Raw genomic sequence first — 72089 nt, 5'->3', positions numbered from 1 at the left:
CAGGATCATTTACAGGGAACATGTGGAAGTAGTGTGTTGGCTTTAGAGCTTTCTTCTATATGTACTTCTCTGGAGCGGCCCTGTAAAGGAGCAGTAATTGTAGGATATGTGATATAGGAAAGGGATTTACTATGATAAGAAAAACATAACTGCTTTCTTCCAGAATTTGTGCCATTCGTGTTGGTGTTGCACTCCGTTCCTTTTAAGCGAATGGACCAAGTTGTAATACAACACACAACCCTTTAACTAATTAGTCCAACTGTACTAATGAGTTATTAAATGAAGGATACTGTACACTTAGGTATACCTGAGTAATAATGTCTGATGAGGCACTGACTTCCTTCCAAGTGCAATATCAACTCAACCTTGAAATGGTTAAGAATGTTGAGGAACAACTAGGAAGTATAGTGTTTGTTTTTCATATGACTGATTTACAGCATTCCAGATATGAACTAAGGTTTAGAATGGACCACACAAAGAATGTAAATAAAGTACAATGAACTAAACATACAGTGAGGACATATCTGGCCTCCAGCGATATTACCTCAAGTTACCTGCCATGTACACTCACCTTGTTTAACCTCAGAACAAGGAAACCTTGGAAGCTCATTTTTATTCAGAACAACTTCCAGTCCCTGAACAAAAGCCTGGGAAAATTCTTGACATTTATCTTTGCATTTATGGCAGCATTTTTAGGAGAAGAATATGTCATTGTTTTTTTGTCACCTGAAAACACATTAAGACACAGCAAGGATGATGGTACCTGGGCATATTTTATTCTTCTTCAGCATAATACTCTCAGTGCATTTCTCATGGTGTTACACTTCTACGGAAGTTTTGAGTTTTATGAATAAGTTTTTCCACTAAATTTAATTGACCACTCCTTATTGGGGGAAGCACATGTATATAAGCATGTTATCTAGCAATTTGTGCCACTTAGCTCACGGAACCTCAGAGTATCCATATGTTGTTTTGTTCCCCACTCTGTAAAACCCTTCACATCTATTAATGTTTTTAATTCCAAATTGTGGCACATTGCACCCAAAACTTTCCCATACATCACATTGAGCACCTTTACCTCACAACTTAAACTCTAAGATAGAGAAAAGAAGAAGGCTTTTGTTACTCGGTGTGGAGACTCCAGGAAGACCATATCAACCGTTTCTAAGAAAAATTCCTAGAGACAAATTTTCCACAGGAGGATAAACCTAGGCGCTAGTGTCATCAACAACCAACATGTGACCCCAACTCTGTCTACAAGCACAGCCACAGCCATATCAACAGAGACAACCATGGTGGCTGACGAGACGCCTTGAGGTAATGAGGAAGATGGAGGAAGTGGCTGTCCAGCTCAGCAAGAGTTGGATAAAAAAAAAAAAGAGAGATTTTCAGACTAAGAAAAACAACTTATTATTGAGGAGGTTTGTTTGTAATTTCTTGCTAGGAGGGCGGGCAGCACTAAGACTGAGCTGACATTGCTGGTCCCCATAGACAGCAATGTATTCTGCGCAGTTTTCCAAAAGAATGAACAGGAGTAACTGGCAACACTGAGACGCACAGACAACTTGGAGAGGAGTCTCCTTCTCACTGAGCAAGTACTCTCTGCGGTAGAGGTGGAGGAGGATAGTGGGACGGAGGTGCTGGACAGTCTGGCAGCTAGCAACGTTACAGTTAGAAAACGGGGTAGAGGGAAAAGTGTCAGTGAGGCTAGTCCTGATATGGCACACCCCAACATGTTTGTCCGGTTGGAAGATGAGGGGGATGCCATTTCAGAACTAGCAGTACTGCAGCAGGACTCTGCCTCTGGTCACCAGGGGGGATCTGCTCCAGTAAGGAGGGAGGAGTGCAGGGCAGGCCAGACAGGTACTGGTAGTGGGGACACCTAGGAAATAGTGATCATAAAATAATACATTATAACTTGTTTTTCAATAAGGGAATCTCTCGAGGGGCCACAAAAACAATGAACTTTAGGAAGGCAAAGTTGGATCAACTCAGAGAAGCCCAAAACAAGAATACTGACACTTAATGGGAGACTTTTAGAAATATCTAAAATTTTCCCTGTAAGATATGTATATACCTTATGGGAATAAAAGGGTCAGAAATAAAAGAAAACCAATATGGATTAATAAAAATGTTAAGGGAGCAATAAATGACAAAAATAAAGCATTTAAACTACTAAAACAGGATGGCAGTGAAGAAACATTAAAAAGATATAGAGAAAAATTTTAAATATGTAAAAAACAGATAAAAGCCACAAAAATAGAGACAGAGAGACTCATTGCCAAAGAGAGTAAAACTAACCCAAAAATGTTCTTTAACTATATATATATATATATATATATATATATATATATATATATATATATAGCAAAAAGGTTAAAAATTAAAGTGTAGGTCCTTTAAAAATGATGAGGAGGAAATTATAGACAGGGATCAGGAAAAAGCAAAGATATTAAACAAATTCTTCTCCACTGTATTCACCGAGGAAAATTAAATGCCAGGCGAAATACAGCGAGATAAGGTAAACTCTGCAGTACAGGTCACCTGTCTAACCCTGGAAGAAGTACAGTGCCGCCTACAAAAAAATCAAAATAGACAAATCACCAGGTCCAGATGGCATTCACCCCCGTGTTCTAAAGGAATTAAATAATGTAATAGATAGACCCCTATTTTTAATTTTCAGGGACTCTATGGTAACAGGGACTGTTCCCCAGGACTGGCGCGTGGCAAACGTGGTGCCAATATTTAAAATGGGGTCAAAAGGTGACCCAGGGAATTATAGGCCTGTTAGTTTAACCTCTGTTGTATGTAAATTGTTTAAGGGTTTTCTAAGAGATGCTATTTTGGAGTATCTTGATAAAAATAAATGTATGACCCCATATCAGCATGGCTTTATGAGGGATCAGTCCTGTCAAACTAACCTGATCAGCTTTTATGAGGAGGTGAGCTCCAGACTGGACCAGGGGGAATCGCTGGATGTCATCTATCTGGATTTTTCCAAAGCATTTGATACGGTGCCACATAAAAGGTTGGTGCATAAAATGAGAGGGATTGGGCTGGGGGAGAATGTGTGTAAGTGGGTAAGTAACTGGCTCAGTGATAGGAAACAGAGGGTGGTTATTAATGGTACTTATTCTGATTGGGTGACTGTTACTAGTGGGGTACCACAGGGGTCAGTCTTGGGTCCTATTCTATTTAAAAAGGATACTTCAGTGGAAAACATTTTTTTTTTTCAACTGGTGCCAGACAGTTAAACAGATTTGTAAATTACTTCTATTAAAAAAAAATCTTAATCCTTCCCGTACTTATTAGCTGCTGAATACTACAGAGGAAATTCTTTTCTTTTTGGAACACAGAACTGTCTGCTGACATCACAAGCACAGTGCTCTCTGCTAACATCTCCGTCCATTTTAAGAACTGTCCAGAGTATGAGAAAATCCCCATAGCAAACATATGCTGCTTTGGAAAGTTTCTAAAATGGACAGAGATGTCAGCAGAGAGCACTGTGCTTGTGATGTCAGCAGAAATCACTGTGTTCCAAAAAGAAAATAATTTCCTCTGTAGTAAGGATTAATATTTTTTAATGGAAGTGATTTACAAATCTGTTTAACATTCTGGCACCAGTTGTTTAAAAAATAAAAAAAATAAAAAAATTAAAAATAAAGGTTTCAGCCAGACTACCCCTTGCATATATTCATTAATGACCTTGTAGAGAGGTTGAATAGTGAAGTAGCAATCTTTGCAGATGATACTAAACTCTGTAAAGTGGTAAACACTATAGAGGTCAGTGCACTATTACAAATGGATCTGGATAGGTTGGAGGTTTGGGCTGGCAAGTGGCAGATGAGGTTCAGCACTGATAAATGTAAGGTAATGCACATGGAGAGGAAAAATCCGGGCTGGGATTATGTATTAAATGGGAGAACACTTGGGATGACTGACATGGAAAAGGACTTGGGAGTCTTAGTTAATAGTAAATTTAGCTGTAGTGACCAGTGTCAGGCAGCTGCTGCCAAGGCAAATAAAATCATGGGGTGCATCAATAGGGGCATAGATGCCTACAACAAGGAAATAATTCTACCGCTGTACAAATCACTAGTCAGACCACACATAGAATACTGTGTACATTACTGGGCACCAGTGTACAAGAAAGATATAGTGGAGCTGAAGAGGGTTCAAAGACGGGCAACCAGGGTAACACGGGGAATGGAAGGACTACAGTACCCAGAAACATTATCAGAATTAGGGTTATTTAGTTTAGAAAAAGGAAGGCTTAGGGGAGACCTAATAACTATGTATAAATATATCAGGGGACAGTACAGAGATCTCTCCCATGATCTATTTATACCCAGGACTGTATCTATAACAAGGGGACATCCTCTACGTCTAGAGCAGTGGTTGGCAAGCCGCGGCTCCCGAGCCACATGCGCCTCTTTACACACTTTAATGCGGCTCTTCTGTGTGCCGGGTGCCCGCTCCCCTCCCTCCTCTCGGGCGGCTGCCCCAAAAGTCAAGACTCTGCAGCTAGCCTCTGTCAGTGTGCGCCCTGTGTGCAGCCCCGGCGGCCGGATTCACACAGCTCCAGTTGGGTCATGTGGTATAGGGGGGGGCGTGACTTTCTGCGTAGCGCCACGGCGGTGAGGCAGCATCCTCTCTCTGTCTGCCGCCCTCAGAAGAAGACTGTGCCTCCCAAATCAGCAGCGTGTCATCCGGTAGGTGTAGCAATGGCCTGGCCTGCTTGCCTCTGGGGACTCAATTTTTGTGACAGAAAAAGGAAGGGTTGGGGGGGAATGGAGGGGGAGAGGGGATAAATAGGAACTATATGCCTCTGGAACTTGGAAATGAGAGATGTGGGCAGGGCCAGGGAGAGACAAATGAAAGGGGTGACTGATCATGGAGGGGGGGGATGATTATGAATTATGTACTTATATGAGAGATATGAACTGTGAACAGGGCAAAAAGAAAGGGGTGACTGATGGCCATCATGGGAGGGGGGGTGGTGATTATGAATTAAGTGTGCCTAACTATGGAAATGAGAGATGTGAACAGGGCAGGGTAAAAAGAAAGGCCTGATGGCCATCATGGAGGGCGGGGAGGGGGGAGAAATGTGACATGAGGGGGAGAAATGTGACATGAGGGGGTGAAATATGACACGAGGGGCAGAAATGTGACACGAGGGGCAGAAATGTGACACGAGGGGCAGAATTGTGACACGAGGGGGTGAAATGTGACATGAGGGGGTGAAATGTGACACGAGGGGCAGAAATGTGACATGGAGGGGCAGATATGTGACATGAGGGGAGAAATGTGACATTGTGGGATGGACATAAAAAGGGTTGATGGGAAAGGGGGGTGTGGACATAAAATTGCGGAATATCGTAATCTAGGAGCCAGCAAAATAAGTTGGTGGCCAGGTTCTGAGGTCAATATATAACAGTACCAGTGAGGACTATTTGAGTGTGTTTTCACATACTTTTATATGTACTTTTTTAGTTTTATCGTGATTTTTATTTCATTTTATGTTGTCATTTTTTACTGCTATTCAACTTGACTGCAGAGCCAGTGCAATGTGTGCATACCGGTTTTATTACTTTTACTTCCTACCTACTGTTTGGGTGTATCCATCAAGGTGGAGAACCCTGCTTAAAATGTCCATGATGAGCCCCACTAATTTTATAACACTATTTACACAAACATAAGATGCCATATATGCGTCATCCACAGATAAATACCAGTGCGACATCCACAGATCCCAATTCGTCAGGATGTAATTTTCTCTACATTGTAAGGCAAATTTTACAGAATGTAATGTTATCGATAAATAATATTGTTCTAAAGTTTTTGTTTTATTAGTTGTGTTATTTGTATCCTCTCGACCTATGTGGATACTTGCATGCAGAATATTCTCTATAAAAACTTATTGAAACTAAAAACAGTGTACCATCCTGTGTATGTTCGGTTTTAAAAATGTGGCTCTCAAAATAAATTTCAATCATGGTTTTGGCGAGATTTGGCTCAGTTAAAAAAAAAGGTTGCCCACCACTGGTCTAGAGGAAAGAAGGTTTCTACACTAGCACAGACAAGGATTATTTACGGTAAGAGCAGTGAGACTGTGGAATTTTCTGCCTGAGGAGGTGGTCATGGTTAACTCAGTAAAGGAATTTAAAAGGGGTCTGGATGCATATAAGAAGAATAATAACATTACAGGTTATGGATTCTAGATTTATAGAGACAGAAGGTTGATCCAGGAATCTATTCTGATGCCATATTTGGAGTCGGGATGGAATTTTTCCTTGAGTATGAGTTTTTTTTTTTTTTTTGCCTTCCTCTGGATCAACTCAGTAAGGACTCATTAGGGTTATAGGTTGAACTTGATGGACTCTGGTCTTTTTTCAACCTAATGAACTAACTATGTTACTACTATTATGGGGGTGGCCAACAGTAGGACTGTGTGAACATTTCTGGTCCCCATAGATGGCAGTGTAATCTATAATTTTTTCAGTGGTGTCAGAAATTCTATATTTCCACGGTGGAGCATCTACAATGGAAATTCTGCAGTGTGAATGGTACAGCAAAATCCCATTGACAACAATGTTGAAGCTGTTGCACTGGTATTTTCATGTGTAAAATTATATACATCAAGACCTAGAACAACCTTTTACCAGTGATGTTATAAATCAATATAAGTAGGATACGGCCATTACAACTAAAGATTACAGGTGCAATTGGTGTCAAAAGCAAAAAGAAACACAAGACCCGACTTGTGCCATGAATTAGCCCTCTTCCTCCTAGAGTGTTTTAGTCTCTAAAAGTCCTAATCCAAAGGCTTCGTAGATTTTCTATCTGTAACACACTCAAACCTGCAGTTCTTTCCTATTACGGAAAATGGTCTTGCCGTCAACAGTTTCACTGAACAACAAGGGTAATATAACATATTTATAATGCTGTCTATGTGTTTTCCTTAGTTTTCCAAAGATATCAGATTATCCCTCGACACCAGAGGAATGCTGTTGGTTTTGAAATCATTTATTCTTCCACTGAAGCCAATTGCTAACAAGGGAAACTACAATACTACAGGTTCTAAAATTCACAGCAGCTGCCACATTTAAGAAACCTAGTATTAAATATGATGTCTTCTCTGAGCCCTGTTCACTGCCGTAAATACACATAATGCACTTAAGGTTAAGAGTTTAACAGCTCTCAGGTGTGCACATTGTTCTGCGGATAGAACAATGACAAATACGCCTAGAAGAAAATGTGTGTTAAACAACACAACTTTAGGAGGGAATACATTTCAATTATAAGTAAATGAATGACTTTTCAAAAATCACTTTTTTGTTATTTAATGTGGTTCACATTGTGAACAAGTGAGACAGTATAAAACGTACAAATCAAATCAGCTTTTAATTCTGTGACAAATGTAAAAATGGCCAGTCAGTAATTCAGGATAAGAAACGCCAGTCCAACATAATCTGCTTAAGCTTCTTAATTGTTTATTTTTTGGATCCATGTCAACATTATAGATAACAGTTGCTGCACATATGCTATGCATTTTATCATTACCGCTGATCGAAAAAAATCACACCTTCCAGAGTCACGCTCCTCTTTTCTCCTGCTCTGTGATCAGCGCAGTATGAATAGATTACTGAATGTGCATTTTTAAATACATGTAATGGGGGAGTCGCACAGTCACTGACTTTAAAATGTTAGGCACAATATTTAAAGTTGTTGCGCCACATTTTAAACTTTTTATTTTTATCTCCTTGGGCATGGCTTAGCAAGAAGGGGCATGACTTATTTTGAAGGGGTGTGATCTGTGGTTTTGGGGCAAAAAGTCTGACATAATGGGGGAGATTTATCAAAGGATTTAGACTGTTTTTTCTTGTCTAAATTTGTCGCACAGAAAGTCGCAGTCTAAATCTGTGCGACTTTTCTGCGACTTTTGCTCTAGAGGATTTTTAGAACATGATGCATGCAAGTCTATTTTAGACTGAAATGCATTGAAAAATGCATTGGTGCTGAATTTATCAAAAGCGACTTTTCAGCGACAAGTCGCATAGGCTGAAAGTACGCCGAAATGTCAGACCATGTTGGAGCAGGTTTAAATATAGACTAAAGCATAGATCATGCAGTCTATGCACAGAATTTATCAAGAGCCGTGCGCCATTTGATAAATTAGGTGCACAATAGACCAGACTAACCCTCTGTAGTTTGGTCTATATTGATGCGGGACATAGACAACTTTGATAAATATCCCCCAATGTAAGTCAACCAATAGGTGTTGTAAGTTAGGAAACAGTGTCTAAAGATGTGCAAAAATTATGAAACAGCCTGAGTCAATAAGAATAATCTGGCATATTCTTAGACCGGCTAGTAAGTATTAGACACTGTTAGTAAAACTGCCCTGTTGTACATTTCATGTAAAGCAGTGTCAGAAAATTTATGGGAAATAAGCATAGGGTTCACCATAGGTCTGGACCCAGTTTTGCAAAGTCTAAATTGGACCAGATCCATAACTATAAGATGACTGCAGTAAACCTCACTTTCCATCACAATTGGTCAAAAGAAGATGAGATATTGGAGGTTGGATGGCCATATCTTTACACCATATAGCTGATAATTTCTAAACATTCTCTTTCCATGACTAATTTACTTTATTTACCCTATAAAGATGATATTTTTTGGATATAGAAAATGACCACAGCTTTCCACTGTGGAAAACCTGATAAACAACCTTCTATAGGCAGAAATATGGATTGTCTGGATCTGCCAATTTAAATGTCTTGTCTACAGGCAGCTAAAGGGTTATCCTAAGATTAAAAGCTATCCACTGGATTGGTGGTAACTAGCTGATTGGTAGGGGTCCAACCGCTAGGACCCCAACTCAACTTGAGAAAATAGGTCCTTTGGGGGAGATTTATCAAAGCTGTCTATGTCCCGCATTAATATAGACCAAACTACAGAGCGTTAAGCTGGTCTATTGTGCACCTAATTTATCAAAAGTAGCATGGGTAAATTCTATGCACGGACTTCGGGATCTATGCTTTAGACTGTATTTAAACTTGCTCCACCATGGTCACACATTTCAGTGTACTTTCAGCCGATGCTACTTGTCGCCGAAAAGTCGCTTTTGATAAATTCAGCACCAATGCATTTTTCCGTCTAAAATAGACTAGAAGGCATCATGTTCTAAAAATCCTCTAAAGCAAAAGTCGCGAAAAAGTCGCACATATTTAGACTGCGACTTTCAATTTTAGACATTTTGATAAATCTCCCCCTTTGTCTTCTGAGTAAATGCAGAAGCACTGCACATGCATGTCTGCACAAGCTGACATGTAGATTACACACATGGCTATTAGAATCATTGCACAATGACATTGCACAGAGTGGCACAATGACAGAGCCTGGAGGTGGCATCAGTATGAGGAGACCATATAGTGGTTGAATGACACAGCTTGGATGTGGCTGAAGCATGAGGAGACCGAAGAGTGGCTGAATGACACAGCGTGGAGGTGTTGTCAGCATGAGGAGACCATATAGTGGCTGAATGGCACAGCGTGGAGGTGTTGGCATCATGAGGAAACCATATAGTGGCTGAATGACACAGCGTGGAGGTGTTGGCAGCATCAGTAAACCATATATTGGCTGAATGACACAGCCTGGAGGTGGATGAAGCATGAGGAGACTATATAGTGGCAGAATGGCACAGCCTGGAGGTGGCTGAAGCATGAGGAGACCATATAGTGGCTGAATGGCACAGCCTGGAGGTGGCTGAAGCATGAGGAGACCATATAGTGGCTGAATGGCACAGCCTGGAGGTGGCTGAAGCATGAAGAGACCATATCATGGCTGAATTGCTCAGCCTGGAGGTGGCTAAAGCATGAGGAGATCATATAGTGGCTGAATGACACAGCCTGGAGGTAGCTGAAACATGAGGAGACCATATAGTGTCTGAATGGCATAGCCTGGAGTTGTCAGAAGCATGAGGAGACTATTGAAATTTAAGATTTTGAAATTGAAATTTTAACTCCCAATTTTAGTGTCCCAGGCACCGGATTGTGGGTAAAAGGTTCAAATCTAACAAGGAGTCACATGGCAGCACAATGAACGAGCCTGGAGGTGGCATCAGTATGAGGAGACCATATAATGGCTGAATGACTGCCTGGAGTTTGTGGCAGCATGAGGAGACCATATAGTGTTTGAATGGCACAGCCTGGAGTTGGCTGAAGCATGAGGAGACCATATAGTGTCTGAATGGGACAGCCTGGAGTTGGCTGAAGCATGAGGAGACCATATAGTGTCTGAATGGGACAGCCTGGAATTGGCTGAAGCATGAGGAGACCATATAGTGGCTGAATGGCACAGCTGGGAGTTGGCTGAAGCAAGAGGAGACCATACAGTGTCTGAATGGCATAGCCTGGAGTTGTCAGAAGCATGTAGAGACTATTGAAATTTAAGATTTTTAAATTTAAGATTTTTAAATTGAAATTGAGGATTTAGAAATTTAAATTTTAACTCCCAATTTTATTGTCCCAGGCACCGGATTGTGTGTAGAAGGTTCAAATCTAACAAGGAGTCACATGGCAGCACAATGACAGAGTCTGGAGGTGGCAACAGTATGAGGAGACCATATAATGGCTGAATGACTGCCTGGAGTTTGTGGCAGCATGGGGAGACCATATAGTGTTTGAATGGCACAGCCTGGAGTTGGCTGAAGCATGAGGAGACCATATAGTGTCTGAATGGGACAGCCTGGAGTTGGCAGAAGCATGAGGAGGCCATATAGTGTCTGAATGGGACAGCCTGTAGTTGGTTGAAGCATGAGGAGACCATATAGTGTCTGAATGGCACAGCCTGGAGGTGGCTGAGGCATGAGCAGACCATATAGTGGCTGAATGAGACAGCTTGGAGGTGGCAGCAGCAGCATCAGGAGTCCTGAAAGTGACCCAGTGACAGTGGTGCAGTGGGTGGCAATACCAGTACCCAGTGATGAAGGTGGGTGAAAAAAGGTCTGATGTGGAGGAATGTTTGTAACTGGGGAGCAGTTAAATCTATTTGTCACTATCCATATTTGTGAAGTGTTGGTGTGGCACCATAGTCAATCTACTCTGATGCATCAGGCATTGGTGGGTTGAAATCCTGGCTGATCCATGCCTGATTCATCTTCACAAAGGTCAGTCTCTCCACATTTTTCGTGGACAGATGACTTCTCCTTGGGGTTACTATGGCCCCCGACGCACTAAACACCCGCTCTGATGGCACACTACTGGCCGGGCAGGACAGCTTTTCCAGGGCAAACTCTGCTAGTTGCAGCCACAAATCAAGTTTGGCTGCCCAGAAGTCCAGCAGATCGTCAAGGTGGGTTGGCATGGGCATGTCAAGGTATGCCACCACCTGCTGGTTCAGGTCCTGCTCCAGGTTTACCTACTGCTGATGAGTTGCTTCACTATACGGGTGAAGAAAGGTACTCATCAGCGACTGTAGACTCAGGCTGCTGCTGATGGAGCTGGTACTGCTCCTGCCAACCCACCTCTCCCCAGCAGCCATGGCAGTGGAAGGTGAACGCATCTCCAATGCATACTGCCACCGTGTGTCTGGGTCCCCTGTCTCGCCTTCCTCATAACCCTCTAGCTCCTCTGGCTGCTCCTGCTCCTCCTCTCCTGTCAGATTACTAGAAAAACCGCCCATTTGGCAAAACCTAAACTGTGCTCCACTGTGCCCCTCCCCTTCCTCCTCCTCCAGTTCAGCCCCCACAGGGCTCATGTGGCCGTGAGATGTAGGCGCCACGTCTCCAGTGCCCTGACCAGCCATAGTTTCTAACACGTGCTGTAAGAAATGAAGCAGCGGGAATGACGTCGTTCATTCCATAATCCTGGCGACTTACTAATAATGTGGCTTCCTCAAAGGGCCTCAGCAAATGGCAGGTGTCACCTATGAGCTGCCACTGGTTGACATTGAAGTTACACAGGGGAGCCCCCTATCCGCTTGGATCATAAAGAAATCGGTGATGGCTTTTCTATGTTCGTATAGTCGGTCCAACATATGGAGGGTGGAATTCCAACGTGTAGCAACGTCACAAATAAGACTATGTTGGGGGATACCGTCCTGATGCTGCAGCTCAAGAGGGTGTGCTTTGCGGTGTATGAGTGGCTGAAGTGCATGCAAAGTTTCCTTCCCATTGTTAGGATGTCTTGCTAATGGGGGGGAATACTTCATGAACCGCTTCACAACCAGATTGAAAACGTGTACCATGCAGGGCACATGGCTCAGCCTTCCCAGTCGCAAGGCATGCAAGATGTTCTTCCTGTTGTCTGTCACCATGGTTCCCATTTCCAGTTTTCGTGGAGTAAGCCATGATTCGATTTCTTTACGAATGACTTTTAGCAGTTCCTCCCCTGTGTGACTCCATTCACCAAGGCAAACCATGTGAAGAACAGCATGACACCGCCGTGCCCTGCACACATGGTATGCTGAAGGGCCACTGAGACTTGTCTGGGCAGTGGAGTCTGAGGACACTATGGAGGATGAGGAGGTGGAGTCGCACACTGTCACAGGACCAACGGCCTGAGAGCGTGGAGGAGGAAGCGGCGTGACCTATCCAAGTTGGTGTTGTAGCTGTGCAGTAACCACATTCACCCAGTGAGCCGTAAAGAACATGCATTGTCCATGACCGTAGTTACCGCTCCAGACGTCGGCGCTGCTGTGCACTTTGGTACATACCGACAGGCTCAATGACTGGCCCTCCTTCACTTCCACAAAATTGTGCAGGGCTGGTACTGCCTTCTTCGCAAAGAAATGACGGCTTGGCTTTCTCGACCTCAGCTCGGCACAAGCCATCAGTTGTAGCGTCTAAAATGCAAGTAAAAATGTCCCGGCAGCTCTGTGAAAGTAAGTGAAAACACCTAACCTGCCAAATTCAGGACCCGGGAAAGTGTCTACTTTCCTCCCTCACAAGCATCTAGAAAAAGTGTATGTGGTAGAGCTTTTCCCACCAAAGCATAGCTGTGCAAAATTGATCATCCTGCTGCACCTTCTTGATAAATAACATGCATGCTAGTCAAACCCATCACCCAAATAAATGTGGGAAAATAGCTCTACCGTAGACATTCTTTGATAAATCTGGGCCACTGTGTATAAAGCTAGCCTTAAATAAGGTCTACTTATAGATTTTGCTATTGCTGAATAGGGGATGTAATTGCATAATGAACACTACCCTAAATATCTTGCCATGCCGTGTCATTGTCCAGGAAAACTAATTTTTATTAAATATGCAAATTAGCTATTTGATGCAGTGGGGGCCATGACTGTATCTTTAGGAGCAAGCTATGCCTGCCTGAACCCCTCCCATATACTTCTAGAGGTACAGTCATACAGTGCCCCAAAGAGGTCCTTTTGCAAATTTAAAACAACATTTTTTCTGGGACAACACTGCAGCCCAACATATTAAAGGTAGTGTTTAGTACACAATAATATCTTCTATTCAGCAATGCCAGATGTTAAATTTTGCAAAAATAGGTGGTTTGCTCCCTGTAATCTTACATAGCCTCTTTAGGTTACATCCTTTGTAAATTCTGACTTAAAATATATCATGACTTCAATATGTGCCATGATATACTAATGGGAAATAGATTAAGACAATTGAAGTATTAAAAGCTATCTGTCCCAAAGAGAAAAGTAGTAAGGACAGCTCTGAGTGGTAACATCTGGCTTTCTGGCATGAATTAAGAAACATGCAAGTGACAGCAGAAGGGGGAAAATTCTGAGCTATTATCATTTTTACAATTCTGTTAAATGAATGTAACTATTTTTATAGAAGACCTACTGTACATACATGTCCATGCTAAGACACAGAACAAGCATATCAAAAAGCATTTCAACATCACAGTATCAGAGCGCACTTGTGCTCAAGAATATAATTTGTTCATAAGGAGAGCAATCCCTATATCTCCCCATTTGTTCCCACCCCCATTACCAATGACTGATATACAGTGAGGCAAAAAAAATATTTATTCAGCCACCAATTGTGCAAATTATCCCACTTAAAAAGATGAGAGATGCCTGAAATATTCATCATAGGTATACCTCAACTATGAGAGACATGATGAGAAAAAAAAATCCATAAAATCACATTGTCTGATTTTTAAATAATTTATTTGCAAATGAGGGTGGAAAATAAGGATTTGGTCACCTACAAACAAGCAAGATTTCTGGCTCTCACAGACCTGCAACTTCTTCTTTAAGAGTCTGCTCTGTCCTCCACTCGTTACCTGTATTAAAGACACCTGTCCACAACCTCAGTCGCACTCCAAACTCCACTATGGTCAAGACCAAAGAGCTGTCAAAGGACACCAGAAACAAAATTGAAGACCTGCACCAGGCTGGGAAGACTGGTTCTGCAATAGGCAAGCAGCTTGGTGTGAAGAAATTAACTGTGGGAGCAATAATTAGAAAATGGAAGACATATAAGACCACTGATAATTTCCCTCGATCTGGGGCTCCACGCAAGATCTCACCCTGTGGTGTCAAAATGATCACAAGGACGGTGAGCAAAAATCCCAGAACCACACTGGGGGACCTAGTGAATGACCTGCAGAGAGCTGGGACCAAAGTAACAAAGGCTACCATAAGTAACACACTACGCTGCCTGGGACTGAAATCATGCAGTGCCAGACGTGTCTCCTTGCTTAAGCCAGTACATGTCCGGGCCCATCTGAAGTTTGTTAGAGAGCATTTGTATGATCCAGAAGAGGATTGGGAGAATGTCATATGGTCAGATGAAACCAAGTAGAACTTTTTGGTAAAAACTCAACTTGTCGTGTTTAGGAGGAAAAAGAATGCTGCGTTGCATCCAAAGAACACCATACTTACTGTAAAGCATGGGGGTGGAAACATCATGCTTTTTGCCTGTTTTTCTGCTAAGGGACCAGGACGACTAATCCGTGTAAAGGAAAGAATTAATAGGGCCATGTATCATGAGATTTTGAGTGAAAACCTCCTTCCATCAGCAAGGGCATTGAAGATGAAATGTGGCTGGGTCTTTTTAGCATGACAATGATCCCAAACACACCGCCCGAGCAACGAAGTGGCTTTGTAAGAAGCATTTCAAGGTCCGGGAGTGGCCTAGCCAGTCTCCAGATCTCAACCCCTTAGAAAAAATTTGGAGGGAGTTGAAAGTTCATGTTGCCCAGCGACAGCCCCAAAACATCACTGCTCTAGCGGAGATCTGTATGGAGGAATGGGCCAAAATACCAGCAACAGTGTGTGAAAACCTTGTGAAGACTTACAGAAAATGCTTGACCTCTGTAATTGCCAAAAAAGGGTATATGACATAGTATTGAGATGAACTTTTGATATTGACCAAATACATATTTTCCACAATCATTTTCAAATAAATTCTCTAAAAATCAGACAATGTGATTTTATGGATTTTTTTTCTCACTATGCCTCTCATTGTTGAGGTATACCTATGATGATAAATTACAGGCCTCTCATCATTTTAAGTGGGAGAACTTGCACAATTGGTGGCTGATTAAATACTTTTTGCCCCACTGTATGCATACAGGAGTATGTAGTGGACCCTACTTCTTTCACTTATATACAGTATTAGCTGCATTTTTCTAGCTAGTTTTTACATAAACGCAAAAGCAATTTTAAATGCTCTCTGAACTTATTATATACAACCAGTAACTAGCATAGAATCTTGTTGATTTAAAAAAAAATGTTGTGTTTGTTTTTGTAGTTTACATTCAAACAAATTGTCAACTTTGTAAACATCATACATTAAGGTATACTAAATGAATGATTGCAAAACATACAATAGAGAAGTTCAATTGGCATTCGATTAATAAGGGTTTATTTGGATTTTATCAAGAAATTTTATAGAACAAAAGAAAAAAAGATCTTTATGCACATTACACAATATACAAGTTAGTGAGTTGCTGTCACAATTGGTATGAGATCAAATTGTGATAATAGGAGCTGTAGCTGGATGAGCCTGCATAAAAGTTACCTGTAGCTTTACACATGTTGAAATAAAACACACTTTTTTTTAAGAAACACTGGTGTGTTGCAGTAATTAATTGTCTAGTTAGCTAAGTAGGTAAATAGGTACAAGGTAGGTAGGTAAATAGGTAGCCAGGTAGGTAGATAGCTATGTAAGTAGGTAGCCAGGTAGCTAAGTAGGTAGTTAGACAGGTAGTCAGGTAGCTAGCAAGCTAGGTAGGTAGCTAAGTACATAGGTAAAAAAGAGAAACTCTCCACAGCACTCCATTATAGGTAGGTAGCTAGGTAGGTATCTGGGTGGCTAGGTAGGTAAGTAGGTAGGCAGTAAGGTAGATAGGTAACTATGTAGCCTGGTAAAAAAAACAGATATTGGGCAGCTCTTCCTAATACACAACTATTGTGTGGAATAAGTATACAGGTGCACACTGCGGCTGAACTACAAATACAAAGAAAAAGATAACAACAGCATACTGCTAGCACTAAGCTACATTTAAAATATTACATGTTTTATTTTGCAATACTGCTATGGTGAAAAATAGAGGTTCTTAACTTACCATTTGGCCAAATAGTGTGTACCATCCCACCATGATAAGGTGACCTCATTCATGACAAACTCTACACTAAGAATATGCCTTTCCTAGGCTAGCACTGAGCCTCCAATTTCTGGCCATGTAAGGGTTATCTTCTTGTTTGTATATGTTGATAGGTAGATAAGTAGCTAAGAAGGTAGGTAGTTAGCCACGTCGCCCATCCACCCATGTTGAGATGAAAAAAAAGCATACTTACCTCTTTCCAGTGCAGTGATCTTCCAAACAGCCAGGCCACGTCTTCCTTCCTCCACAGTGCAGGTGCCAATGAGTGACATCATCGTTCATGTACTGCGTGGGGGAGAGTTCAGACTCTCCAATCAGAGTGGGCCGCAAGTCCTGCAGCTTCCACTGATAGGTAACTTTCAACTCTATACATGTGTGCTGGCAGGTCCCCTCTTTTGTGCCCAACGTGTAGGTGCACCCAACACCCCCCTGGGTGTGCTTCCCCCAGCAGGGACCGGGTTCTCCAAAGCGTAGACATGCCACTAGATTATATATATATATATATATATATATATATATATATATATATATAGATAGAAGATCACTTGTAGAGGAGCACCGTGAAGGGGATTCAAGATCCAGCTGGGTGCTCAGGACCAGACCAAGTCCTCATGTAATATCCAGAAAAATATGGAAGCAGCACTCCAATGAACAGTGAACTCAAAAACGTTGCTTGAGAAAGGCTCTAGTGAGGAGCTGAAACGTCGCCTTTTACAGATGTGTGAATAAACGTTTTTGAATTCACCGTTTATTGGTGCGCTGCTTCCATATTTTTCTGTATATATATATATATATATATATATATATATATATATATATTTATTTATTTATTTATATATTTATATGCATACATATTAAGTTGGGCTTATCTACCTGATGTTATACCAAGTGTCTGTGTTTTTGACAAAAAGCTCAAATAGAGGTATTGAAATTTGTCATTGAGCTAAGTAAAATCCCATGTTTGTACCTTGTATAATGTTTCCCTTATAAAACAAGTTTTCATGGTGAAATTAAATATTAGATATACACTGCAGCTCCTTTCTAAAGCAGCTATTCTTTTTTAATGCCAAACTCAAATGACCAAAATTATCAGGAAGACACTGAGTTTTTGTATAGGTATAATGTGCCAATGGGTGGTAATGACGCTTAGCATCTGATTCCGAGAACATTTCTACAATTCAGAGTGCATAACTAGAGCGAGATTCTCTGAGATAATAGAATTGAGAGCCATTTATTGCTAAAAGATGCTCAGAAAATAACCCAGTCTGACACCTTTAATCTTATTTGCCTTTCAAAAACAACAGGAAAGAAAAAAATGTATTATTTTACAAATGGAAAGAATCAACACTTGGCTGCGTATTAGTCACATAAAACAAAGAAAATACATCAGCACGCTACAATTGAACTTTTAATAACGTACTCAAATTGGCAATAGAAGGATATTTGTTTGTTGAGTAAATACCCAGTCTATGCTTCCTTCAAACAAAACAGAGAACAGAATATCCAATATAAGCATAAGACCTGGGTCCATTATTGGCTTTCTTAGAAGCCATCTTCTGTCAGCCTCATGGTGCAAATGTAGTGCAGTAAAATATTGTTGGAATTCTTTATTACCATCTTTTTATTGTTGCCTATCAAATAACAGTTTCGTTTTGTTTATTTGACTCATTATATGCCACACATTTGCTGAAAAAAGTGAAACAGTGTAATACCTATATTGTAGCATATCTAGACATGAAAAAATTGGACGTAGTCTATGTTTGGTCTGTTTAACTGCAGTATAACTCCCATTTATGGGACAGAATAGCATAGCCTACCACTATAGTTGCAAATAAAATATTTATATTGTGGCAACATTTTTGTGCAGCACTGTATAGAGATGATCACATAAGACCTGTCTCCACTTGGACTTACATTCTAACCTCCATAAAGTTTTTGGAGTGTGGGAGGAAACCAGAGTACCAGATAAAAGTCCAGACAAGCATAGGAAGAACCTACACACTTCATGCAGATGCTCCCCTGTGTCGTAAAGAATTAATATAGTAACCACTGAACCGCCAACCTGCCTAACTCTATGGGCATGCCACAGGTAAGCCAGTGTATACGTGGAGACCATCCCCCTTTTTGATGTAAACATACCTTTAGAAAGGGTTTTTCTAGTATCGGGGCAGATACCAGACATTTGCATGGTATCGGGGACATGTTCAATTTCCCCAATACCAAATCCGATACCTGCTGCCGCTCCGCTGCCCCGTCCTCCCGTCTGCATTATGGCATTCCATGGAGGAGCATGTGACACACACGTCACTCCACCTCCTTCACTGAACCCAGCGTAACGCTACAGAGGAAGAGGAGTGACGTATATGTCACATGCTCGTCCATAGGACACACTGATGCGGATGGGACAATGGGGCAGTGGAGCAGCAGCACCCGAAAGAGGACAGCCACAGGTGAGCTGTCTACAAGGGTGGGGTTGCGGTCTACGGGGGGCCTGCTGTCTAAAGGGGGGGGGGCTGTGATCTACAGGGGGGGCTGCTAATAATGTCTGCAGGGGGGCTGCTGCTAATGTCTGCAAGGGGATACTACTTACTATTAAAGGCAATCTTACAGCAGAGTCACCTGCACTAACTTGAATTTATAGGTAGATAGTACAGATGACCCAGTTTCTACCGCTGCTCACCATGTGAACATTGGTTTCACCACCAATGCAAATTCCCTGTTCTGCCCAATGGAGAAGAGAGAAATCTTGGCTCATACTACAGTAGCCACCTCCATTGCACACAAGGAACTCAAGTATGAGCACGGTAAGCAGCGCAAGAAACCGGGTAACGCTGTTGTCAAATTCCCTTTTAAAAAAAAGTACTTGTAATTGGTATTGGCGAGTACTAGAATTAAAGTATCGGTACTCGTACTCGGTCTTAAAAAAATGGTTTTGGGACATCCCTAGATTTCAGATTGTAAACAAGAATGTTCCAATCTAATGACTGCCTGTGGGGGAATATACTGTATATGGTAAATTTGCATAGAGTTTCATTATACAAATATTAAATATGTTTTCAGGGTAATTACAATTAAAGCTTAGTCACTGTACAATAAAAAGTGATACAAGTTTCCAATAAAAATACTTGTAATATAATATAATTTGTATCCTCCAACAATAAAATAAACACAGATTGTTCTGCTCCTGGGAATCTGTGGGCGAACATGGAAGAAAGCAAACAATGTCCTTACAGCACTCCCAGAGGGGAAATTAGGCATTACACAATTCCCACTATAATAGGGCATCTGTGTTATACAATGTTTCCAAACCGGTGGGCCTCCAGCGGTTGCAAAACTACAACTCCTAGCATTCTGCTGGGAGCTTGGTTGGGCAGCAGTGGGGCTGCCTGGCCACTTAGTTATTTCCCCTGTGGGTGTTCACTGCCCAGCACTATGCCATTGTTAGGTTAGGGACCCACTCTGACTAGGTGGCCTTGACGTGGCGATCAAAATGTATACTAACAACCTGTTAATTTTTGTAATTATGCTGAGAAGTAAGTAGATAAAAATACAAAATGTGGATGTGCGGCTATTTTTCTCTATTTTTGTTTTATATTTAATCTTTGAGTGGACATCTCTGGGCTGGCAGATTTCCACTGTAGAAATTTTGTAGTTTAAACAGAGCAGCAGAATCCCGTAAAAAACACTGGGACTCTGCTGCAAGAAAAATTCTGCCGGTTAAATGTCCGCAGTGTGGATGAACTCTTATGAAGGCAACTGCTCTCAAATGTAACAGCTTTTAGTAGCTGAGGATCCATTGCAAACCATATAAGATCAGTATCAGCTTGTAAAATAAATAGAAGATACTTATTAATGCAGAATTTAGGGATCATACAATAGTGTACATTTACCAGGTCTTTGCAAACATGTAGGGGAATTTACCAGTCATTTGCTTCCATTTCTCATAGCTAGACTGTCATTTTTCCTTATGTTCAATACAATATTAATACTCATACTGTATTCAGCCTTTCAGTATTATTCCATAACTTCACATCGCATCTAGTTGCAGCATAATTCAAATGCATTGTACCACACACTCCTGTGTACCTACAACCAGAAAATGTTATGTAACAACTTCATCACTTTGACCATTCAGTTGTTTATTTTTATTTTTTCGCACAAAGATATAAGGCTTTTTGCAGCGTGAGTAAGGAAACCAACGTAGGTGCACAACTGCACTTGGGGTTGGGCACCTTGTATTAACCTTGGATCACATCAATTTCTGTGATTGTTTAAACTTGACACTGACAAGAAATATGGGAAACATCTGTTCTTAACTGGGTTAGCAGGAAGAAATGGAACTAAAATCATTTGCTGATAGTTCCAAGAAATGTTGGATGTATTACTGCAAAAGTACAGATTTCATTGCTTGGATCTTCTGGCTGTAATATTTGAACATGGAAACAAAATCCCTAAACTGAAAAAAACAACAATTAATTCTTATGTTTAACTGGGGATTCAAGTGAAAGAATGTAGGTTCAATTTCTTCGTAGAACTACAGTTTACTATTGTCTTGTAGAAATGGCTTAGGTGGTTAAGTGAAACGAGGGGAGGGCTGGGATTCACTGCGCCATGATGCAGGGTGTCCCTCTGTGTACCACCCTGCGTGGTGTCTTTGGCTGTCTGTGGGCACCATAATGTACAGCAATGTTACTTAGATGGTGTAGACTCTGAGTCTATGCTATTACCAGTTAGGGTGGGTTCACACTACGCTTGTAGTGTATGAGTGCCGGATCCGGTTGGGGGGGGGGGGGGGGAGAGAAAACCAGCCGCTCCCATATCCCATTCATTTCAATGAGCCAATCAGAGTCAAATGCTGACTCTGGTTGGCTCATTTGTAACCAGTATGGGTTTCTCCAACCAGACCTAAAACCGTGGTATACCACGGTTTTAGGTCTAGTGGGAAAACCGGATATGGGGCAAAAATGACCCGACCGGAGTCAGCTTTTGACTCCGGTCGGCTCATTGAAATGAATGGGGTTCGGGCCAGATCAGGCTGGAATACAGGAGTGGCTGGTTTCCACTCCCCCCCAACCAGATCCGGCACACGTACACTACAAACGTAGCATGAACCCACCCTTAGTGTAAGATGTAACATACTGCTGGCACCTTGCTGGAATAGCCAGTATCCCAGCCATGTACAATGACAACCAAGACATCTAAGAACTCCTTTTGTTACTCTATAAATATGATAGATTGCTTGTGTAAAGGAACCCAATGGTTCTCCATAGAACATCACATTCATGCTCAATATTCATCTCTTGTCCATTCTAGAGGAGGGAGTGGCATGTCTCAGACTACCAAAGCATACTATGCAGAGGGTAGTCATTCACATTGCGGAATTTCTAAGTGGAATCCAGCTGAAAAATTTTGCTCTGAAATTTCAGTGCTTTATTTGTTTTTAATGGGATTCTGCTGCACCGTGCACACCAGAATGTCCACAGTGGAAATTCAAATCCCAGACTTGGCTCAAAGAATGAACAAGGTAAAATAATGACCATGAATCTGCTTGGACATGCATTGCCGACAAAGGAGACGGTGCATGTCCGAGCAGTACTCGAGTAATAATGTAAGTTCCGGGCAGATATTTCGCCACCTGAAGGGGCCTTTAGAGAAAGACAGCCACCTTATCTGAACAAGGAAGAGAAGAGGCAAATTAAGGGAAAGAAAGAAGGCACCAGGTATTTTAACTTATACATTCAGCATTTATTGTGAACGGACAACTGGATGGTTACTGTGAAGTATAACAAAAAACAATAAAATCCTTTTTTTTTTCTCATAAAAAAAATCCCCACCTAGTGCAAAAATGGTAAAATAAGAAAGATGCATATATGGAATTGCCTGCCTACTACCTTCCTATCTATTTGAATACCTACAGAGAGATTACCTGCCTACCTACCTATCTATCTATCTATCTATCTATCTATCTGCATACTTACAGGATGATCACCTGCCTAACTACATACCTACAGGGGGATTACCTACCTAACTATCTATCTACATACCCACAGGGGGATTACCTGCCTACCTATGTACTAATCTACATACCTAAAGGGGAATTACCTACCTATCTATCTACATACCTACGGGGGATTCCCTCCCTAACTATCTATCTACATACCTACAGGGGTATTCCCTACCTATCTACGTACCATGAGGGGGTTTACCTACTAATCTACATACCTATTGGGGACAGCTATCTAATTATGGGAGAGTTACATACTTACCTACTAGGGACATCTGCCTAATTGGGGAGGGAGAGCTACCAACCTACTGGTGGATCTACCTAATTGGGGGGGGGGTTACCTACCTAGGGGGGGGCGTCTACCAAATAGGGGGGTTCCCTACCTATTTACATATCAGCCAGAGGCATCTACCGTAAACCGTATACTGTATAATATTTTGTGCCCCTATGGGGGCACCAAATGAAGTCTTGGCTAGGGTGCGAAATAGCCTAGCACCGGCACTGGCTGCAAGGCCCCCTCGAGTGTTAGGCCTTAGGTGGCTACCTTGCTCGCCTTATGGTAGAGCCACCCCTGGGTGTCATGGGACCTAAGTCTAAAGATACATAGTAAGTGGAAGAAGTGAAATGTGAATTGGGGCAAGTGTCTTCTCTCTGGTGCTGACTTGTAGCTTTGCATATTGGACTGTGTTGGACTGCATGCAGTAATTTTTCCACCACGATGTCCCGTCACTGTATAACGTCCGTAATGAATTACGGGCATATACGGGTGCAAACGGCAGTTACAAAATCCCATAGGCTGCAATGAGATTTAGTCTCGGCCATCAGGGGTTTTGTAACGGCCGGTTTTCGCCGAAAATTGTGACGGAACATGCGACGGAACTTCAATAACGGAGAAATCACTAGTGTGAAAGGAGCCTAAGAAGTTAGCTCCCCTAGTGGCAGCTGGAGGCAGCTAGAAGTTTAAAGTGGTTGTTTTTCGTCACCTATTTTATTTTTATTGGGATAACCCTTTTAATAAATGGTATGCAAAACATAGGATTTGGAGCTCAGTTTATAAAAAAAAAACTAAGAAAATTTCTAGAAAAAATATGAACCTAATAATAACCTTACACTACTAGGAATAGTAGATGTTAACACATGATTACATTTTAACCCATAAATGGTGTAAATCCCTATGGATGAAAGATATTACCTTTAACCTTATCCTGGACCACCAAAGATACTGGGTTACAAACTTAACCCCTTTAGGAGCACCAGTAATATTACAGCAATACTATACCTAACCTCTTAACCCTCCTTCGCAAAAGGTGTGGGCTGTAGTTCAAATGGAAAGTTGACAAAGTAAGTACAATTTATCTCGACTACTGGATTTAATAAAGTACTTGGACACTATCCTTTGAAATACTTCCCTAAGAAAGTAAAAGGTTCCAAAAAAGACCTCTGCTTTCAGCTTATTGTAGGATAATGTTTAATTTGAACCTTAAGCTGCAAGCTACATCAATACTGAAGAAGATCCACTGCATCTTCTATATGACCAGGGGCAGCCATATCTACTACAGAGAGAATCCCTTTACCAGAAGTTGTACATTCCTTTTATTAGTGCTCTTTATCATGTCGTAATGACTTTATGAGTCCATGTCTGACAGTGCTGATGTTTATTTAATTTGTAAATGTGATTTTTATAGTGAATGATATCAGCAGGAAGAGAGTGTCATCAATATAATATGGTGCCCATTAAAACAAATCATGTTACTTAAGACAAATATGCTTATGCACACACATATATAGCTATATCTCTAAATATATACATAATTGTTTTCTTGTAGACAAAATACATTTGCATTTATCCAATTAAACTCTTCTTCATACTATCATATGCAGGCAGATAATTAGTTAAATCCATTGTAAATGGGCCAATCTATGCTAGACTGATATTGCCAGCAATCATCTGATCATATCCTTTGTCAAAAAAATTATCGTTTGTTGGACGCTCATCCCTCTGTGTAATAAGGGATGTGCAACTGAAGAATAATGGCAGGAAAGTGCGGCAAAAACGACCCAGCCATTGGTCATGTGACCTTTTTGGTCGAGCCTTGTAGTAGCCTCGCTAAACAAGCGTTGATATATGATGTTGACCCTCCTTTAGAGGGTGCATCGGGCCATGTAATGGAACCCTAAATCTGATGTCTTACAGTCAGCCTGTGCACGCCCATGCTGAATCTTTATAATGCAGTGAAACCTTTTGGAGATATTCTCAAGTTGCATTAAAAATTGAATTCTAGGAGGATCATACTCATATGCATAGCATATGATAGAACTGAAATCTGTGACAGCAAGTCTGAGCTAGAGAAAGGGGTTTCCTCCAAAAGCCTTAAGTTTTCCCTTTGCCTTTCCGCAGTGTCTCTGAAGAGGTAATGTTAAATGGGCACTCTAATATACTTTGTTTAAAAAAAATCAATATGTTTTATTTGTGTTTAAAAAAGCTGCCACTAGGTGTCTCCCTTCTTATCCAGAGCACATTTCCCCCTATCTCTTGCACAGACTTTGGACTCCTGCTGGCCTGGCCGAGGTCCAAAATCAGGAAATGCAGTCTGGAGTGCTGAGGGGGGGGGGGGGGGGGTGTGCAACATTAGCCAATCATAGCTCATCCCACACTGAACTGCTCTGGACTGTGTGTAGCGGAGTTAGGGAGGAAGTTTTCCCCTGTATGGCTTCAGATGATGTCACGCCTGCTGAGCAACACCCCTTCCCAGTCTGTGAATCTGACTGAGATTGAGCAGAAAATACAGAGCAATATCAAGGTAGAAAACTAAAAGATAATAAAAATAAAGGCAGGGGTGGCTTATCATGATTGGGGCAGTGAACTGGGAGGATTATAAAATTCAACAAGATCATGACAGGTACTCTTTAAGGTTTTTTTTTTTGAGACAGTACATACTGTAGAAGACAGTAATAATCTGTACTTGCTGAGCGCGGCTACATTTGGATGTTTAGATCAGTATCTGCAGGAAAGCTATGCTTACTACTTATGCAGTCTTCAGTTTTACATGTAAATAAGGATAAAAATAAATAAATGTAACACACTTCTATTAGGAAACAGGGAGGGTAGGAGGGATGTAAGGTAATACCATATGTTCAGTCTGCTGTGCCGAGCTTCAATAACATAGCTCATTACAGAGAGTAGTTATCGGCACGTCTTTGTATGAGATTAAAAAGACCTTTTATTGACTTTACATCAATATATAATGTGATGTCAAACTTAAAAGGTGAAAAATGTGGTACGATACACCCACTCTCCTTTCCCTTAATTCTGATTCATTTGATAAGCATGTTCATATCAAAAGATGCCGGATATGATAGACAGGAAGAGAACAATGGAAGGAATAACTGTACAGTCGTGTAACAGATGTATTTCTAGCACATACATCCTTTCTAGGAAAGTGTGTGAGTAAGAAAATGTTACAGCAAAAAAAATTAAAAATTTAAGACTTTACATTACAATATTTAACTGGCCAAAAAGCTGCAATTTGTTTTTGGTTTTGAGTTGTTATAGTGATTTTTTTTTTTTTTATTATTTTTCTTTGTGAGAGATTTATTTTAACTTTTACATAATCTTTCTACAAATAGTATTTCCTACTTGTGATTTGGCGAGACAAAAGGAAAGCAGTGTTTTTTCGTGACACATACTGTATTGCACATCTACATAATGTTAGATTTATTTATCTTCTACTGTTTTTTTTTACCTATACTATGTTGTACTTACTGTTCAGATAGATTGAATACCAAATTCAGCCAGAATGTAAGATATTGTGGGAGCTCAAATAACAGCTTAGCTCTTACTGTATAAGTGTTGGTGTGAACCTGCATTTGTACACATGATATGGTATAGGGATAGATGTTGAGTTTGTGATGTATAGGTTTATATGATTTGTAGCAAGATTTGTGCGTAAAAGGCAAAGATTATACTGACAGGACTCCTAGGAGAGACAGTGAGAGTCTGGATTAAGCTGCCCACACTGGATGAATGACAGCTTTTCTCGTAGACACCACTTCTCCATACATCTTCTATTAGAGGCCAAACAGGACACTTGGAACTGTATTAATGTAACTTTTAGGATACTTGGTCATGGCTGAAAAAAAGGTTATAATTCAGGTTCACAGTCTGTATTTGACCTATACTAAGACATTACATCAAACTATCTGACCAGGAGGGATATTTAGATCACAGACAATGCCAAGGCTGGATGCAACTGTGTCCACTTCTCAGGTAAAAGAAGGACTTTAGCATCTGTATTATATTTTATCTGTATTCTTATTAACCTTTTTTTTCCAGAAGCAAACCCCCAATTTGAAGGATTATCTCATAGCATCGTTTCATATGTCCTAATAGAAGTACTCCAGCAAAGCAAAAAAAAAAAAGAAAAAAAGAATATTCCAATGTTCCAACAGAGCCTGATCCTCATTGCTCTCTGCTTTCTCACATGTCAACAGAATGGGAAATGCCCAGTCAACCAGTCACTGGCCATTGTTGTGACCTGTCTCAGCAAGTTACTGGCTGAGCGCGCATTCCCTCTGTATCAACACATTAGAGGAAGTCGGGAGCAGTGGTGAGCAGTCGGGTCCAAGGGACCAAGGGATTGGGGCAGGTAAGCATGGAATACCCCTTTCACATATTAGAGCTACAGTAATTCCTTTATTCGCCAGAAAAAGAATCAGCCCTTCTGTGTAGGACATGGATGGTTGGGGGCTTTGGATGCCAGACATTATTAAGTCAAGGTTTTAGCTAGTGACCAGAATAGATTGGAGAACCAAGGAAATTATTTTAAATGTAGATGCTGACTCACAAAGTCCATGTCTTGAATTCTTCCTGATTTTTATTATTTTATACCCTGCAAAGAAATGGTAAAAAAAAAAAAGTTAATAATTGGTAATATTATTGGTCTGTTTGTTTAAAGGGGTACTCAACTGGTGCCATAAAGTTTAACAGATTTTTAAATTACTTCTATTTAAAATTCTTAACCCTTCCAGTACTTAGCTCCTGTATGCTCCACAGGAAGTTGTGCAGTTCTCTCCAGTCTGACCACAGTGCTCTCTGCTGCCACCTGTGTCCCTGTCAGGAACTGTCCAGAGCAGGGAAGGCTTGCTATGGGGATTTGCTTGTACTCTGGACAGTTCCTGACACAGAAAGAGGTGGCAGCAGAAAGCACTGTGGTCAGACTGGAAAGAACTACAAAGCTATCTCTGGAGCATACAACAGCTGATAAGTAATGGAAGGATTAAAGGGGTTCTCCAGTGAAAACCTTTTTTCTTTTAAATCAACGGGTGCCAGAAAGTTAAACAGATTTGTAAATTACTTCTATTAAAAAATCTTAATCCTTCCTGTACTTATTAGCTGCTGAATAGTACAGAGGAAATTATTTTCTTTTTGGAGTTCTCTCTGATGACATCATGAGCACAGTGCTCTTTGCTGACATCATTATAATAATAATAATAACTCTTTATTTATTGTTGTCCTTAGTGGGATTTGAACCCAAGGCCCCAGCACTGCAAGGCAGCAGTGCTAACCACTGAGCCACGATGCTGCCCTTAGCATACATCTGCTATGCACGGTTGCTAAAATGGACAGGGATGTCAGCAGAGAGCACTGTGCTCGTGATGTCATCAGTGTTCCGAAAAGAAAGGAATTTCCTCTGTAGCATTCAGCAGCTAATAAGTACTGGAAGAATTAAGATTTTTTAATAGAAGTAATTTACAAATATGTTTAACTTTCTGGCACCAGTTGATTTAAAAGAAAAAAGGTTTTCATCGGAGTACCCCTTTAAGATTTTTAAAAAGAAGCAATTTACAAATCTGTATACCTTTCTGACATCAGTTTATTTGAAAAAAAATAAAATGTTTTCCACCGGAGAACCCCTTTAACCCATAAAGGACCTAGGGCATACTGGTACGCCCTGGCTCCCTGGTACTTAAGGACCCAGGGCGTACCTGTACGCCCATGGGAATTCCCTTCCCCGCTGCTCACCGGGCGGGGACCCCAGGATGCCTGCAAACTCCTGGGCAGACCTGTGGTGATCTGCAGAGATTCCGGGTCATATAGGTCTCCTGTGACCCGGTGACCTGAAAAATAAGAGGGATCGGGGGTGTCCAAGACACCTCCGGTCCCCCTGAAGGCATATGCGACCGACCAATAGCAGATCGGGGGAGGAGGGGTTAAAGTTTGGTTCCCCCGCTCTGCCCACCCACGGTAATCCCTGCAGAACGCGGGAACTGTCCTGTAACCGGCAGTGGTGGTGGAGGTCCCTTACCGGTGGCGATGACATGCGGATCCCTGGTACAAACTAAGGAAGCCGGTGAGTAGTTTCCTAGCAACATCTGGAGGGCTACAGTTTGGAGACCACTATACAGTGGTCTCTAAACTGTAGCCCTCCAGCTGTTGCAAAACTACAACTCCCAGCATGCCCAGACAGCTGTTTGCTGTTTGGGCATGCTGGGATTTATAGTTTTGCAACAGCTGGAGGGCTACAGTTTGGAGATCACTGTACATACTTTTTATTTTCACAAGAGGTAGACAGAAAAAAGGACCCCCAAAATCTGTAATGGAAATACCCCATATGTAAACGTAAAATACTCTGCGGACGCACAACAGGGCTCAGGAGTGAGAGCGTACTATGTACATATGCGGCCTAAATTGGTGATTTGCACAAGGGTGGCTGATTTTACAGCGGTTCTGACATAAATGCAAAACAATAAATACACACATGTGACCCCATTTTGGAAACTACACCCCTCATGAAACGTAACAAGGGGTATAGTGAGCCCTAACACCCCACAGGTGTTTGACGAATTTTCGTTAGAGTTGGATGGGAACATTTTTTGTTTACTAAAATGCTAGTGTTACCCAAAATTTTTCTTTTTCACAAGGGAAAATAGGGAAAAAAAAGACCCCCAAAATTTGTAACCCCATTTCTTCTGAATAATAACATACCCCATATGTGGATGTAAAGTGCTCTGCGTGCGAACTACAATTGTCAGAAGAGAAGGAGCGCCATTGGGCTTTTGGGGAGAAAATTTGTCCGGAATTGAAGGCCAAGTCTGTTTATAAATCCCCCATACTGCCAGAACAATGGACCCCCCCCCCCCTCCACCCATGTGACCCCATTTTGGAAACTACACCCCTCACGGAATGTAATAAGGGGTACATGAGCATTTACGCCCCACAGGTGTCTGACAGATTTTTGGAACAGTGGTCCGTGAAAATGAAAAATTAAATTTTTCCTTTGCTCAGCCCACTGTTCCAAAGATCTGTCAAATGCCAGTGGGGTGTAAATGCTCACTGCACCCCTTATTAAATTCTGTGAGAGGTGTAGTTTCCAAAATGGGGTCACATGTGGGGGGTCCACTGTTCTGGCACTCTCCAAAATCCCATTGTCGCTCCTTCCCTTCTGAGCCCTCTAGTGCACCCACAGAGCACTTGACATACACATATGAGATATTTCCTTACTCGAGAGAAATTGGGTTACACATTGTAGGGTGATTTCTCTCCTTTTACTCCAAAATTCAAAAACTGGGTCTACAAGAACATGTGAGTGCAAAAAATGAAGATTTTGAATTTTCTCCTTCACTTTGCTGCTATTCATGTGAAACACCTAAAGGGTTCACACACTTACTGAATGTCATTTTGAATACTTTGAGGGGTGCAGTTTTTATATTTGGGTCAGTTATGGGGTATTTCTAATATGAATGCCCCTCAAATCCACTTCAAAACTGAACTGGTCCATGACAAATTCTGATTTAGAAAATTTTGTGAAAAATTGCTGCTGAACTTTGAAGCCCTCTGATATCTTCCAAAAGTAAAAACATGTCAACTTTATGACGCAAACATAAAGTAGACATATTGTATATGTGAATCAATATATAATTTATTTGGGATCTCCATTTTCCTTATATGCAGAGAGTTTAAAAGTTAAAAAAATTCCAAATTTTTCATCAAATTTTGAAATTTTTCACCCAGAAATGATGCAAGCATCGGCAAAAATTACCACTAACATAAAGTAGAATATGTCACGAAAAAACAATCTCGGAATCAGAATGAAAAGTAAAAGCATCTCAGAGTTAATAATGCTTGACAGTGACAGTGGTCAGATGTGCAAAAAATGCCCAGGTCCTTGAATAGGCACTGTCAGATACAAAAACTTTTGATATGTTGTAAATCATGCAAAACCAATAGGTTTTGCATTTGCATTCATTAGAAAATTTTCAGTATTTCATACTGAAAAAGCAAGTCAAACAACTGCCCCCCTTGCCTGCTTGGACACATACTAGTCCTGCTGTGTCCATGCATCATCACCTATGTCATGGACACACTTCCTTGATTGACAGATGTGGGTGCAGGGCTCACAGCTGGAGGAAAAATCCTCCCACTGTCAGCTTGTGTCCTGCTAATGTCAGTGAGGACAAGCTGGGAGTTGTAGTTTTGCTAATGCTAGGGGAGATGTGAGCAGACACCATACTGAGGCAGGGGCGGAGACCTGCACAGTGAGGCCACGCCCCCTCCCTTTGAGATGAATTCAGACTAAAACTAAATTAAAAGTGTAATAAAAAAAAATAAAATAAAGGTGCTAGACACATAAATATTAGATGTACATGGTCAGGATTAGGTACTGAGTGATATATTTTTTTTAAAATGTGTTGGATCTGACAGGCACGCTTTAAGGTGAAAATGGTCTGAGTCCTTAATAATAATAATAATAATAATTTTATTTATATAGCGCCTACAGATTTCGCAGCGCTTAAGGGGTTAAGTACTATATGTTACTTGGCTTTGTAAGTTACAGAACTAAAAAAGAAACTGAACATTTTTCTCTACAGATATGTGTCATAGGCAACTATCATAACAATAGATGCTGTGGAATAAGTTCACTCTTTCCTACAAACTAGTATGTGGATTACTCCCTTTCTTTAGAAGTTCATCATTAATTCCTGAGAATATTATCTTGGCCAGTGCTTCCAAGTTCCTGCTTTCTATTGGACAGAGCAGCAGTTAGCGAATGCTTTTGTCTTGAAGTCATTAGGTTGTTATATCATCCTTAGCTTGTTGATTCATTTTCTGCTCATGACATTATATGTTCTTAATTATTTTGTACTTTTCCATTACTAAGTCTACATAGAGCTCATGTAACGGGTTTGCTACTTGCAAAGTGAGTTGGCATAATGGGTTCTTTTTTGTTTGTTATGTATTAATTTAGCATATAACAGGGTCCCCAAGTGGAAAGAAAAATCTGGTTGGTAAAAGAACAGAGGAGCCCTGGTTATTTGTCATACAAGTCATAAAGAGACACTCTGGGAGAAATTGTTTAATACTCCCCAGCATGATAAAATGATACTGACAAAACACATCTCATAGACACACATAGAGAAAATAACTTCCGATTCATGCAGTAGTGATGTGGCCAAGCAGTAGGACCACAACAGCATAGTACCAGGGAATTGGAGCTGCATGGTTAAAGGAGGAGTACAGCTCTTTATCGGTATCCTGCTCCTGCCAGGGGGTAATAAACATTTTCTCCTAAAGTAAATTTTCATGGCTATGGACATTTTTTTTGGCATTTTCATTTGTCCTAAATGCAAAATTGAGAAAATGTATAAATAGTTTTTATAAAAAAAATGTCCACTTATTTTTCTGCTATATGTGTTTTTGACCAGCTTCTTGATATTTCTGGAGTAGGGGAAAGGGACTGCACACAGCAGCTGTACGCTGTATGCTCTCCCAATGTAGAGTTGGGAGAGCATACATGGAGGGTATGTGGCACAGGCAGAATGTATTTGCAGTAGAAATTAGCCGGCCAGCACTGCTGCAATCTCTGACACCCCTCCTACAGCTCCCATTGGACAAGTTACACTCCAGGCTGGAATAGTGGTACTCAATTTCAAAGAAGAACAGTTCAAATCGCAAATGCACATATTGAAGAATGAGAAATGGCACTCACCAGTATCCTTATGTTCTCTTTATTATATCAAAAAGTGCAGGTATACAATCGGCATATTCACCCGGCAAGGTGCGGACGCCAGTGTGTGCTTGACAGGTAACAAATGTTTTGCGCGAGATTCATGCAATCTCGCGCAAAACATTTGTTACCTCTCAAGCACACACATTGACAGATTGTAGATAGGGAAGAAAGGACATAAAAAACAGTACGCAATGGGGCTGTGCAGAGAAAGCAGACTAGCCAAAGCATACTTTATATTCATAAACACACAGATATCACTTCCAGCTTGTATTACTGGGAGGATAAACATGAAAATAATACAAATCTAGAACTATATCTACCAGGAGTTCTAAAACTGAATGAAAATAAGATTAATTTAATGTAAGAAATGAAGAATGTATGCAACATTAATAACTCCATAATTTGTCTCCCTTTATCTGGGAGCATTCTTCTGGCCTGGGCTTCATCCCGGTACCCAGGCCCATTACATGACACTGACACTCAGTTTATCACTGGAAGAGGTGGAACCTCACTGTAGTCAGCAATAAGCTAAACGCAGTGATAAGTGTTGGGCCCCAGAAGCCGGAAAAAGACCGGGGCCAGAGGATGAGAGACCGATTCCAGCAGCAACAGGGGAGCAAGGAAAGGCAAGTTAAAGTTTATTACTTTTATTGTGGTAGCCCAGGCAGAAAAAAAAATTGCTTTACAACCCATGAGAAAGAAAGGGCAGAGAAAAGCTATCATACCAGGTAGAAACAATATTTGTATAAATGTGCATGGGGGACTATCAAGATTATTCTTAATATAATAGGCTAAGAAAGGTTAAAAGTAGAATAGAGTGTATTAAAGAAAAAAAAACTTGATAATAAAAACGATATTTATGAGTTGTCTGTTGTACAGTGGGACAAAAAAGTATTTACTCAGCCACCAATTGTGCAAGTTCTCCCACTTAAAAAGATGAGAGAGGCCTGTAATTTTGATCATAGGTTTCCCTCAACTAGAGAGAGACATAATGAGAAAAAAAATCAATCCATAAAATCAAATTGTCTGATTTTTTAAGAATTTATTTGAAAATTATGGTGGAAAATAAGTACAGTATTTGGCCAATAACAAAAGTTCATCTCAATACTTTGTTATATACCCTTTGTTGGCAATGACAGAAGTCAAACATTTTCTGTAAGCCTTTGCAAGGTTTTCACACACTGTTGCTGCTATTTTTGCCCATTCCTCCATGCAGATCTTCTCTAGAGCCCTCCAAAGGTTTTCTATGGGGTTGAGATTGAGGCTAGGCCACTCCAGGACCTTGAAATACTTCTTACAAAGCCACTCCTTCATTGCATGGGCGGTGTGTTTGGGATCATTGTCATGCTGAAAGACCCAGCCACGTTTCATCTTCAATGCCCTTGCTGATGGAAGGAGGTTTTCACTCAAAATCTCACGATACATGGCCCCATTCATTCTTTCCTTTACACGGATCAGTTGTCCTGGCCCCTTAGCAGAAAAACAACCCCAAAGCATGATGTTTCCCCCCCCCCCCCCCCCCCATGCTTCACAGTAGGTATGGTGTTCTTTGGATGCAACTCACTTTCTCCTCCAAACACGACGAGTTGAGTTTTTACCAAAAAGTTCTACTTTGTTTCATCTAGCCATATGACATTCTCCCAATCCTCTTCTGGGTCATCCAAATGCTCTCTAGCAAACTTCAGACAGGCCCGGACATGTACTGGCTTAAGCAGGTGGACATGTCTGGCACTGCATGATTTGAGTCCCTGGTGGCGTAGTGTGTTACTGATGGTATCCTTTGTTACTTTGGTCCCAGCTCTCTGCAGATCATTCACTAGGTCCCCCGGTGTGGTTCTGGGATTTTTGCTCGCCGTTCTTGTGATCATTTTGACACCACAGGGTGAGATCTTGTGTGGAGCCCCAGATCGAGGGAAATTATCAGTGGTCTTGTATGTCTTCCATTTTCTAATAATTGCTCCCACAGTTGATTTCTTCACATCAAGCTGCTTGCCTATTGCAGATTTAGTTTTCCCAGCCTGATGCCGGTCTACAATTTTGTTTCTGGTGTCCTTCGATAGCTCTTTGGTCTTGGCCATAGTGGAGTTTGGATTGTGACTGTTTGAGGTTGTGGACAGGTGTCTTTTATACTGATAACAAGTTCAAACAGGTGCTATTAATGCAGGTAAAGAGTGGAGGACAGAGGAGACTCTTAAAGAAGAAGTTACAGGTCTGTGAGAGCCAGAAATCTGCTTGTTTGTTGGGGACCAAATACTTATTTTCCACCATAATTTCCAAATAAATTCTTAAAAAATCAGACGATGTGATTTTATGGATTTTATTTCTCATTATGTCTCTCATAGTTGAGGTATACCTATGATGAAAATTACAGGCCTCACATCTTTTAAAATGGGAGAACTTGCACAATTGGTGGCTGATTAAATACTTTTCTGCCCCACTATATGTATAAAAAGAGTTGAAAAGGCTGGAAAGAGATTATGGAAAAGAGACATAAAAAGTACATCAAAGATAAAAGGTATTATGCTCCATTGGGCGTAGCAAGAACTATAGGAAAAGTAAAGGGGAGAAGAATAAATTGGGACAACTGGGAGGTGATAAGAGGGAGAAGGTGTAAGCCAAGGTGGTAAACAAAATAAAGGACAGAGTAATATAGAGATATTGGATGGAGTACAACAAGTAAAATTGCCCTAACCCCTGAATTAGAACATATTATCCACCACAAACTGGCAGCCAGGTGTAAACTTTTCTTTGTAAAATTATAGACCGCTCTTCAGAGGAAATTACTCTAGTGGTTATAACTAGGACAAAACAAGGCCATGCCCACAGGGAATTTCTAAGCAGAATCTGGTAGAAAAATTCAGCCCAGATTTTTTGTTGTTATTTAGTGTTATTCAACATTGTTATCAATGGAGTTCTGCGGCACTGTATACACAACAGGAATTTCCGCTGCAGATGTTTCCACCGCAAAAATTCTAATTCCAGTCTCTGACGAAAGAATGAATATGTCAATTGTTTTGGCGGAATCCACTCAGAAATGCATTGCTGTCTCTGGAGATGGTGCATTTCCGAACGGTCCTAGCACTGGCAGAATATGCTATTTGCAGAATGTCAGCCCGTGTTTTCCACATGGTAATTCCACAAAATTTCTCCTGGGTAAACATAACCTAATGATGCCAGACACCAGATAGATGCAGATATTTGGAATGGCATCATATCCCAAGGGTATGAACCTGAAAGGGTAATAAGACCTCCCCCTTAATTTTGACCCCTAAAATAGAAGTGACTTTCTTCAGGATTACTAGAGAGTAAGAAAATTTAAAAGCACTAGAGAGAGGGAAAATATGGTGATAGGGTTCTTCTAAAAAAAGAAGAGACAGAAGGAAACAAAAAGGAAAAAGAAGTGGAATTAGTATTAAAAAATAATTTTGCCCCCTTAGAAGACATCAGAAGCTGGAGAAAGAATAAATGGCTGTGAGGAATGTGACGGAGGAAAGTATAATAGTTATAAAACCCACAGACAAGGGTGAGGGGTGTCATCTTGAATAAGGAGAGGTATATAATAGTAATGAGATTTAAATATCAGAAAGAGTAAAAACTTCTGTTAGAAAGGGATAGGTCTATTTTTTTTTTATATAGCCAATATCCTAGTATAAAGGGTTACATATTATTTACCAAAAATCTATAAGAATATGGCAGACCAATCCCTCCCCCTCACGACCCATTCTCTCATGAGACATGCCAAAGTATCAATCTTTCGGATCTGAGCATGGAGAAAAGCATATGGCTGAACGCTTTTCTTCCAGCGACTGAGACAGTCCCATGGACTTATAAGTCCGTCATGGTCATGTGGCACCAGGCTAGAAGAGAACACAATTAGCTTGATGTTCTCCCATTTCATTCAATTGATTAGTCAGGGTCTGAACACTCAATTATGCCCAAAAGTTTTTAAATGACCTCATGTTTTTTTATTCATATTTTTTAAATGACAGTTCCCCCTTTAAATTCCTTTCAGCCCACTCAGCTAGTACTGAAGCTACTCCTTCGATTTGTCACTGCCCTGACCTTCACTGTTTACTGTACCTCTGTTTAACTGTGGGACCCAGCCAAGCTAGATAACAGCAACCAGACATCAAAGGCATGCATGCAGGAGGCATTTATTGCAGGAAAATTTAGAAACTGACCCTTGGCAGTACAGTGACACAAATAATCATACATGTTTTTTGGGGTGGGGATATTAAAGGGACTTGGCTGAGGCTGCCATAAAACTTTAAGGGGTATTCCGGCTTTATACAATCACGCCCCCTAGTGATGTCACACCATGCCCCCTCCATTCATGTCTATAGACATGAATGGAGGGGTGTGACGTCACTAGGGGACACGACCATGACGTCACATCGTTGTCTCGGAGACAGCGCCCTGAACAGAATTCCAGGGACCCCTGCGATCATACATCTTATCCCCTATCCTTTGGATAAGGGATAAGATGTAAAAAGCCGGAATACCCCTTTAAATTCCCTCCCCTAAGCATTTCTTATTATGGGAAAATTGTAGGCAGCAATGGGATGGTCTGGCTGCCATTATGAGAAAAATCTATAAAGAAAGGGGGGCAAACTCTGTCTAGCCTTATTGAAGACAGGGTAAAACTGGTTGACAGTAATGGACCTGCATGGCTGGCTCTTGGGGTGTCCTGTGGTTAACACTTTTGTAGCTTGAAGGGAAATAAACGTGCATCAATAAAATAGCCATCAAATTAGAAGGAAAACTGTTGCTAGAACAATAGGCCATCAGGAAACATAGTATTTAACCACAAAAAAGTGGAAAAATATTGAGTATGATTTCCAACATATTCCACATGTGTGTCTTTGCACATTAGGAAAGATACATGGGTATAACATATTTTATATGTCACAGCAACAGAAAGTACCTAGGAAGAATTCCAGGAATGTAGAAAAGGCTGTCTATCTGCCTGTTTATATAGAAAGCTCTATAGAATAATTCATCACTTTGTTTTGCAAGCACTAGCAAACATATATAAATACACAGCATGATACAAATCCTAACAGTATGCTATTGTGCTCATCCTTAGAGCTCTTGTAAAGAATATGGAAACTGTTAAAGTTGTCTGATTTCACAATCCTTTTTTTGTTAGAGGGTCTCTGAAAATTGGCAGTTCACAAGATGTCCCATTGCTTGAGCAATCTCCCTGGCAGTAATATCTGAGCAAATTCAACAACAAGTTTTCCCTGTAGCACCCCCTCAGGGTAAGTGAAGCATTACACAGTTTGCATTGAAAACAAATATAAAAAATCTTAATCCTTCCAGTATTTATTAGCGGCTGTATACTAAAGAGGAATTTTTTTCTTTTTGGATTTCTTTTCTGTCATGACCACAGTGCTCTCTGCTGACAGGAACTGTCCAGAGCAGGAGAAAATCCCCATAGCAAACACATGTTGCTCTGGACAGTTGCTAAAATGGACAGAGGTGTCAGCAGAGTGCACTGTGGTCGTGACAGAAAAGAAATCCCCCCAAAAAAGAATTCCCTCTGTAGTATCCAGCCGCTAATAAGTACTGGTAGGATTAAGAATTTTTATTGGAAGCAATTTACAAATCTGTTTAACTTTCTGGCACCAGTTGGTTTAACCTCTTCAGGACATAGGGCGTATGGATACGCCCTGCATCCCGAGTCCTTAAGGACCGAGGGCGTATCCACACGCCCGTGGGAATTCCGGCCCCCACCGCTAGCCGGTTGGGGACCGGAGCCGGATGCCTGCTGAAATCGTTCAGCAGGCATCCCGGCATATCGCCCAGGGGGGTCATTATGTCCCCCCATGTCGGCGATCACCGTAAATCGCTGGACAATTCAGTCCAGCGATCTGCGGCGATTCCGGGTCAAACGGGTCTCCAGTGACCTGATGACCCGGAATTACTGGCTGTTCGGGGCCGTCTCTGACGGCCCCGAACAGCCAGAGCCTGCAGGGGTGAGGTGGCACTGGTGCCACCTCACGATCGCCCTGATTCGTCGGCCGGATTACCGGCCGACCAATCAGGGCGCCTGCTGCGGGTGTCACTCCCGCACCCGCTCCGCCCCTCTTCTGGAGGACGTGAGCGGGTGCGGGACGTGCACCCCGGGTGCTGGGGACCCCGATCCCCGGCGCCCCTGTTGGGATCGGGGCCCCAGGAGCAGCTGCGGCGGCGGAGACGACGAGGGACTGACCTGCAGCGTCTGGATCGTTGGAGGTGAGTGACAGCCTCCTGCTGTTGCTTAGCAACAGATCCCAGCATGCAAAAAGGGCATGCTGGGAGCTGTAGTTATGCAACAGCAGAAGGCAGACCACCACAACTCCCAGCATTCCCTTATGGGCATGCTGGGACTTATGGTTTTGCAACAGCTGGAGGCACATTCTTTCTATGGAAAAGTGTACCTTCAGCTGTTGTATAACTACAACTCCCAGCTTGCACAAACAGCTAAAGTGCATGCTGGGAGTTGTAGTGGTGCATCTGCTGGTTGCATAACTACAACTCCCAGCATGCCCGTTGGCTGTCGGTGACTGCTGAGAGTTGTAGTTTTGCAACAGCTGAAGGCACACTGGTTGTGAAACTCGAGTTTTTTTTTTTACCTAACTCAGTGTTTCACGACCGGTGTGCCTCCAGCTGTTGCAAACTACAACTCTCAGCAGTCACCGTACACCATGCACCGTACATGCTGGGAGTTGTAGTTTTGCAACAGCTGGAGGCACACTGGTTGTGAAACACTGAGTTAGGTCACAAACTCAGTGATACATAACCAGTGTGCCTACAGTTGTTGCAAAACTGCAACTCTCAGCAGTCACCGACAGCCAACGGGCATGCTGGGAGTTGTAGTTATGCAACAGCTGGATGTCCCCCCCAATGTGAATGTACAGGGTACACTCACATGGGCGGAGGATTACAGTAAGTATCTGGCTGCAAATTTGAGCTGCCGCAAACTTTCTGCTGCAGCTCAAATTGCCAGCGAGAAACTACTGTGAACCCCCCGCCCGTGCGACTGTACCCTAAAAACACTACATTACACTAACACAAAAAATAAAATAAAAAGTAAAAAACACTACATATACACATACCCCTACACAGCCCCCCTCCCCTCCCCAATAAAAATGAAAAACGTCTGGTACGCCACTGTTTCCAGAACGGAGCCTCCAGCTGTTGCAAAACAACTCCCAGTATTGTCGGACAGCCGTTGACTGTCCAGGCATGCTGGGAGTTTTGCAACAGCTGGAGGCACCCTGTTTGGGAATCACTGGCGTAGAATACCCCTATGTCCACCCCTATGCAATCCCTAATTTAGGCCTCAAATGCGCATGGCGCTCTCACTTTGGAGCCCTGTCGTATTTCAAGGCAACAGTTTAGGGTCACATATGGGGTATCGCCGTACTCGGGAGAAATTGTGTTACAAATTTTGGGGGGTATTTTCTGCTTTTACCATTTTTAAAAATGTAACATTTTTGGGAAAACAAGCATTTTAGGTAAAAAAAAAATTTTTTTTTTTACATATGCAAAAGTCGTGAAACACCTGTGGGGTATAAAGGTTCACTTAACCCCTTGTTACATTCCCCGAGGGGTCTAGTTTCCAAAATGGTATGCCATGTGGGGTTTTTTTTTTTGCTGTCCTGGCACCATAGGGGCTTCCTAAATGCGGCATGCCCCCAGAGAAAAATTTGCGTTCAAAAAGCCAAATGTGACTCCTTCTCTTCCGAGACCTGTAGTGCGCCAGCAGAGCACTTTTCACCCCCATATGGGGTGTTTTCTGAATCAGGAGAAATTGGGCTTCAAATTTTTAGGGGTATTTTCTGCTATTACCCTTTTTAAAAATAAAATTTTTTGGGGAAAACAAGCATTTTAGGTAAAAATGTTTTTTTTTTTTTTACATTTGCAAAAGTCGTGAAACACCTGTGGGGTATTAAGGTTCACTTTATCCCATGCTACATTCCCTGAGGGGTCTAGTTTCCAAAATGGGATGCCATGTGGTTTTTTTTTTGCTGTTCTGGCACCATAAGGGCTTCCTAAAGGTAACATGCCCCCCAAAAACCATTTCAGAAAAACGTACTCTCCAAAATCCCCTTGTCGCTCCTTCCCTTCTGAGCCCTCTACTGCGCCCGCCGAACACTTTACATAGACATATGAGGTATGTCCTTACTCGAGAGAAATTGGGCTACAAATACAAGTAAAAATGTTGTCCTTTTACCCCTTGTAAAAATTCAAAAATTGGGTCTACAAGAACATGTGAGTGTAAAAAATGAAGATTGTGAATTTTCTCCTTCACTTTGCTGCTATTCGTGTGAAACACCTAAAGGGTTAAAACGCTGACTGAATGTCATTTTGAATACTTTGGAGGGTGTAGTTTTTATAATGGGGTCATTTATGGGGTATTTCTAATATGAAGACCCTTCAAATCCACTTCAAACCTGAACTGGTCCCTGAAAAATACTGAGTTTGAAAATTTTGTGAAAAATCGGAAAATTGCTGCTGACCGTTGAAGCCCTCTGGTGTCTTCCAAAAGTAAAAACACGTCAATTTTATGATGCAAACATAAAGTAGACATATTGTATATGTGAACCAAAAAAAAATGTATTCGTAATATCCATTTTCCTTACAAGCAGAGAGCTTCAAAGTTAGAAAAATGCAAAATTTTCAAATTTTTCATCAAATTTACGGATTTTTCACCAAGAAAGGATGCAAGTATCGACAAAAATTTACCACTATGTTAAAGTAGAATATGTCACGAAAAAACAATCTCGGAATCAGAATGATAACTAAAAGCATTCCAGAGTTATTAATGTTTAAAGTGACAGTGGTCAGATGTGCAAAAAACGCTCCGGTCCTTAAGGCCAAAATGGGCTCCGTCCTGAAGGGGTTAAAGCGCAACTGTCATGAAATCTTGGTGCAATAACCTGCACACAGCCTTTGTACTGTGTGAAGGTAGTGGGCTATAGCAATATTTTTACCTGAAATTTGCAGGCTTTCATGACTGCAAAAAATGCTTTTATTCAAAGCCACTGGCAGTCGGATAGGCGTGGCGCGAGGTACGCGATGCCCTGCCGCCACGCCCACCCCCACGCCCACCCCCACGCCTACCCCGTATGTCAGCGCTGGGACCACTGTGTGATTGACACACAGGTCCCAGCGCATGCGACCTTCAACTAATCTAACCTGTAGGCGTGGGGGTGGGCGTGGCGGAATTGGGGCATCGCGTACCTCACGTCATGCCTATCCGACCGTCAGTGGCTTTGAAAGCCTGCAAATTTCAGTTAAAAATATTGCTATACCCACCACCTGTACACAGTACAAAGGCTGTGTGCAGGTTATTGCACCAAAATTTCATGACAGTTGCGCTTGAAAAAAAAAAAAAAAGTACCCCTTTAAGTTCCAAATTCCAACCAGTGGATTGGAAAATCAGTTTTCTAGGCCAGGCACCTCCTTTAGTACAGTGCTATTTACCAACTTTTCTGGAAAAATAGGCATTGTAAATAGGATGAAATTTAGTTTGGCATTTTTTCAGCCAGAACAAGACTTCATGCTTGGTCTGCATTACAAGCTGGAAAGCTGAACTGTGTTTATTTGGCGACGACAATATTGAAACATTTTGTTGCAAAATAAAAGACCATTACTGATAAACACAAAGTTAGTTCTACAAAGTTCACCCAAAGGCTACATCGACTAAGCATGGTAAGTCATTATTCCAATTATATCTATTAATGCATACAACACAGTGGCCATGGAGAGGGCAGACTTAACAAGAAAGCACTTAGTAACATAACATGTACTAAGCCACTAACATCAAATGCCAGGAGATGAGACCTATGGAAACGGAAAATGATTTAACTTAGAGTAAATAAAATCCTTCACCCTAGGCACGTGTCTCTTAAAAACAGCTATAAGACTCTAAGTCATATGTAGAACCACAAATTATAATGCGCTACAGTCAGAGGTCAAGTCTTGGGGAAAAAAGTGTGGGAACTTACCCAAGATTTCCACTCATAGGCTGGTCCTACTTATGGGAATGGTGTCCCTGCTGTGGAAAAAGTGCAGGAACTCCGTTCCCATGCATTCCTGCATGACTTGAGCCCTGGCTACAGTATAGTAGAAGCTGTAACCAATGCACAATCTGTAACCGCTAAAGTGCAGTTCATATGGCTGTTGTCGTCAGAAAGGCCACCTTAGTGTCTGTGGCCCAGAACCTCTCCACTTCTCTTCTCTCTATGTTCGCACAGAGGAATTGTGAACCCCACTGTGAATGGTTAGGAAGACTCTAGTGTGAATGAGTTTACACAGAGGAATTTACGCGGAGGAGAATTAACCTTTTCACTCTGAAGAATTCCGCAAGCACTGCATTGCTGTCAATGGTGATGACACACGGCTGTGTGGTCCACAAGCAGAGATTCTGGTAAAATTACTCAATGTGAACATACCCTAAAGTAGTCTGAAAGCTACCTACTGACTCCTCAGAGGCCTAAGCAGGTGCTCTGTCTCCTCCCTGTGCTTATTATTTGAACTCTGCTGGTCAGATTGGCTGCTGTGTATTAGCAAGAATACTCAAGGATCATGTCACTGTAAGGAAAGAGCGCACCTTCATTACATGAAAAATAGAATGATTACCAGGGACATGACATTGCATGGACTGCATTTTCAATATACAGGAAACAAAACTATAAGCAGCTAAAGCACCTGTAAAAATACAGTTATCAAGCAATTTAGGCTTTTAACAGGTATGAACCTCTATCCTTACATCTTATTGTCTTTTATGTATGTTGAATATGTGGTAGGCCTCTGGGGTAGTGGTAGTGTAGTTAGGGTTTTGCTTTAGTATATCAGGGGTTAAGGTTAACCCTATAGTTCGTGATGCCAGGCTTAGGGCTAGTATGCTGAGGTAATTCTCCGGCCTATCGCCGCCCTTCCCAGTAAGGATAGGTGCATGCAGATAATGACTGAAGGTCCACAAGGTAGCTGAACTTGGATAAACTTTACTTAAAGGCTTGCGGTACATCCAATGAACAGTAACAGTCTCATCAATACAGTCTCTATACACTTCAGTGACTGACAGTTGTTGCGGACCTTGACTTGTTTTATAAGTCTATGAATTTAGGGTTAATTGCGAAGATCCGTCCAGATTTAGGGGATAGATAAGGTCCGGTGATCTTGCAGAGTTGCAGCAAGGCTCAGGCCTAAACTCACTGATGACAGCAGCGCAGATCCTTCTCTCATCAAAGCCTGGGAACAAGAGAGCGAGCTATAGCCGCCACTCCCTTATATGGGCAGGGCCAGGGCCGTTTTAATTGGTCCGAATATCTGTCACTCACTGTTACAAGGAATTGTGGGCGCAATACGTCATAGGGACCTCCAAAGGTCCTTGAGCAAAAAACCATAGAGTTTACCTTATCACGTGACCCGCAGGTCCTGCTACACTCTCTACAGGTAATTAACCACTTATATACATTTGTACAATTACATTTATAGAAATTCTGAGCAAACTGTAAGATAACTAATATCTAGATGAGAGGTGACAAGGGGTGGACTAAATAAGAAGGACCCCGACGTCCTAGGGACTCTGGCTATGGGGACCTATATACAGGTACCGTATAGAATACAGTACCGGGACACCACAAACCCCCTTACTTAACATAAGTTGACCTCGACGCCTGTCCCCTAAGGACTAGACTAGACTAGGATGATACTTACAAGTTTGTTATACATCCTAAGTAAACATTGAACACATTTACATTCTCTGATACTCTTACTAGTATCTGAACCAGACAATAGAAATCTTTCTAAACATTGATACTATCTAGACATTAAAGCTTTCCAGACATTAACAAAGCTATCTAACCTTTCGTTTCTAGCTTCTAAAACATTTTATTAAACTTATGATACATTTTAAAGCTTAGTAGATAATTAGGCAGCTATCTAACATGTAGTTTCTAGCTCCTAAGACATTTTAATTAGCTCTCTACACATCTTTATGAGGCTAACTAAACATTAGTACAGCTCTATATACCTTTAGCGTCAAGCTGACTAGAAATTTTTATTATCTCACACATTTTATTCGACAACAATGAGTTACCTGTTAGTACACATAAGGTAAACTGGCTAGCCGGAAGCTAGGTCAAAGTAAGGTTGGCTGCTAGGGTCTATCGGCTACACGCTAATTACCCCTAGAGCAGTTCACATAACCTACCTAGGTTACTTTAAGAATTACGTGTTTAATTCTATATTCGCAAGAGCACCTACTGGCCAGGCAGAGCATCTCACACACGCAATACGGAGAAAAGAAGTATGAGTGTACCTAACAGTGGCAGGAATTGAATTTCAATAGGCTACAATCCCTAAAGTGTTTTTCTTAAGTGAGATATTTATTTTGGTGTATGTACTAGAGAAACTTGAGGTAGTACATTTAAGTAAGTTAGTTAAGGTACTATGTGTGTGAGTACTATTTTAAGGGCAACCTACCCTATTATTTTTGTTGAGACAGGTGCTAGCGATGGGTGACAGCAATAATACTACCCTCGGAGGAACCGGGGTGTCAACTATTTAGCAACTACTAAACAACTTTAGAATTCTATACATTGGTATGTACAGGGATCATTTACGTTTTTAGTGTTTAGTTTACACGTGCAGGACACTGACATTTTCTGTGTACAGCTCTAACTCACTTTTTATGTACATAGATATTAGACTATCTTTCTATGTACAACCCTTACCTATTTGTTTTTATGTACACAGACACGAGGATACCTTCCTGTGTACAAGAACCATATACATATTTACTACACAATTTACACAATTATCAACACTCCAACATGGTTCAGGCGCATTCACCTGATAAGTGCAACATTTAGCATAAGAGTTCTTATGAAGTTGCTGGTATATACATAAAACAGACGTGTACGGATCAGCAGTCCACCTACACTAGGAGTCCAATTAAAGGGAAATATACAAAGTGGCGTGTAAGGATCAGCAGTCCACCTACACTAAGAGTTCAATTAAAGGGAAAGGTAAACACGGCCTTAACCACAACTCAGCCGGGTACAGTCCTTAATTAATCTCCTACAGGCTAGGAGTCTCTTGACTTAATAGTCAGGCACAAGCTTAGTGGCTATGTTGCTGAACTTTGAACTGGAACAATGTTAGCACAGTCCTGCTAGGCACAATTCTTGAACTTGGTTGCTGCAAAATAAAAGTGGTTAACACAAGAAACAATAGGACATTACTTTAGAGTCTCTTTAGAGGAGGTTCTTCTTCACTCTTCTAGTGCCTCTCTGGGTTCCTCTGTATCTGCCAACATCAGAGGCAGGTATGGAATTGACATAGCTTTGCCACACCACATTGGTGAGGATGGAGTGGTGGGGACACAGGCTTTCTAGCCGGGATCAAAGTGGGGCAATAGGGCTTGAGCACCATCTTCAAACTAGGATGGACCCATGACTCTTTCGTTGGTACCCTGGAAGCAGGCAAACTCTCCATGTCAGAAGAGGGCCTTGGTACATACGTTGGTACCTGTGCAGGAGGCAAACTCTCATTGCTCCGAGAGGGTCTAGGTACGGTCTTTGGTGCCTGCAATTTGGGCTTACTTTCCTGAACTTGAGCAGGACTTGACTCGACGGTATGTAGAAGATGAAGAACTTGACTCTTTGCTGTACATAGAAGATGATGAACTTGGCTGTTGAGGTTCCTCCTCCTTGGGTACGCTGGTGGAGGCTTTAGGAGCAGACCTTTTTGGCCTCAAGTTGAAGGGATTGGACTCCCAATCAGTTGCCGGAAAATATTTGAAGGGAAGCTGTGTTGGGGCTGTTGGTCTGATGACCGCTGCAGCCCATTCTCCACGAAGGCTCTGGACGGGGGTGTACTCTACAATTTCACCCACCTCCAAGGTGTAGAACTTCTTATGGAGATATGGCCTTTGCACTGCTCGCCGGTTTACGAGGATGGTCTCGGTCTGCCCAGTGTGGCAGTCAAGGAGTGATCCCATTTACGAATGTACAATGCCTCCATTTCTTTGGTGTTTTCTTGCCACAGTACTTTCTCTTCATGGGGCAAATGCACGTGCTTGGGGGCATAGAGTTCTTTGTGTCGGGCCTTTAGCTTTTCCATCAATTCGGCCAGCTCGGCTTCTTGACGGGCCCTTTCTTTCTCTGCAGTTGGGATAGGTGGAAGTGACTTCCCAGGTAATGGTTGAAGTACTCTGTGCATGTACTCGATCAGCTACGGGTCATCTCCGAACACCCATTGCGGCAATTTTGGTGAGCACGGTCGTGCACTTGACAAGCTTGATCGAGGTATGACCTCAGGGCTGGAGGAGGAAGAATAGGCCGCCTATGGCGGGGTATTCACTGCAGACTCCTCCGATGGGATCTCGGCCCACAAGCCCCAAGTTCTGTGGTCAGGGGACAGTCTCACCGGCGATGCATCTCCAGGTGTCCCTGCGTTCTCCGCTGGAGGTGTGTCATACCAATCGTCGTCATCATCAGGCAGTGGGGGAAGATTGCAGGCCCCCTCTTCATCTAATGACAACCGCTGCAGACGGTCAGCAAGTTCTTGGAAAAGTTGGACTGCGACTGCCACAACTTTGCGCTTTTCCGGCGCCATTTTGCTAACTTCACCACGTGGAGCGCTGCTCTCCACCATGTCTGTACTCTCCGGCTCTCTGTGCAGACTGAAGAGGTCGCTGTGCGTGGCGTCTTTTGTAGTGGGCTTCCCCAAAATGGCGGCCGGCAGGAAGGACGTTATCGGTGCAGCCCTGATTTCCAGTCCCTCCAGAGACGACTCCTGTATCTCCAAGTTCCCTTTCGACTGGGACACAGTAACTTGGCAGCCACGCCCAGGGGCGTGGCGTGGCGCAGCGCGGGCTTTCTTCGCGTGCTTTTCCGGCAGCAGTTCGGCTCCGCCTGTGCCGACCGGACCAAAGGATCGCAGCATGGACTCATTGCGCAGTTTACACATCTTAGTTGTAGAGGAATTTTCGCCTCCCCCCTTACTTTTCTCGTGGCCCCCTTGTATGGCGCACCACAAGCACCGCTCCCGTACACAGCAACACGGTTTACAGCACATGAATAAAGTTCGTTTTTTGGGGGGGGAGTACACTTTCACTAGTGGCGACTGTAGTAGGCACACACCCGAATCCTGTTCGTGCGACGCCAAAAAGGCTTTGTGGTAGGCCTCTGGGGTAGTGGTAGTGTAGTCAGGGTTTTGCCTTAGTATATCAGGAGTTAAGGTCAACCCTATAGTTCGTGACGCCAGGCTGAGGGCTAGTGTGCTGAGGTAATTTTCCGGCCTATCGCCGCCCTTCCCAGTAACAATAGGTGCATGCAAATAATGAAGGTCCACAAGCTGACTATACCAGCATCTGACTATACAGCGCTACTACATGTTTACCAGGGGATGACTCTTTTCTTGTCATGATTCTTTTGATATGAGTTTATTGAAAATACTCATCAGAATTGCTCATTATAAGTCACATGCAACAGGCTACTTATGTTACTAGCCTTTCTTTGTTATGGTGTGAGGATTGGCACACCTGATATACTATATGTTCCCTGATGAAGTGTGGGGGATCCTATGTCTGACTCATCCCCTACACAGAAACGCGTTGGGACAGGGACAAACCTCGGTTCAATATTGGCATTTCTATTTAATTAAGAAAGCTTTACACCTTTTCATATGATCTTTTCTGCATGTGAGAATGTAACCATCTTCTGCTATTGGATGCAGTCCAGTATATCTCTTGATCATTGACAATATTGATTTTTGTGGTCCCTTGGAGTGACCAATGTGTTACCTTTGCTTGGTGGCTCCTTATTATGTTTTGTGGTATAACATTTATTATTTTATCTAGCACTTAATTAAAAGTTAAGTTTTATATAGCACCCCTGTTCCCGTTGGAACAACATTTCTCTAAATTCCTTTACTAAAAGTGCCTTACAGCATATTAATAGGGATGAGCGAATCGAATCTGACGAATCCGAATTAGTTACGAATTTCATGAAAAATTCTATTCGCAATGAATGCGAATATCGTTGCGATTAGATTGCGCAAATTGCTTAATTAAACTCCATTTAGTGCGGTCCAGGAACCAGGGCATCTAAAATGGCAGATCCACATGTGAGGACATGGAGCAAGGAATCCTGGGAAGGCGGGAACCAGGGTAAGCCTATCAGCAACCAGTCACCCCTGTGATGTCACAGCCCAATATAATCAGCAGCCATCTTGCGGCCAGTCACTTCGGCCTTTTATTGCAGAGTGAGAGGGAGAGAGAGGGACAGACAACACTGTATGTTGCACAGTAAAGCATTTTTCCAGCAGCGATTCACCTCCCAGTCACTACAGCGATCTATTACAGAGAGGGACAGAGAGCAGTGTGTTGTACAGTGTGTTGTACAGAACAGCAGCGATTGACTTCAAGCACAAATCCTGCCTAGAAGCACTGATAGGTAAGGGAGTGTGACTGAGAGAAAGACTGCAATTTTGGGTGTAGTACACAGTGACTGTGTGCTGCAGCACTGGTGTGTACTACTGGTGTTGTACACAAATACTGTTTTAAGCGTACTGGAGCGCATTGTCCTCCCCTCATAAGTGCGTAGCACATACGTACATCTAAGTGGTGTACTATTTTGTTCATGTTAAAGTCTTAAGGGCCTAGATACTGTGGAAGGCCAGCCAAAAGTACACACCTGCTGGTGTTGTATACAAATACTTTTTTAAGCGTAGTGGAGCGTATTGTACTCCCCTCATATACATAGTAAGTATGTCAAGCAGAGAAGTGCCAGGACATGCACAGAGGAGTGGCAGAGGCCTAAATTCATCAGGCAAAGGTCGCAGCAGACTAGGGGCGAGAGGCAGCAGGAGTCGCAGCGAGAGGCCTGAGCTCCCGGTATCAGCTAGAGGTCGTGTCTCGACCAGCAATCCATCTGCCATCATTGATTGCTTAACACGGTCATCCACAAAAGTGAAATCTGACACCCCCAGTCAACAGTCGGTGGGTTCCTCAGACACAACCCTCAGTTGGCATAGCCCTGGAGCAGTCCCTGTCCTCCCACTGCCTCTGTCCTATGCTGTTCCCTCCTCCACAGAAGTATCTTATGCTGTGGGTTCAGCTCCACTATTCAGTGAGTATGATTTAGAGGACAGTCAGCAGCTACTGCCCAGCCAAGAAGTGGAGGAGACAAGTAGTGATGAGGAGAATGGCGTGGGAGGTGGTGTTGCGAGCGTTCAGGCTCCTGAAGCAGACACTGTTGTGGAACCTGAGGAAGACATCAGTGACGTGCAGACACAACTTGATGATGAAAAGCTGATCGCACTTGGGAGCCGGGTGCAGAAGGGGCTTCATCATCATCATCATCAGGAGAAGAATGTTGCAGGTTGCCCGTGAGGCAGCAGCTGAGCCAGCAAGGTGGTAACATGGTTGGCAGTCAGCATAGTGGCAGAAGTGGAAAGTCTGGACCCAAACATGCCCAGGGTAGACCGCCTTCTTCATGACAGCCTACCTTCCCGGGAGGTAGTGAAACAGGGGTTCCTGGAGTCGGCGGCAGTAGCAGCCAATCAGTGCGGTCTGTTGGTGGGAAAATCAGCTACTCGGAGGTGTGCCAGTTTGTCATCAAGCATCCAGAGTAGGTTAACATGGCTACATGCAAGATGTGTCAGCAGAAGCTGAAGCGTGGCTAGGGACCCAGTGTTGGCACCACGGCCCTGCATTAACATATGCAGCGTCACCATAAAGTTTTTCAAGTCATCTAATAGTTTTTCTAGTCATCTGACAGGAGAGGAGGAGAAGGAGCAGCTAGAGGGTTATGACGAAGGCGAGAAAGAAGACCCAGACACACCATGGTAGTATGCAGTTGAGATGGAGGCAGGGAGTCCCTCCGAGTCACTTGCACAAATGGCACGATGCATGCTCACTTGCTTGCGTAGTGACCGCCGAATTGTCACCATTCGGCAGCGGGATGACTTCTGGCTCTCCACCCTATTAGACCCTTGCTACTGGCACAAAATGGGGCCTTTTTTACACCCACTGAGAGGGAGGACAAACTGACCTACTACAGGGACATCCTACGTAGTCAGTTGGTCGATGCCTATCTGCACCATCGTCCATCCTCTCGCAGGTCTGACTCGGGGGGCCCACTAGGCTCACCTTCCACTGCCATGGCTGCTGGGCAGGGGTGGCAGGAGCAGTACCAGCTCCATCAGCAGTAGCCTGAGTCTACAGTCGCTGATGAGTAGCTTTCTTCAACCGCATAGTGAAGCAACTCATCAGCAGCAGGTAGACCTGGAGCAAGACCTGAACCATCAGGTGGTGGAATATCTTGACATGACCATGCCAACATACCTTGAAGATCCGCTAGACTTCTGGGCAGCCAAACTTGATTTGTGGCCGCAACTAGCAGAATTTGCCCTGGAAAAGCTGTCCTGCCCGGCCAGTAGTGTGCCATCAGAGCGGGTGTTTAGTGCGGCGGGGGCCATAGTAACCTCAAGGAGAACTCGTCTCTGTCCACGTAAAATGTGGAGAAACAGACCTTTGTGAAGATAAATCAGGCATGGATCAGCCAGGATTTCCACCCACCAATTCCTGATGCATCAGAGTAGATTGACTATGGTGCCACACCAACACTTCACAAATATGGATAGTGCAAAACATATTTAAAGTGCTGCTCCCAGTTACAGACATTTCTCTGTATCAGACCACAAGTAAGTATTGAGGATATGCATTAGCTAAAACTTAACTTTTCTTAGGATATAATATATGTACCCAAATTTTTTTTGAAATCAAACAAAAGGAAAGGTGTGCGAAAAACACCATGTGCCACCTACACCGCCAAGTATCGATGTGATGCAAAGACCTCTAAAAGGTGGAAGTGAACAACGTATGGTCCATAGTAACCGGTGGGGATAAAAACTTCCCCTGTAATGCCCTACTCTCGCATTATTAATTCCCTTCTTGGCAAGTGTTACTCACTCTAAAAAGGGCGGCCCCACACAGGAACCTCTCCCTTTTTTCCCCCTACAAACACTGCCATTTCCCAGGGTTTTTAGGTGGAAATAGAGAGAGTTTCCTGTGTGGGGCTACCCTTTTTATGGGGAGTAACACTTGCCAAGAAGGGAAGTAAGAGGGCAAGATTAAGGCCTTACAGGGGAAGTTTTTACCCCCACCTGTTACAATGGACAATGCGTTGTTCCCTTCCGCCTTTTTGAAGAAAGTGTTACTCTTTTTCCACCTAAAAACCCTGGGAAATGGCAGTGTTTGTAGGTGGAAATAAGGAAAGGTTCCTGTGTGAGGCCGCCCTTTTTAGGGCGAGTAACACTTGCCAAGAAGGGAATTAATAATGTGAGAGTAGGGCCTTACAGGGGTTAGTGTTCACCCCTAGGGGGTACAATGGACCATACATTGTTCCCTTCCACCTTTTAGAGGTCTTTGCATCACATCAATACTTGGTGGTGTAAGTGAAACATGGTGTTTTTTGCACACCTTTCCATTTGTTTGATTTAAAAAAATTTGGAGTCTATATATTTTATCCTAAGCATGTTATTAAAAGTTACGTTTTACGTAATGCATATGCTCAATACTTACTTGTGCACACAAACACTTTTACAAAAAAGATCGTTTTCCTCTGCCTACCTGCCTCAGCTACTATTCTGATCCTGCCATCCGCCTGATGCCAAGTTCTTCTTTTTTCACCCACCTTCGTTACTGGGTACTGGTATTGCCACCCACTGCACTGTCACCGGGTCACTTTCAGGGCTCCTGATGCTGCTGCCACCTCCATGCTGTCTCATCTGCCACCATATGTTCTCTTCATGCTGATGCCAGCTCCAAGCTGTCTCATACTGCCACCATATGTTATCCTCATGCTGCTGCCACCTCAAGGATGTGTCATTCAACCACTATATGGTTTCCTCATGCTGCCGCAAACTCCAGACTGTGTCATTCAGCCACTATATGTTGTCTTCATGCTGCCGCCAACTCTAGGCTGTGTCATTCAGCCACTGTATGGTCTCCTGATGCTTCTGCCACCTTCAGGCTGTGTCATTTAGCCACTATATGTTCTCCACATGCTTCCGCCAACTCCAGGCTGTGTCATTCAGCCACTATATGGTCTACTCATGCTGCCACCATCTCTACACTGTGTCATTCAGGCACTATATGGTCTTCTCATGCTGCCGCCAACTCCAGTCTGTGTCATTCAGCCACTATATGTTCTCCTCATGCTTCCTCCACCTCCACGCTGTATCATTCAGCCACTATATGTTCTCCTCATGCTGCTACCACCTCCACGCTGTGTCATTCAGCCACTATATGGTCTCCTCATGCTTCCACCACCTCCAGGCTGTGTCATTCAGCCACTATATGCTGCCGCCTACTCCAGGCTGTGTCATTCAGCCACTATGTGGTCTCTTCATGCTGCCGCCAACTTCAGGCTGTGTCATTCAGCCACTACACGGTCTCCTCATGCTGCCCCCACCTCCACGTTGTGTCATTCAGCCACTATATTGTCTCCTCATACTGATGCCACCTCCAGCTTCTGTCATTGTGCTGCTCTAAGGTGTGATTCTAATAGCGTCGCCTCTGATCTGCATGTCAAACTGAATAACAGTATTATTTCCCTAACCCAGTACTGACCCTATGTGTATTACAGCAGGGCAAAGTGTTCTACACCCCTATTGAGGCTCTCTGTAGGCCATAAATAGTTGGTTTTTAATAGCGATTCACCGCAAATAAATTCAGACCAAAACAATTTTTTTTTTTTTTTATTTGGTAAATCGGCTGAATTTTTCAAAAATTTGCTCATCTCTACATATTAACACTATATTACTATTATTATGATAACTATTATTATCATTAATATTCAATCATGGGGAGCCCAAGAGACTATTGCTGATTTGAGAGGCTGAGCTGCAGTACCAGACACACCCAAATGTACAGTGTGAGTCCAAAATAAATGTATGACGAGGGGCATTTTTAGAATTCATAAGGCCCCCACAGCAAAATTTGAGTTCCAACTACATTATGACAGGAAACTAAAACAGCAGCTTAAGTAGAAATATTTAAAGGCATAAATATAAGCGCTATATATCAGAGAAGTAGCACAGTAATGGTAGATCGCCCAAAAATACCGCTAGCTATTCCCTAATAAAAATAAAATAAAAAAATGATACCATGTTTTGCTACTGTGTAGGCCCCTTTAACTTCTGGGTCCCATTGCAGCTTCAATGGCTGCTAAGGCTATAGTTATGGCCTTAAATGACCTTATTGGGCAAGTGTAACAATCTTTCTACCTGACTTCTCTTTACATAATATCTTTACATTACAAGTCAGACACAATGTACTGTCAGATCGTAAATCATGATTGTTAAGAGGCATCTGTTTACCAAGTAGCTTTGTTTTTATGGTATGGGCAACCTTATATGTATCTGTTTCTATTTGTCCCTTTTTAATTCCTGTAGATTTCCTTCTCTGCTCCATTGTTTATGTCCCTTGGTGACCAGTGCTCTTTCTTTTGAATTATAAATAGCAAAGACTTTATCAATGGAGATTAACTACAGTACTAATGCTATAGAGTTTGTAAACACGCCCTGCGCATGGGACATTTAGAACCATGCTGTAATTCTCAAAGAATAATGCATGCCATCTGAGAACATTCCATTTTCCCTGCCACTTTATTATGGACTTAATAAATAAGTAATTAAATCTTCTTTTTAAAATATTAAACGCTTCAATAAAAGTATAGGCCAGTAACCATGCCCACATTCTACAAACATTGCAAACATCAAGCATGCATTTCACATTATTGCGTTATCATGTACAGGTTCAAAGATATAGCACTGGGGTAACCCTGTGTGTGAGAGTCAGCAAATACACCCTCATTTTACCACTCTGCAAATAAAATAGCAACTATAAAGGAACAAATACAATGAATATATTTTGCTTATACTGAGTTTTAACAACCTTCAATAAAATGTTTTCATTTTCTCAGTAACACGATTTGTTATCATTGCCTTAAGAGTCTTTCAGGGTTAATGAATCCAGTATCAAATACTGTATAACCACACGTCCCAGCTGTTCTATGCATACAGGAATAAAGAATGTCCTAACTAAAGGATTAAATGTACATAAGGAAAACTTCCTGTTTCTCGTACCCTTGCCTCAATATTTAAACAATTCTAAAGGACAATAACTCATGACAGGGAATTATTGTGCAAATGTTTATAAGTTATTTAAAATAACACCAATAAATTTTAATGGCCCAGATTATAATTTACTCATTGTATATTATGTTGATTAAAGAATACGTAAAATTGACAATTTGACCTCTACTTTGACCTCTACTTTGTAGTCATCATTACCCTGAATACCTTTTAAACAGATTAAAGGGGTATTCCCAATTGGACATTTATGGCAAATTCCCAGGATATGCTCTAATTGTCTCATAGATGTTGGTCCCACCTCTAAGATCAAGGGGCCCTTGGCCCCCTATAGCCTGTTTGTCGTCAATGGTGGTAAGGAAACCAAAAACTTTTTTGGGGGGGCTTTTTTACTTAGTTTAGGTAAACCCTTATAGATGTATACAGAGTAGCACAGTGAGCGACACTGTTTATGTAACTTGTTATAAAAACAGCATAATTCATAGTACTACACTGTTAGCACAATTCTAATTAAAGTCAATCAGAGTCACGCAAAATGGGGTAAAACAGCTGCTTTGGCTGATCTTGGCTTCCTGATAAACTTTGGTTAAATTTGCTTCCCAAAGATGCAGACAATAGGTCACATTGTCACTCAGTCAATCATTGATTGTGGAAGTGTCTTTGCAGCAGTGATTTGATGAGCGGCAATATGACGGAATGTCTGCAGCTCTGGGAAGCAAAGTTCACCAAAGACTGGACACAGTGATAACAAGGCTAAGGGGGAAAGATGGAGGTAAGTATAGGCTTTTTTTTATGTTATCACAGCCTTGGCACATTTAGTGGGAAAAAAACACCTTTTTGCTGAATAACCATTTTAACATACAAACTTTATTTGAACTATAGATAATTTTCTGCTGCAAATTCCCTTTGAATATAAAACATGTTGTTCATGAAATATTTCTCAGAGTTTTGTGGAGAGACAGAGGCTGAGAGTTGTAGTTTTGCAACATCTGGAGGTCCGCAGGTTGAAGATCACTGTTGGGTTCAGAATCTTTTTTTTCTAAGTTTTGCACCTTTAAAATTGGGTGCGTCTTATATGCCGGTTCGTCCTATAGGGCGAAAAATACGGTACCTCCAGTAGTTGTAAATGCAGGTATCATCACTGATCAGTGATTGGCTGTAGTGGTCACATGGATGTCTGCCATAAATTTTGCAGTGACTAAAATATACAAGAAATCAATGTCATATAAGATACCACATGACCTACATTTCTAACAGGTTTTGTCCACCATGTGTGAACAGGACTATTTGCATTGCACTTTTATCACATCTACATTGAAGTGTTCTATGTCTATTTATTAAAATGTTTACTAAATAGAAGTTAATGAGTTCTACTCTGCTGATCAAACAAAAGGTAGTACCAGTTGTGCTAGAAAACTAAATTGTATGAGCAATTCACAATAAAAATGAACAAAGCATGATGAAAAGATCAGTGCAAAGGTTACAGAGAAAAAATTAAAACATTCAGAAAAAGAACAATCACATTTCTTTTATTCTGTGTTGCTGAGCAGTGAATGATGATAAAATAATGGATGCTGTTAAAAATAGATCTTGTGTACAATGGTTATTATTATGTGTCTCAAGTTGCTGCATACCAAATTGTGAAGGACAAACCAGTAGCCGAACAAATATGTACTGGGGATGTTTTCAGCTTGTCTCTAAGTGGCACAACTGTTAATGTGGATTGGTTCATTAAACAAGATGGCAATGTTTGTAGAATTACAGGCATTGCCCACCTTTGTAACCAAACTGTTGTTGGCAAGGCGAGAAGTAAGTCACTGCCAGATAGCTCTAGTAGCTGGTTAAAGGGGTATTCCAGGAAAAAACTTTTTTTTCTTTTTAAATATCAACTGGCTCCAGAAAGTTAAACAGATTTGTAAATTACTTCTATTAAAAAATCTTAATCCTTTCAGTACTTATGAGCTTCTGAAGTTGAGTTGTTCTTTTCTGTCTAAGTGAGTCAGAGAGCACTTAGACAGAAAAGAACAACCTTAACTTCAGAAGCTCATAAGTACTGAAAGGATTAAGATTTTTTAATAGAAGTAATTTACAAATCTGTTTAACTTTCTGGAGCCAGTTTATATATATATATACTTCCTGGATAACCCCTTTAACTCTTTGAAAACATGCTTGATCTCTTCGCTCCAATAAGTTCGGAGGCCCCCATACATTTTGTTAAGAAGTTGGTCAAACATGCCTGACAACATAAAGTATATGAATATCAGAAGGTAGAAGAATGGCCTTGGCACCATCACATAGATCTCAACAGTAAGCCTTGTTTAGTAATAACCCATTTATTTAAAAAAATAAAAGTAAATAATATACATAAAAATGTCCCTTTTTAGGGGCTGTAAAGCTTTTTATAGATTGTATGGGTGCCTTCTGACTTTCCCCTGAGAGATGATGTTGCAGGGGAAAAGAGATGGGAATGTCAAATGCATTACATTTTTGTTCTTAGAGAGGTAAGCTGCTTCCAGAATTGTCTGGCAGTAGCTTACCCCTTCTCTCTCCATTGGGAACACATAACTACTCTCCATTGGGAACATATAAATACTAGTTGTGCTGAACATTCATGTGTATGGGGGGATAAGGATAGATAGCTATCGCTCGGCTGATCAACCTAAAGACAGTTGGCCCTTCTCACTAAAGTCGATGGGTTCAGAAAACTTTTGACTATAGTGTAATACTGCCTTTTTAAGAGACAGTTATCTATCTTGGTTAAGATCCCTGGTTTGTAGAGATGTAGCAGAGCTGCTTCTCAGAGGAGACTGAGCTAACTTTGCTGCTATCCTGTTATTTGCAAGTTACGTATATACTCGAGTATAAGCCGAGTTTTTCAGCACGTTTTTTGTGCTGAAAACGCTCCCCTCGGCTTATACTCGAGTGAACTCTCCACCAGTCAATTCCTTCTCAGTGGTCTTTAACCTGCGGACCTCCATATGTTGCAAAACTACAACTCCCAGCATGCCCGGACAGCCATCGGCTGTCCGGGCATGCTGGGAGTTGAAGTTTTGAAACCTCTGAAGGTCCGCAGGTTGAAGACCACTGCGTGGGCCTTCGTCATCATCCAGACCCCACCTTTAGTTTTCAACTCACCTCCCCTTGGTGGGAAGGAAGGGTGAGCAGTTCTGGGCCATCTATGCTGCAGGGACCGTCCGGTGGGGAGGGTTAGTCCTTCCGTGCTGTCCAATTTCACCGGGGGGGGGCCCTATTCCCGCGCTCCGGGCCTGCTCCGCCTAGTGAGGTTGCCTTGACGACGATGCACAGGGACGCGCATGAACATCCCTGTGCGTCATCATCAAGGCAACGTCACTAGTCCGGGGCAGGCACGGCGCATGGAGAAGAGGGTGCCCCCGGTGAAAATGGACAGCCCGGAACGACTAACCCTCCCCACCGGACGGTCCCTGCAGCATGGATGGCCCAGAACAGGTCACCCTTCCTTCCCACCAAGGGGAGGTGAGAAGAAAACTAAACGGGGGGTTTGGATGATGACGAAGGCCCGCGCAGTGGTCTTCAACCTGCGGACCTCCAGAGGTTTCAAAACTACAACTCTCAGCATGCCCGGAGAGCCGATGGCTGTCCGGGCATGCTGGGAGTTGTAGTTTTGCAACATCTGGAGGTCCACAGGTTGAAGACCACTGATGAAGGGATTGACAGGCGGTGATGATGAAGGGGGGAGGGTGATGACAGGGGTCTGGATGAAGACATGGGGGGATGATGTATTTCCCACCCTAGGCGTATAGTCGGGTCAATAACTTTTCCTGGGTTTTTGGGGGTGAAATTAGGGGCCTCGGCTTATATTTGGGCCGGCTTATACTCGAGTATATACGGTACTATAATGTGACACTGGACAGCTGCAGTACTGTATACCTGTGCATGCTGAGGAAGATGCACTATATTAAAGATAGCTGTAATAAAGCCAGTTCTCTTTACAACGGACGCTCACACACACATACACAGAATAGGAAGCAGCCTTTTGTTCACTCTAATAATGTGGAAGTTGAATTGTACTGTGTTTCTACTTTTGTCTGCATTTACCTTCTAAATAATATGACTGTGTATAAGTTAACCTGAGATTGAAAACATTCCAAAGATTTCCCAGACTTAACAAACAATAAAATCTTCAACTATAGTAGCTGCAGAGGACGAGATACCCGAGGCTTTTCTAGATACCACGGATGACTGTGAATCATGCAAGCGTTATAGTTAGCTGAATCAGAACTGACATGTAAGACACATTAGATTAACCTATTTGGCCTATTTAGTGTGACCAGTCTGGGGTTTCAGTCCACTGTGATAGCATGTTGTATAATACATTGGGACTGTCCCTTCCAGCACTTGTTTGAATATCCACTGATATCTCAGATGTTTTATTATGTTTCATACTGTAAATGAGACATGCACCAGGAGGGACAGTCACAGTGCACAATGTGCATGGCTTGTCGCATGCTGCCTTTTAATACTAGGCCTCACTCCTGCCCTTAGAGACAAAAGTTTTGAGAAGTCTGGATCTGGACTGATCGGTAGGACTAGTTAGTGTTGAGAGGCATAGACCATATTCGAATTTGCGATAATTCGCGAATATATGGACAAATATTCATCATATATTAGCTAAATTCGCATATTCGTAATATTCACGATTTATTTTTGCATACGCGGAAATTCGTATATGCGAAAATTTGCATATGCGAAAATTCGCACATGCGAAAATTTGCATATGCAGATTTTCACATATACGAAAATTCGCCCGGCAGTCTCACACAGTAGTATTAGAGCCTTCATTACACCACACAAGCTGGAAGCAGAGAGGGGTGATCACTGTTATGTGTACTGTGAAACGAAAAAAAAAAACGAATATTCGTAATGGCGAATATATAGTGCTATATTCACGAATATTTGCAAATTCGCGAAATATGCGATATTCGCGACTATAATTTGCATTGCAAATATTCGCGAGCAAGACTAGGACTAGTGGGGAGAAGCATTAGGCTGTGCACTGCTTCTCCCTACACTCTGCATGCACCCTGAGCCAGCCCCATAGGGTTACAATGGTCACATAGCACAGACACAGGAGAGAACGCGCACAGCCCACTCAGTCTTCTACCAGCTCGTTCTAGCTATCAGTCAGGGTCCGAAAACCTAGACCCCGCCTAATCAAAACTTTTGACATGTCCCTAGAAAAATACAAGGAATTGACCCCACAACAATTAGGTAATAAACATATCTAAATGTCTTTATTATAACAAAAAAAATCCTAAACAAACAAGTACAAGAAACATTTAGATTGGTTGGATACTTTCTGGAGTAACAGATCGGGGGCATTACAAATGGCACAGTGCTAACATACAGACTACCCAAAGGATAGGGGATAAGATGTCTGATGGCAGGGGGTCCTGTCGCTGGGGACCCCCGCGATCTCAACTATGGCACCCCCTATGAAGGTAGACCCCTATGAAAGTAGACTTCTAAATGTTCAATGCCTTATAAATACTCTTGGGTAATGATAGTTTTGTTTTGAAATGAGAGATCTTGAAAATCAAATTAAACCAAGGAGAACACATAAGATCATGATGTTTCTTCCGATAATATGTACAGGGTTGCTGTGCGCAGAACACAATTAGAGAGTTACAAGAGTAAGTATGGGAAGTGTTATAAATAGCCTGTGTATGGCAGTGCCACCTGGTTATTAGAACAAACAGTCGCACAGATGTTAAATGTGCATTTTATACCAAAGTTCCTGATGAGAGGAAATGCTGTACTGAGAAAAGAGATTTCTGGAGTTTGCAGGTGTCAGGAGCTAAAGTATAAGCCCAGCTGCAACCCACTTAGTACATATATACTGTCTACATTATATCAAGCATTTCACTCCTTACAGTTATTCTATATGTTTAGACTGGAAATACCAACCATTCACAGCACACTCCAGGGGATATGGTTTCCTATATATTTAACACCAAGATCTACCGGCAACTGTCCATGAAAGTAAAAGGTTCCTTTTGCTGAGACTTGACAAATGGCTACACTTACTGTATGTAGACTGCATAGTGATGCTTTGTATGCCTGGAGTGTTACTAAAAAGTGGGAGTTTGTAGTCTTTTGGAGCATCTGTCAGAACTGACACCTGACACTTTTTACATGGAAAATAATGTTTACATATGTTAGTGGTTACCTTAAGCAACCCTGCAGTGCTATCTGTTTAACTCTTGCACAGCTGCATCAATGAGTTTCATAATAGAATCTGGATCATGTGACCAGCATTCTGACTACCAGAAAGTTGCATGGCTTAATGTGTCAGAGGAAGTGATCAGTCCAGGGTCAGCTGACTATCTGTGAACTACAGGATGGCATCAGCACCTATTTCATCACTCCAGGCAACTCGCCCCCTCCAACCTCCCAGCTCTATCTGTATACTGCTGCTATTTCTATGTGATCAGGACATATAATAGTTTTACCCCTTCCTTGAGTCTGTGTTCTCACATAGCTTTTTTTGTTTTATTGCCATGATTATAGGTCTCTTCAAGGCATTGTCTCTAAAAAAACACACTTTGAGTAAGAAAATCATCAAAACTGCACATAATGTGAACTGACCCCAACCCACGTTTAAGTCTAAGCAGTTTAGGCTTCTGGAGGTGATACGTTTGATCTCATTATTGCAGTGATGAGCTTGAATAGCAGTGATGAGACTCCACCCCCTCTTTCTGCAAAATCAGATGATTCATGGGAAAGGTAGCCAGAAGTAGAAAGCCATTTCAGTATGGAAATACATCTTATGCCTGATATAGCAGATGCTCTTTCAACATCTTTTGGTGACTGAGGTATAAGGAAGACTCGATAGAGCAAATGTTACTATTGACATTTAAAGGAAATTTGACATGCCCCACAGATATGCCAAAAGTAAAGATCAGTCAGTGTCTCAGTACTGATACTCCCTCCAATTGTTGGTACTTGGTAAAACACATGGCAACAGGTTTCACTCCCTGGCTATAACTTTTGACTAGATGGGGTCTCAGCATTGAGACCACAACCAATCTTAACTTTTGTCTGCACAATGTTTGAGCTACCTTGACATCATCGCCAGTCCTTGGGTTAAAGGGGTATTCCAGGCCAAAACTTTTTTTTATATATCAACTGGCTCCGGAAAGTTAAACAGATTTGTAAATTACTTCTATTAAAAAATCTTAATCCTTCCAATAGTTATTAGCTTCTGAAGTTGAGTTGTTGTTTTCTGTCTAACTGCTCTCTGATGACTCACGTCCCGGGAGTGCAGTTCCTATGGGGATATTTTCCCATCATGCACAGCTCCCGGGACGTGACATCATCATTGAGCAGTTAGACAGAAAACTTCAGAAGCTAATAACTATTGGAAGGATTAAGATTTTTTTATAGAAGTAATTTACAAATCTGTTTAACTTAACGGAGCAAGTTGATATATATATATGTATATATATATATATATATATATATATAAAGGTTTGCCTGGAATACCCCTTTAATTCACATGTTGTGGCTGGGCTGTAAACATTGATGGAAAACAGATAGCATTATGGTTTTTGCTGTCCGGTTTCAAGCAATGCTGCAATAGCTACAGCACAATTGTAACACATGAATTAGACGGTTTTATTTTTAGCTTTTTTGTTTACTGTGTGTTTGCGAGTGTTCGCCAATGTTGTTGTTGGTGGAGGGATGAAGATATAGCATTATATAGGGAGCAGAGGGAGATCCTGCTTGTAACATCATTGATCATTTTTTTTTAATCCCCACTATTTAATAATTCATTTTAACTTGTCTCTAAGGTTCATATTTCTTATACTTGGAACCATCAGCTACCAGTTATGTTTTCATTTGATGTTTTATAAGTATCATTTTAAGCCTCAGTCAGATACCGTATTTTCCGCCCTATAGGACGCACCGGCATATAAGACGCACCCTATTTTAAAGGTCCAAAATCTAGGAAAAAAAGATTCTGAACCCAACAGTGATCTTCAACCTGCGGACCTCCAGATGTTGCAAAACCACAACTCCCAGCATGCCCGGACAGCCAACGGCTGTCCGGGCATGCTGGGAGTTGTAGTTTTGCAACATCTGGAGGTCCGCAGGTTGAAGACCACTGGTATAGGAGGTAATACTCACGTGTCCCCGCCGCTCCGGACCCATCACCGCTGCCCTGGATGTCGCCCTCCATCGCTGTCGCCGCGTCCCCGGGGTGTCCCCGAGGCTCCGAACGTCTTCTTCCCCGGAGCAGACACCGAGGAGTCAGGTAAGGTCCCTCCCGGTGTCCTGTAAGCTGTTCGGGACGCCGCGATTTCACTGCTGTGGTCCCGAACACCCCGACTGAGCAGCCGGGTTAGTGTTATTTTCGCTTCAGACGGGGCGGTCAGCTTTGATCCCCACGTCTGAAGGGTTAATAAAGGACATCATCGCGATCGGTGATGTCCTGTATTAGCTGCGGGTCCCGGCCGTTGATGGCCGCAAGTATTCGCCGTATAACACGCACTTTTTCTTCCCCAAAACAGGGGGGGGGGGGGGAGTTGGTGCGTCTTATACGGCGAAAAATACAGTAAGCTATTCATGAATAATTAAAATGAACGTTTTTGTCAGATTTCTTACGTGTTGGCTCATTGTTGCTCTTACTAGAAATAGCTTTAAGTGAGAAAACATGTTTCTGCACATGGGCTTAGCGGCAGCCTATAGAAGTTATTATGGCGGCAATAGCTCTTCGGAGAATAAAAGCTACACAATGCTTGTTTTGCAGCAGAATCCCAGTTACCTCGTTTCACCTCTCACATACTGTACGATCTGGGCCCCCTGCGGCTTTCTTTAAGTTGGATGAGCCGTTCTGATCTCTACAGAAGTAGGTCAGCATGTCATATAAGGTAGCAGAGCATTAATGCACAGCCAGCAGAGAACAGAAAACCTGGCAGATTATGGATGATAAGCAACCAGCTGTCTAAGATGTGCAGACATAAAATATCATTTAATATGAAGCGCACAGCAGTCAGTTCCTTGCATGGTGGATTAGTTAACCCTTTTTTGACACTGTAATACAATTAAGTCATCCTAGGGTGGACAGGATGGGGCATTCTGGATAGTTATTTTTAATCCTTTCGCCCAGTTTCTTTTTTTTTTTTTTTTTATAGAGAAACCTGTTTGTTGGGTTTCACATGCTGTTTGTAGACCTGTACTTTCTAGTGAGCTCAAACATGCAGAAAATGTGCGTATTCTATCAAAGCTCTGAGCAGGAGTCAGATAGCAAACAGGTCTGAGTAGAAGAGACACATTTAGTATGTTGTGTGGAACAGCACACTCTAGTGGTATTTTGTAAGTACTAAACAACCCTAAAGGAAAAAAAGATCTGGATTTTTAAAAGAAAATATGAACGGTTTGCTTATTCGGTTTGAACGGTTTGTTTTTTTGGAATTTCAAAAGCATAAATACTACTACAATAAACAATTGTGCCCACATTAAAATCTATGCGTTGTCTCCTTGTATGTCTTTCATATTATGAACTGGTGTTAGTATTTTTATTATATTTTTTGCACTTCTACGCTTCTTCGTCAAATGCTGAATTACCACAAACAATTATTTTGCTTGATATGTTTTTAATGAAGCTTTTCAAATGGATAATTAATATTTGCTTTAGTCTTGCTGAAAGGACAAGAATGTATTACACGTTTAATCAACTCTATCATCTACTCTCCCATCATTACTTACAGTCCTTTTCAATCATTACCTCCATGGGAGTGGGTTTACCATATACCTAAAATGCCTACTTAAACAAGAAAACATTTCTATGTGAACGCTGCAATACGAAAAATTCAGATGCCACTCACGATATATGCAGCAATGATGTAGTTTATTCAGTCAGGTCTAGATACAGGTAGGCCGACGCGCCGTTTCTCGCTCTCAAAAATAGTAAATAGTGCTGGTGCACTATTTACTATTTTTGAGAGCAAGAAACGGCCCGTCGGCCTACCTGTATCTAGACCTGACTGAATAAACTACATCATTGCTGCATATATCGTGAGTGCCATCGGAATTTTTCGTATTGCAGTGGACATAAGATTGAGCACCACAAGTAACAGCATATCCGGAGTGTGGGAAATAGACCGCACTGGTCCACCACTCTACAGAGCAGTGCTGACTTACCTGTTGCTTGGGATCAGATTTCTATGTGTACATTTACTTTATAAATCTCAACACAGAAAAACACCCTGTGATCAAGCAAATGTAAACTATATTGGTAGAAATATACCATTTAGCTCCCCTGGAATTTTTCAATGTCATCCTTTCACTATCATGGGCGATATGCCTGCTTTGGACATGACAACAGAATGGCGACTAATAAACAAACCTTTCTACAATAAAAATGCTGGCATATATGGGCACTACACTGAACCCCATGCCTGTGCCTATTCTTTGCAGAAATAAAAGTCATCACCTAAAAAAAATAATTCTTCTGAGTAGATAAATCATAGGAGTGTAAGGACGAGGTTTGTGCCTTCAGTATTAAAAACCATTGCCACCAGTGACTAAGCAATAAGGTCACCTGTGCTGGTACAGAAGGTTCATTGATCAAATTGTTTACAGCTGATCAGAGGGGTCCCAGCAGGTGAATAATTTGTGATCAGCTTATGGGCCAAAACACCCTTCTAAGACCCTTCTAACAAGCAGTGATTGGCCAAAGTGGAATGTCCCTTTAGTGGAAATCTGCCATCTAGACTTTCCTTCTATTACTTTCTTTTTTATTTTAGGGTAGATATATGTTAAAGAGTAGCTCCCACCATCCGTTTTTTTTCTGTCCCTGCCTATTGCCCATCTATCCCTAACCTCCTCCCTGCCTTTACATTTTTTTTTTTTACTATATTAAAATGGCTTTTTGTCTGCCTGGTAGTGTGCTCACTACCAGACAGACTTCCCCAGCAGGCACTACATCACTGATGCCTGTTGGGGACGACACTTCCGCCCTCACTATACAGGGTGCCTCCAGCTGTTTCACCACTACAACTCCCAGCTTGCCCTGACATCTACTGGCTGTCAGGTCATGCTGGGAGTTGTAGTGGTGAAACAGCTGGAGGCACCCTGTGGTGAAAACAATAACTTTGTGTAGAGCAGCAGCAGCGCCTCCCCCCCCCCCCATAACTCTAGTGCAGAGCGGCGGCGGGTAGATGCTGGGAGGCGGGGGCGGGCATGTCAAGCAGCGGTGGCATGAGGTGAAACACCTCACAGCGGCGCTCCTCCGAAACCCCCCCCCCCCCATACCTCTAGTGCAGAGCTGCGGCGGCGGCATGTCAAGCAGCGGCGGCGTCAGGTGAAACACTTCACAGCGGCGCTTCCCCGAACCCCCCCCATACCTCTAGTGCAGAGTGGCAGCAGCAGCGTGTAGATGCTGGGAGGCGGGGCTGGCATGTCAAGCCAGGGAGCCAATGTGCTCTCAGCGCTCGCTCCCCCCTGTCTGATTGACAGGCAGGGAGCGAGCGCAGGCAGAATGAATTAGGACTGATGCCCAGCCAGCATCAGTCCGAATTCAGGCATGACGTCACGCCAGCCTGCAGCTGGCCACTAGGAGGGAGACCCCTAGTGGGCTGTTTTCAACAGTAAAATAAACAATTTTAATGAACATTTTTTTATAGGTTTATATTAGAGATATGTTGTAGTACATAAGTACTACAACATATCAAAAAAAAGTTTGGTGACAGAGCCCATTTAATCCCAGGCATGTTTAAAGGGGTACTCCTGTGAAAAACTTTTTTTTTTTTAAATCAACTGCCAGAAAGTGAAACAGATTTGTAAATTACTTCTATTAAAAAATCTTAATCCTTCCAATACATTTTATGGGATGTATACTAGAGAGCACTGTAGTCGTGACATCAGAGAAATCCAAAAAGAAAAGCATTTCCTCTGTAGTATATACCCCCTAAAAAAGTACTGGAAGGATTAAGATTTTTTTTAAATAGAAGTAATTTAAACAAATCTGTTTAACTTTCTGGAACCAGTTAATTAAAAAAAAAAAAAAAAAGTTTTCCACTAGAGTACCCCTTTAAGTTTGCATAGTGTTGATTTTCCATGGTCATCTATTGTAAGTTTGTTCATTTACAGGAGCAAACCCATAATTGTGCAAAAAGGATTACACATCAGCATCTTACCTGCACCAAGATCACGTACCCCCTCCTTAATTTAAAAGTGGAAGAAAAAAGCAACAGAAAGTTCTTTTGGGTTTATACAAATGTCTTTAAAAGAAGAATACACAATACTAAAAATAACATCAAAGCAGTTGGTTTAGGTGGCACAGTCCTCCAAAATAAATCCAGGCTACAACCGCCAAGAATATATCTTACAGTATTCAGGTGAGAGGTTTTAGAATTACATCAAAGATCAGAGACACAAGTAATTTCTAGAAGACCTATCAGAGTTGAAAGAAAAGAGCATATGATTTTCAGAAAACTCCAGCTGTTACCGCCTCAAGTACATATCATCACATGACTGCAACTCATGGAAAACTAAAAGAAGGATAAATAAACGTGGCAAAAAAAAATCAAGATAGAGAAGATGGGTGAACAACAAGGACTCGAGTCCTGCAGAAAAGCATAGGAACTAAGGGGGAGATTTATCAAAACCTGTGCAAAGGGAAAGGGGCCCATAGCAACCAATCAGATGGCTTCTTTCATTTTGCAAGGGCCTTGTTAAAAATGAAAGAAGCGATCTGATTGGTTGCTATGGGCAACCCTGCAACTTTTCCTCTGCACAGGTTTTGATATATCTCCCCATAAGTTTCTGCACTTTTTCTCCAGCAGGAACACTGTTCCCGTTAGAAGGTGTCCTGCAGGAACAGCCATTGAGTGGAAATCTTGAATGAGTTCCCACACTATTGGTCAACAACGATGGAACCCAACAAACATCTGGCAGCCTACAATTTATGGGGGTGGCTCCATGCATGGTGTAGATAGTGGCATCTTGTTGCAATCTACCTCTACTTCTCCTTCTTCTTTAGGGAAAGGACCTTCCCCATATCAGATGCGGGATCAAGTTCATGGGACCCTGACCTCACAATCACAGAGAACCCTTCAAGGGATGAACTTAAAGTAATAAAGCTGTCTTCCTAGACTTTATCTGGATGAGAACTATCTGTTCTCAAGAAGGTACTGTATTTTGTATTAGTCACCAAACGATCAATCAAATGTTTTGAATGGAGTATGAACTTTATTCTGTGGAAAATTGAAGTGACATCAGTTTCTTACAATGTACAATAAATTACAGTGCCAAAAACAGACAGCCACACTCTTTTATTGGGTTTTCTCAGTAAAATTGAGAGTTGGTCGGGTTTTTTTTATTTTGGCACACAACCTGACAAAACAGGTCGGGTTTACAATAGTAAATGAGGGCTAATAAGTTGTTAGCTTGTTAAGCAAGCAACCAGGTTTTGTCCACTTAACTGATCTAAGGCTGCATTCACATCTCATTTTTGCAATGCTGTTGCCGTATCCAGTTTCTGTTAAAAAAATGTATGTCACCGAACCGGACCGAAACGTATGCAAACGTATACAACCGTATATGCTTCCTCACGTTTTTAAACTGTATACGGTTTATAAACGGATATACGTTTGCATACGTTATAATACGTTTTTCTTGAAAAAAAATATATACGGTTTTAAAGTTTGTCAACATTTTAAATAAAGTTCTTCTTTTTATTGAATTCCCCCCCCCCCCAAAAAAGAAAAAAATGAAAAACCGTATTGTGCAAACCGTATGTAACCGTATGCACATGTTACATACGGTTACCACAGAACTCCATTTTAAAATAACCGTATACAGGTTGGATACGGTTTTTACCGGGACACAAAACCGTAGTAGACTACAACCGTAAATGATGCAAAACGTACACAACCTGATGCTACGGTTGGCATACGGTTTACAATGAAATGTCTATGTATACGGTTTGCACTACGGTTCGATACGTTTTTTTAATCAAACAGGATACGGCAACCGTATTGCAAAAACGAGGTGTGAATGCAGCCTAAGATCTAAGAATACTCTGTGTTTTCTAACATCACCAGTATAGACATCTTTCAAGCACTTGTCACTTGGACCTGGAATCAGTTTATATCCCTGGACAATTTAAAAGCAAGCAAGCCTTCCTGGAGCTTGGGAAGGATGACTGTATAATTATCATATCTTCCGATTAGGGTGGCAACTTGTTTTTTATGGATCACGAGACATAGCGCCAGATTTGTTTATTACTTCTTCAATGTCCAAAAGGAAATAGGCTTCTTGACACAGACCCATTGAAGATATTCCTTGATGCCCTGAAACAGCTACTTGCAGAAGCCAAAAATAGTAGACTCATAAGAAACAATTAATGTAATTTTCTGTACCCAAGATTTCTATGTTTAACTACCTTCTACTACCCATTGAAAATACATAAGGGTATAGACCCCATAAAAGGCAGACCTATAGGGGGGGATTTATCAAAACCTGTCTAGAGTAAAAGTTGCTGAGTTGCCCATAGCAACCGATCAGATCGCTTCTTTCATTTTTGAAAAGGCCTCTGCAAAATGAAAGAAGCGATCTGATTGGTTGCTATGGGCAACTTAGCAACTTTACCTCTGGACAGGTTTTGATAAATCTCCCTCATAATTTTTTTCTATTCGCTGTCACTTTATTTACCAGCTCTGGGGGACCCCAATAGGGAGCCCTTGTGCCCAAACATATGCAAACTCCTCCTGGTCTTTTGATCATTACAGATGCTATTATGGATCTGGTACATTGACAACATCTTTGTCCTTTGGGCTTGGACTTGGGAGGAATTTACTGAGTTTATTAACCACCTTATCTCCAATTAAATTGTTCTATGGTTTACACTTGAGATTTGTACAGATAAATTATCCTTTTTGAAAGACTGGACCAATCACCCCTAATCACATATCGTGACTCATATATGACTCAAATATAGCAATTTCTTCAGACCTAAATCAATGGCCATGTGACATCTTCGTAAAATCTTTGGTAATTTAACACATGGATGGTGTGTGGCATGCTCTTATATGCAAAAAAAAAAAAAAAAAACTAGAAGGTGGTCAGTTTGTCTACAGGACAGACTTTTTTCATCAGGGATTTTGCAAACTGATGTACCGATCCAGGCTCCAGGAAGAAGGCCAGGCCCATTACATGGCACTCCCTCTCTGCCTATTAGTGGCTAACGTAGGACAGCGCTGCGGCCAATGGTTAGCTGAGCACAGTGGGACGTGTCGGGCCCCAGGAGCTGGAAGAAGACTGAGGTCTGAGGATGGGGAATGAATCCAGCAGCACCGAGGGAGCAGCAAAAGGTAAGTTAAAATGTATTATTTTTATACTGACAGCCTGGGCATGTAGCAAAAATATTTTTTTCCCAGATAATCTCCTTAATGTATATTTATAAATGTATGTATTTGTAAAGCCTTTTTCCAATAACAAGTTCAGAATGTATAACTTTCAGTATGACTTGCACTCCAGCAGAGTTGACTTTCGGCCTCCTAGTGGGTGGCACCATCCTCCTCTGCTTCTGGGATTTGGCTTGATGATGTCTAATGCCTGAAGCCTGCCTCCTGATTAAGTGTCATCAGAATATTACTGCGTAGAATGGCTCAGACTTTGGGCAGACATAACTAGGCCAACCCCTGGTATGGAACTTCTGGGGAGGGGGATAAGTAAGTGTCATTGAGAAAGACATTAGAAATAAAGTAATGCTGCTACATGCATAATACACATCTTATCATGTACTGCATCTACTACTATTAATATTTGTTGTGGCTCAGTAGATACTTGTTTTGTCAAGGGTTTTTGTTGTTCACTGTTTGTTTCACCAACTTCTTTGATTTTGTTCTCCTAGGCTCGTTATGCCTGCCAAGATATTTTTGACATCTGTTACAAAACCATAACCCATTGGCTCCCCTCCCCCTGCATTCTTTCTACGAGCATTGATTTCTTCAGAACGAATTGTTCCCAGAGCCATTCCATAATATTCTCCTATCAATGGGACCCTTTTAGCTGTTTCTCTGCCAACTCTGAGTTTTTTAAATTATTTGGCTAACTAATTCTTTAAGTTGTCATCTGGTTCAGAATTTTTTCGATCATGAAATAGTTTTCCCTTTCCAAAATGACATCTTCCTATTTATATATATAACAGACAGACAGGATAGTGAAAGAGCTGGGTCAGAAACTAGGTAATCAAGACAGTTGAACAACTTCAAACTTTATATGAACCCTACTGCTTAGGTAGTGAGTGATGGAATTTGGAGCTTTAAATAACCTGGGGTAACAGGACACTGGCTGGAGTGGAATAACTTAAGTGTCTACTAGCCCTTTAAAGGAGTAGTCCAGTGGTGAACAACTTATCCCCTATCCTAAGGATAGGGGATAAGTTTGAGATCGCGGGGGGTCCGACCGCTGGGGCCCCCTGCGATCTCCTGTACGGAGCCCCGATAGCCCGAGGGAAGGGGGCGTGTCGACCTCCGCACGAAGCGGCGGCCGACACGCCCCCTCAATACAACTCTATGGCAGAGCCAGAGCGCTGCCTTCGGCAATCTCCAGCTCTGCCATAGAGATGTATTGAGGGGGGGTGTCGGCCGCCGCTTCGTGCGGAGGTCGACACCCGCTATCTGACCGGAGAGCCTGGCCCCCGTACAGAGAGATCGCAGGGGGCCCCAGCGGTCGGACCCCCTGTGATCTCAAACTTATCCCCTATCCTTAGTATAGGGGATAAGTTTTTCACCACTGGACTACCCCATTAAGTAGCAGGAAGCCAGTATGCTTGCTTGCTACACAGCTTTAGTGGACTCAGCAGTAGAAAAGAGACCTTTAGGGCACCAAATGGGAAGGCCAGAGGCAGCAAATACAGACTGAGGTGAGCAGCAGCGGCAGAGAGTAGAGAGATCGGCAGAAGGATCATGGCAGTGCAGAACTGTGACATAAGGTTGAAAAAAGACATCAAGTTCCAACTATAATATTGCCACCATATTGATCTAGCGGAAGGGAAAACCTTTTAAGGCAGATGCTAATTGTCATATACTAGGGGCAAATCCCTGGATCAACAATTCATCTCCATGTGTGATTTGACTAGTGATTTGTATAGCGGAAAAACTATGTTCCTATCTGTCATGACTATCTATGTCTCCTTGATTTTATTTGCCTTGGCAGCAGCGGCCTGACACTGGTCACTAAATCTGAGATTACTGCTCACCAGAATCCAGTGTTTATCAGTAGCAGTTTGACCCGGTGTTTTACTATTTACAGTGTAGTTCTTAATTGTAC

This window comes from Hyla sarda, chromosome 3 (assembly GCF_029499605.1).
Source record: "Hyla sarda isolate aHylSar1 chromosome 3, aHylSar1.hap1, whole genome shotgun sequence".
Classification (NCBI taxonomy): Eukaryota; Metazoa; Chordata; class Amphibia; order Anura; family Hylidae; genus Hyla; species Hyla sarda.
Note: the sequence above shows the minus strand (reverse complement) of the source record.